This window comes from Oncorhynchus tshawytscha, linkage group LG15 (assembly GCF_018296145.1).
Source record: "Oncorhynchus tshawytscha isolate Ot180627B linkage group LG15, Otsh_v2.0, whole genome shotgun sequence".
Taxonomy (NCBI): Eukaryota; Metazoa; Chordata; class Actinopteri; order Salmoniformes; family Salmonidae; genus Oncorhynchus; species Oncorhynchus tshawytscha.
In genome coordinates, this window is record NC_056443.1 from 4430372 (window position 1) to 4484815 (window position 54444).

General features: G+C 42.9%; 3 protein-coding genes across 4 annotated transcripts; 1 reads left to right on the plus strand and 2 right to left on the minus strand.

The window, feature by feature from the left end:
• Positions 1 to 232: 232 nt before the first annotated feature.
• Positions 233 to 26736, plus strand: LOC112267829 (protein lin-7 homolog A). 2 transcript variants are annotated; one of them, XM_024445978.2, is made up of 6 exons: positions 233 to 409; positions 10130 to 10248; positions 15471 to 15542; positions 18266 to 18475; positions 22521 to 22732; positions 25180 to 26736. In XM_024445978.2, the coding sequence occupies exons 1-6, from the start codon at positions 373 to 375 to the stop codon at positions 25199 to 25201; spliced, it is 672 nt and encodes a 223-aa protein (XP_024301746.1). In that variant the 5' UTR covers positions 233 to 372; the 3' UTR covers positions 25202 to 26736. The 2 variants fall into 2 exon arrangements, with proteins under 2 accessions (XP_024301746.1, XP_024301747.1); XM_024445979.2 differs by having other exon boundaries at positions 235 to 409; positions 22521 to 22736.
• Positions 26737 to 30946: 4210 nt separating this feature from the next.
• LOC112267826 (myogenic factor 5-like) lies at positions 30947 to 33713 on the minus strand. Its single transcript, XM_024445974.2, has 3 exons — positions 33106 to 33713; positions 31799 to 31874; positions 30947 to 31453 (listed from the first exon to the last, which is right to left on the minus strand). Exons 1-3 carry the CDS (start codon positions 33553 to 33555, stop codon positions 31260 to 31262), a joined length of 720 nt encoding a protein of 239 aa, XP_024301742.1. The 5' UTR covers positions 33556 to 33713; the 3' UTR covers positions 30947 to 31259.
• A 5142-nt stretch (positions 33714 to 38855) lies between these two features.
• On the minus strand, positions 38856 to 40319 carry LOC112267827 (myogenic factor 6-like). The gene is made up of 3 exons (XM_024445975.2): positions 39754 to 40319; positions 39462 to 39555; positions 38856 to 39364 (listed from the first exon to the last, which is right to left on the minus strand). Exons 1-3 carry the CDS (start codon positions 40264 to 40266, stop codon positions 39255 to 39257), a joined length of 717 nt encoding a protein of 238 aa, XP_024301743.1. The 5' UTR covers positions 40267 to 40319; the 3' UTR covers positions 38856 to 39254.
• Positions 40320 to 54444: the final 14125 nt, after the last annotated feature.

A 54444-nucleotide genomic window follows, 5' to 3' on the forward strand; every position in this document is an offset into this window, starting at 1 on the left:
GTTACTGTAGACTACTATATCCGCATGAGGCTGCAGGACAACAAGAATCCCCTGCCATAAGCACACAGGTTGCCAATGAAATTGTCAGTGAAGAATTCAATATCAAAATGTTCATATCAGCTAGTCAATTTGGCTATAGGTCAATCCAGTCCCATCCACTCTCAATTATTTGCATAAAGATATTAATCCCGCGGTTGTTCGGTTTGACAGGACCATTGGGTCAGTCCGATGGAGCAGCGGCGCGGGAGGTAATCCCCTCTCCCTTCCAGCCACTCCCACCGACGGGCTCTGTGCTCTCACTCGCCCGTTTAGCTTGAGTTGCTTCTGATGCTGCAGCTACCGTAGTCGCTATATCTCCCCATAACAGCAGTCATGGCGACAGAGGTCCAACCGCTCACTCTGGATCGAGGTAAGACGCACAATCGTCGGATTCGCTTTCTTGTTGAATTATTTCTGGATCCCGAAACTTGAGCGAACCATGCATTGGCGGACCACATTTAAGTTGAACTACTATAGGCTATTATATCATTTTTACATTCGTCAGTTTATATTATCTTTCTCTCTCGCTGGATACCAATTATTTGCTGGGAATAAAATGTATGGACCATTTGGTGCGCACTCTGCAAAATTGGATAAAACGGCTTAATTAAATAATGCTGTTCAGCAATATTACAACGAATGTGTTATTAACCCACAGTATTACATTCCACTGCATATGAATAGAGAGCATTTATCGCTGTTATGTAACATCCAATAGAATATTATCTCGCTGTATTCTTCACTTTGTGATTGGGAGAAATAATTTATTGCGCGCAGGAATCCAATCACGTTTAAATCCTTACTTCTCTACACATCAGACAACTTTTGGATGGGTAGGCTTAAGAATATAAAACAAACAGCTTTTTGAATTGGTTTATATTTTTCTTGAATCTAATTGTAATTTGGACAGTGAACAAGAAAGGGGAACAGGTCTTCACCCCATAGCATACCTGTTGTCGACAGTGAAAAACGAATTCACCTGCGGTATTATTTTAAAAGGAAGGTTGAGTCCACAATGTAGTCTACATATAGCCTACGTCATATTTCGGAGTAGTAATAGGTCGACTTGCACGCGGAATTCAGGTGATATTGCTTTCCTACAGTAGCCTGCCTGTCCAATGATAACAGATGGATAGCTTCTGATAGCTTCTCCTGACAATTCTTTCATTTTGATATTTGAAACGGGGACTATGGGGAAATCAGATTAAATGTGTAGCCTATAGAGTGCTTAAAACGAATCCGGTGGTGAAATGCATTAGTGTGGCTGCATGGCACAAACGAAAGGGGTGGTGTTAAAAATAGAGAAAGATGATACATCTGGGAAAAGTAATGGGCATGGGCCCACTTTGAATGATTGCCACAACAGTTAGTGACCGTAGGAAAAACTGTAAACGCCGTGGAATAAACAACTCACGGGAATGTAGAAGGCAAGAGGATATAAACATCTGTCTAAATTGGAAAATGACAAATGGTGACCTCTCTACGTTGTGTTGAACACAGCATTGCGCATGAGTAATCGAGCCTGGTTGTTATCATGAAGGATGGAATGGATGTAAACCGAACGAGGATCATCAGCGAGTGACCTGTCTTTATACCCAAGGAATAACAGATAATAATAACGGTTTTATTCCCATTTTTTTAAGCATTGGCTCATTTGAATGATTTACAGTCAATTCAATGCTCAGTGGCAATTGGATTCATTATTGCGTGACTGCAGCAACTGTATACGAGCTTGTATACGAGCTTGAATGGGGAGTGGGTGGCTGTATAAGAGCTTGAAGTGGCTGTATACGAGCTTGAAGTGGCTGTATACGAGCTTGAATGGGGAGTGGGTGGCTGTATATGAGCTTGAAGTGGCTGTATACGATCTTGAATGGGGAGTGGGTGCAAGGGCAAAAACATGATACAGGGCAAAATGATAAACAAGAAGCTGCGCTCTGTTCCATGAGGGGAAGGAACATTTCTGGCATTGAGATTCTATTGATAAACAAGCTATTCATTATATGACACATTGGGGAAGAGTTTTGTTCTCCCCAGTTAAACTGAAATGTGTGTGCCAGTATAGGCTACTCAACCCTTTCCATTGGGTTTGCATAGGTAGACTAGTGAGTCAGAGCCCCTATCATTTCAGAGAGAACATTCAGGTGGCTGCTGTATCCACATGCTCATTAAGTGGCCACTGCCCAGCAGCAATGATCATGTGGGGGATCATAATGATAGCTTTACAAGAGCTGTCATTGTCTTTGCACAGAGTCCTTTGTCGCTACTGCCACTAGCGAAGAAACACTGTAATTGATATTGAAAAGAAGTCTGTTTCTTTGTTGAAAGCAGGATGTGTTAGGGATTTGTCACACACATGAAGAGGCGGGAAACTCACATTGTGCTTTGAGGTCATGACTGCACTTCCTGCTATTGTCTCAGGAAATGACTCAAACGCCACTGTCCTGTGGAGAAACAGCCTGTGTTGGAACCTCCCTGCCCATGGCACCAAAGTTCTCCTTCAACGATTGACTCTCATTCAAACACTAACCGGCACCAGGCATGCCAAGACTATTGAAATTGATAGAGATACTGAGAGAGTTCTCATCAACTGTATGCCATGAAGTCCTAATAATATCATTCAGGCTGAGGCTGTACAGTAATCACAGTGAAATGTGTTAGTGCTCTTTCTGCCAGATATTTGCTGATGGAGAGGAATTTGAAGCCTTTGTGAGCAGAATTCCTATATATTTGCTGATTGAGCGGTGTAGTAAGACACAGATGCTCAAACAGGTTTCTGTGCCGTCTGAAATTACAGTGGAATTACTAAGATTCCAAACATCGAGGGCGAGCAGAAGCTTGAAATCTGGAAGTCAATACTTTTTTGATGCTCTCCGTGCATGGTTTATTGCCGTAATAAATATAGAACAACCGCACATTTCCTTGCAAGTTATCGCTGATCCTTTGTTTGAGTCTATTCACAGGGGAGAAAGGGCAACACACTGTAGCCTGCTCAGGGCCCTAAGCATGTTGTCTCACCATACTGCAGACAGGCTTTGCTTTGCTTGCAGAGGTCACTGGATTTGTTCGTTGTTGCCCAGCAACCTTCCTCTTGTACCTTGCTTTGGGTGATAACAGAGAGGAGGGATTACAGGTGAGGTGAACAGCCAGCTCAGCAATTTCATCAACGGAGAGCTATTTAGAATGGCACAGCTCTGGGTAAGCTCTCATTAGAACCACAGTGAAAAGAAATGTCATTTGTTTGGGATGGACATCTGCCAGGTAATCAGTCAGAGGAAGGGAGACAAAAACAAAGTTCAGGGTGTTATCCGCTTCTGCCTTAGGCTAATGAGCCCTGATGGGGACAGTCTAAGGAGTGTTTCATTTTCCCAGGAATGTCACAGCAGGGCCATTTAGTGTTAATTCACTCGGCTTATGGGGGGATTGATAAAGTGAGGTGCGTCCATTTAAAAAGCTCTCCTGTTGAGGAGCTGGCCTTGTGTCTGGCAAGCCCCTGCTGGCCTGTTCCTCTACTCATCCAGAGAATGAGCACAGTAGAGGGTTTTTGTGTGGTAATTTCAGCGTGGTTGCCAACGGCAGAAAGGACACGCGGGTCAAAGTGGGAAGTGGCAGATGGCATGGCCTCTCCGGGGCAATTTATTCTGGCATGTGTAAGTCAGCCATTCTGGTAGTGACAGTGTTAGGGCACTGCTCTGGGAAACATTACATGTGGGAGTGAGGAATAGCTCAGACTAATCTTGAATCAATCAGCTATGAAACGATTCTCTATTAGGACCTTAGACGTCCCAGTAGAGATGAAGATGCACCTGCGTTGCAGTCTCTGTTTTCATCAGCACCACGTCTTAATGAGCCAGCTGAGTTAATTGGACATGCACCTGCGTTGCAGTCTCTGTTTTCATCAGCACCACGTCTTAATGAGCCAGCTGAGGTAATTGGACATGCACCTGCGTCGCAGTCTCTGTTTTCATCAGCACCACGTCTTAATGAGCCAGCTGAGTTAATTGGACATGCTTATTTACACCGCACAGCATTTGTATTGAAACAACGTGCAGATATTGGAAAATATATTCTATTCAGCTATGCTCTTTATCATCAACAGGGCAATTGTGTGATGATATTGGAGCACTGCCCAGTTTTTCAAACAGCTCAAAATCATGTTTAGACTCTTACTCAAGTGTAGAAAGCAGTGAAGCACTCACTGTTTAATACTGCGGTGTCGAAAGGCTTGGACCCCAGGAAGAGTGAAACAAGCCGTGCCTATGGCAGGACAGCACAGACCTGTTGTGTTTCAGCACAGCAGCATTGCTAGCTGCTTGTTGTGGTCTTTACATTTATTTATGACACATCCAGAGTGATGGCTGCATTAGTAGATCCAGTCATCAAAGCAGAGCAGAAAGGGAACTCTGTGTACTTGAAAGGCTGACTCATTCTGGAACTGGTGATTGTTTTAGACACCATGCTGTTTTTAGTTTGAACGTTGTGTTTCATCAACATAATACCATCATTTCTGTGGTCGTCCGTCACTGATTACATTTTAGGAAATCTCAAGGTAACACACAGGACAGTACTGTATATTATAGATTTATCACCAAACGTCTTTACATTGTCAGTCACAGAAACAGATTTATCACTAAACGTCTTTACATTGTCAGTCACAGAAACAGATTTACCACTAAACGTCTTTACATTGTCAGTCACAGAAACAGATTTATCACTAAACGTCTTTACATTGTCAGTCACAGAAACAGATTTACCACTAAACGTATTTACATGGTCAGTCACAGAAACAGATTTACCACTAAACGTATTTACATGGTCAGTCACAGAAACAGATTTACCACTAAACATATTTACATGGTCAGTCACAGAAACAGATTTACCACTAAACATATTTACATTGTCAGTCACAGAAACAGATTTACCACAAAATGTCTTTACATTGTCAGTCACCGAAACAGATTTATCACTGAACAGATTTACCACAAAATGTCTTGACATTGTCAGTCACAGAAACAGACTGTAGTGGACTAATAGCTTCTTAGATACGCACTATTAATTAATTGATTCCTCTTGGAAATGGCTCTTTAGAGGACACTGCTTTCAGTAACACTTCAACAGCACTTTCAGTACATTTCTCTCCCAAAGTTGGGCACCCTCTAAAACACCTTCATCGTTGCCTTAGAACATGAATGAGAATGAGCATAAATGTTTTATTTGTTGGCTGCCTCAAGAATTCTTTCCCACAAAGAATTCAGATATAATTTTTATTGGACTTTGTTCTATTGCTTTTACTTCTGTCTTTATTGCTGTTAGGGACACATACATCGGCCCATTAGGAATGTATTCATACGTACACTGGAGGATGCACAGTATCATTTTGGTTCAAGTTGGCCACAGGGATTTCAGTAAACACTCAGTTTGCTTCACACTCTGTTGTAATTGGAGACGGATGATAAACCTTTCAACTAGAGAAATGTGTCATTAACCAGTCAGGAGTGATTGTTGAAATAGAAAATGGTAGATGAGAGCCCTATGTGACCGCTCCAAAGAACACGTCTCGTTACTTTCAGCTCAACCAATCAGGCAATGGTAATGTGTTCTCACTGCTGTGTGGCAAAGAGAAGTTAAACTAGGTCAGATGTTTGGCCAGTAGCATCAATGTTCCTGACGACACAATGCATAGCAATGTACTGGTGTTTCATACTTTATTTAGTTATAGAATACCGAGGCAAGAAACATGCCTCTCCAACTTCACAGATTGAATAAATGTGAATTAGGAGTTGTATGTTTAATTTTTAACAACCATTGTTTTGTATCTCATCTCTTGCTCCCATCCTGAATTACACCTCCAATAAGAGCAGCAGTATCACCTGGACACCTCTGTCTTCCCTTGAAAATATGTGTCAAATGAAACAGGATCATTTATTTTATTTTATTGCAAACAGTGCTCATGCCTTGCAGAGGTTCTAATGGCAACATCGATTTGCAGTTGTGTCGGCGTTAAAGCTGAACATACAGTAACTGCTCTTTAAATATGTTCATTTTGAGGCGGAGGAAGGAAGGGTGAGTCCCACAGATGTTGCGGACATCTGGACCCCCTGAGTCCATCTCTAGAGTTGGTGAAGCGCCAAGGGGGCTGAAGTCTCATCGGAGTGTGGAGAAGAGGAACGACGAGCAGAATGCTAATGGTTTAGTGGTTGAGTGAATCCATCTCAGTGGAGTGAGGACAGTGGTTTGAGGACAGTGGATTGAGGACAGTGGGGTGAGGACAGTGGAGTGAGGACAGTGGAGTGAGGACAGTGGAGTGAGGACAGTGGGGTGAGGACAGTGGAGTGAGGACAGTGGGGTGAGGACAGTGGAGTGAAGACAGTGGAGTGAAGACAGTGGAGTGAGGACAGTGGAGTGAGGACAGTGGAGTGAGGACAGTGGAGTGAGGAAATCCAAAGAGAGGTTTTCTAATGAAGTGGAATAGAGAGAGAGAGACAGATCCATGCATACTCTCAAGCTCCTCTCTCAGATGGGTTGGAGTGTTAGTTAGTAAGGCAGGCCAGAATTGTGTTGGCTGACTGTGTGTTACCCTCCAGATGTACTGTAGTTATTAATGGAGTGGCTCCGGCTTGGTAACGGGCCACGCCATGTGGGCGGTGAGGGTATTCTTAGTGGTGTGTAGAGCTACTCTTTCAAAGCGGTTTGCCTTTGTATTAGTATTGTAGGCTGAGGGATTTGCTGTTGGTTGTGTAGCTCAATATTACCATGGTTTTACTGATCTGTGTGTGTCTACATAGCCAACTATAATAAGGACTTAAGTTCTCAGCAGTCTCCTAGGTGATGTGGCTGAATGCACCACGCAGGGATTTGATGTGACGCGTGTCGTTGTAACGTGTCTTATTTGGGAGTCGTTGCAGACTAAGCTATTTGGATGTGACGAAACTCTGTGCCTGGATTCCCATAGTCATTGAAACTGCAAATCACCCTGGGCCGCCAAGTCAATCTTATACCCTGGGGGGTTTATACCCCTTAGATCACACACAGAGGAAACCATTTGATGTCTCACTCCTCCCACCGTAGACAAAATACAGTAGTCCAGCAGAAATGCCTGACGTAGGCAGCTCCTCACAGGACTGGATGGTGTTCTATTACTGCTGCATGTTCTACACCAATTATCACACGACACTATCCACGGTCTGTCCAAGACATTCTGTCCACAAATAGCCATCTACTTCTTGAAACAAATCGACGTGACAGTGCTTGCAGAGGGGATGAGCTAGCAGACCAAGGGAAGAAGGGTGGTTGATGGGCATGATATGTGTCGCGATGCAGCAAATGAAATGCAACTGCTGGAGAGGGGAGGCTTTTATGACCGATTACCTGTAATAACTCTAGGAGCAGGAGAGGCTCTGCTGTAGTCTAGCCCTCATCACTGGTCTAGGGGGATAACAACTGTCACATCTGGTAGCAACAATCCCTATTCACTGCTTGGGTGTTGGCTGACTGGGCTCAGACACTGGACAGTCTGAATAGGGGAGATGGGGCATGACATTTATGGCGTCGTTACCGGATTTGCGTTTTTTTTGCTATTCAAATATGGGTCTAAAATACTGCCTTTGACGGCTTGTAGCCTAAGACTTTTCCAGACTGCTTTCTCCTTTCAAACAACTTGATACCTGAAATCCTTCCCTTTCGCAATCAAACACAGTTAGCTTTACTTTTACAAAATAGCTTCTTAGCCTATAACCCAGTTTATTTCAAAGAATACATTTATTTAATTCCCCAGACCGAAGTTGAAAGCCAAACTACTTGAAAGTGGTGCTGAACAGGTGAAGAATACCAACTATTGCTTTTGATCAGTGTAGCGTCAAAGTACAAAAACTGACCTCCCGAGAAATCCCATCTATCAACAAAAATGTTTTAGAAATCTTAAATCTTTGATGTGTTGCTCGATGTCGGAGGCCTCGTCAGAGACCTTGACGTGGATGAAGAAATTGGCGCTAATGAGAAAATGAGAGCAGGCAAAAGCTCTCCTGATCTGGCTCTGACCTCGCTATAATGAGAAATAAACGCTCATAAAACTACCCAGGAATAATACCAGCAGATTACTAGCCACTCATTAGTGCAAAGCTAACTGTTTTTTACAGGTATGGTACAGAATACTGTACAACCTCATTCACCTTAGGGACTCATTGGATGCTTATTAAAGCTGATGGAAATTCTGTACATTTGCTACATTACTGTTAGATCCCTCCATTCACACTCACAGGTTCAGAGAAAAGTGTCCTCTTTCCTGTGTCCGACTCTCTATGGACCAGCTTTAATTCCGCTCTCGTCTCCCCGTAGTTTAGGGTTCTTACCAGAACAGGCTGCCTCTAGGGTAGACTACACCACCCACGCCTAGACTTAGAGCGTTGGGCCAGTAACTGAAAGGTCGCCAGTTCAAATACCCGAGTCGACAAGCTGGGGGGAAAAAATCAGCCGATGTGCCCTTGAGCAAGGCACTTAACCCTAATTTGCTCCGGGGGCGCCGTACTACTATGGCTGACCCTGTAAAAAAAAAAAAAATTCACTGCACCTATCCGGTGTATGTGACAATAAAACATGTTATTTTTGTACATCCTTGAGAACATCCTATGTGATATGATCTGTGCTATACAACACCATCATTACAGAAGATGCTGAGTGGAGTCGTGGAGTTTGATGAATGCCCTGTAAAGATCTCGATGACAACACTTTGTGGCTTGGAAGTAACCAATCCTGATGGAAATCGACCCCACCATTTCTTCTGGTTTAATGTAATCCACGCTGGTTCTCTGGGTATCATGTTCTTTGTCCATGTATACTTGTGTACTAACAGTAAATGTTGTGCCCTTGAATGTCTGTTTGACTGCCTAATACAGGCACAAAACAAACCTGCCCAAACAACCCCCGGTTCTATGTATGCAGTTCTCCCTCCTCTTACCTAGTTCGCCCTAGGTCTGTAAAAGGTAATAGCTTTTCTGTCTCCTCTCTGCCTCACCGGGTTACACTAGATTGTCTTCCGTCTCAGTCCAGCCTCCCTGGGTTCGGCGTGATGTTTATAAACATGGTCGGTTGTTTACCTCTCTCTGTCGGTGTGGTGCAGAATGTGGCGCTAGTTCAACACCAGGGTAAAGGTGTTTAAGATGATTGTTTAGAATCCTTGCACCTAGCCTCAGTATACACTTGCTGTTCCGATGTAGTTGGATATTTCTAGCATTAATAAAGTAGACTCACTTAACGACGTTTCATTTTTCACACCTAAGCTATATTATCAACTCCAATACAACATCTTGCAATTTCCCTCCTGGGTGGCACTGTGTCACTGTGTTCGACATCAAGCTCGGTAGGAAAAATATCAAATCTGTAGCTGATTACAAGTGGTTTGATCATTTTCGAGCAACTCGCTGATCTTTGCACATGCTCAAGGGATAAAGGGTTGACAGATGCACATTATCCACCAACTGCTTTTTATTTAGTTTCTTCTAGAACAACTGACCCAACGATTAGGCTGAGCACCAAATCCCTCCTCTCCCCTTCCAGCATGTACTCTCATTTCTTTAATTTTCCCTGTTTGTCTCTAAGAGTGTGAAAATAATCTGCTTTACTCTGTATTTCTTCACCGGATGATAATTAGGAGTGGAGAGTTTACTAGACACAGGAGTCAAAGTCTTTAACTCAGAGGCATCATGGGTTTGTTTTCAAGGATCTAATGCTCATGGTGCCTGCTCCTGCCAGGAATCGCTCGCTTTGAACGGAACAATTCCCTTCCCCGAAGTCCGCCCCCCATTTTCTCATGCATGGAGCAGGCCTAATGCAAACTACGCTGGGATTTCTCTCTCTTGTTCCCCTAGGCCTTGACTCAGTTTTTTTCCATTATCCTCTCTATCGATTCACTCCGGACTTCTTTTTCAAGGCTGAGGTTAATGTAATTCAATGGGGCATTTTTTTCCTTCTTGTCATTTCTCTCTCTCTCTCTCTCTGACTTTCTCCACCTCTCTCTACCTCTTCCTCTCTCTCCTTCTCTTTGCCTCTTCCCCTCTCTCCTCCCTCTCTCTGCGTCTTTCTCTCTCTCTGTCAGATGTGGCCAGGGCGATTGAGCTGCTGGAGAAGCTACAGGAGTCCGGGGACGTCCCGGGTCACAAGCTGCAGTCCCTGAAGTTGGTGTTGCAGAGTGAGTTCTGCACAGCCATTAGAGAGGTGAGTCGATTCCTCTGCACCACGGCCCCAGGCTCCTTTTCCTCCTGCCAACACAGGGAAGTTGACCACAGGTGACTGATGGTTATTTGAATGAATAAATGTGGCTACACAACAATGCAGACTTTTAGGGGTGTTTTCCCAGACGTGGGCAGCTCAGACACACAGACTGAAGGGTAAGAGGGCCATCAATACAGACTGAGGTCATCTAGTAGGAAATGTAATCTACCAGAGGAAATGTCAGGGTGGGCTGGCCCTTTCATTGGAGAGCAGGATGAGAGAAGCCTGGCCTGGGAGTCAGGCAGAGACACTGGAGCCTGGTGCTGCCTGGTGGTGGGGGAGGCGTCATGTCTCTGCCAGGAGTAGCAGCTAGGCAGCACCCTACAGACTAGGTTACAACAGCTGGCCATTGAGAGGGAAAGAGCGAGAGAAACACTTCAACCACCAACAACACATTCAGTCACCAGGGAAACTAGAGAGAATCCGCTTGGATTAGATGCAGAGGCTGACGTGGCCATAGTTTCCAGTCAATTACGTCCTTGTGTGAGCTGACACTTTGCCACGGTGCAGAATGGCTCTTTCTCGTAGAGGTCTGACTGCTAGAGGAGCTGGAGAGTGAAGATGAGTGGTCATGGCCATGATGATGATTGCTGTTATTACAGAGATCGTTATCAGCACATACAGTTACGCTGCAACATTCAACAGCTGTGGTGTTCACGTCAGTGGTTATTGGACTAACAGACTCCCAAGGCGATAAATGCTCCCATGTCTCTATGGAAGATCAGAGAACATGGTGTTTATGTGAATGGCGCAATAGCTTGCCATACGTGAGAATGTCACATGTGTTTACAATCCAGCAATGCTGTCACAACCCCTGCATTCACTTTCCTAGCACATGCACATTTTCCCCAGACTATGGACAGTGACGAGCATCATAAAACACTTCCCCCCCGGCTCGCTCTTCATACCCTGACATAGTAGGACTAGACCGCTGAGCCTCTTTGAGCTACATTGGTGAGTTAATCGTAATGCAATCACCCTGTTCTGTGCTGCAATATGTCTGCAGATGGGAAATCTTTGTCGTTGAGAGAGCCACGTCGTGGGGGTTCTAACCAAAAGGAGAGAGACTGTATTCTTCAAAACAACTTTATTATTAGATTTGCAAAAATGAAGCAATCAATAACAACCACTCAACCATTGCCTCCATTTTGTCCGTTCCGTCCTGCATATTGTTTCACACGTCTAGGTTCCTGTAGATTGTTAAAACAGAATGTCACATACTGCAGTCACACCTAAACGGCTCTTATCTGTACGCCCAGACAAATGACTAAGTCACACAAGACAAGCCTGTATCAGCAAAATACTAACGTATAACAATGTACAACTCTCCAAGTAAAAACAGCATAGTATGTTCAATTAAACAACATAGTAGGTCATTAAATCATTTCCTCCACAGCTATTACAGGAAGATTAAGGGTTGCGTCAGAGCCATATATTGTTGTGCGGTATTGGGATTCACCTGCGTGTCATTTCATTAATGCAGATGACCTATACTGCATTAAGCTGGGGCCACCAGGTATTGTAATTGAGCGATTTGATTTGTTCCCCTCGTCTCATATCTGCTGGTGAAGCTCATTTCATGGTCTGATGAGCAGACACAGAATCCCACAGACCAGGGTAGCTTGATCATGTCTGTACTGTAGAAGTCACAGAGGTGATCCGGCTGAAAACCTTCTTCACAGTGTCAATAGTATTTACAGCCACATGAATCAGCCTAGCTATGGGTGAGGGGGTTAACTGGCTAACTGTTGATAGGGGAAATTGATGGGGGATGGAAATGCTTGCTAAGGTGAAAGACCCACAATTACAGAGAGATGGGGTGAGGAGGAGCGTTGCTCTTCCCAACCTTGTCTATCAATGACATCTCAGAGCTCAGGGAATGTCCCTGAATGAGTTGTCAGAGTCAATCTGCTTTGCAAATGGAAAGGGAAGGACACCAGGGAAGACGACTGGGAGCGCTAACCAGCTGGAAATGATGGAGTTTATGATGATTTCCAGCCACTCTGTTGGCTTGACTTAAAGCGCTATGCATATCAAGAACTGGTCCTGATGAAAATCATCCGAGAGGCCCGAGCAAACGATTCATTCCACACATGAAATCGAATCATGACTTTCATTAGTCACAAAACAATGCAGGTCATTTTTCCTTGCAAAAAAAAAGCATAGTATGTTCCAATGAACTGAATCAATTATGTGATCATAGAGTTGTAGTAGCCTGATGATAATGGAACAGGGCATATGGATACGGGTCTCACTTTGAATTCATATAAAGGAAAGGATTTGTATGCCGCTCCATTGAGGGCAGACCTTAGTCTCTTACTACATTTACTGTGAGCTGAAGGCTGAAAGCTACTTCATTTAATTATCTCTGTGTGTTTAATATTCTCTTTTTGTGTCATGCTGACAGAGCGAGGGAGGTCTGTGAATGAACAGTTATTAAATGCCATTTTGCTTCTACCAAATGACCCCTTTAAACTCAGTCAGCTAGAGAGAGGAGAAGGAGAGCTCTTCAAGCTCTCTCTCTCTCCGTCTCATCCTTCCCCATTTTGCTCTCCACTCCCCGTCTCAGTAAAGAGAGGGAGACGGTCGGGGAGCCATGGTTACACGCATCGTGCCAGGCACCTTCCGGGCAGCTCTCTCCACTATCAGGCATTGTGTCGTCCTCATAAGGCTGGCGGTAGACGGGTAGCCCCCAGCCCATCAAGCACAATGAGCCTTCCACAGAGGTTAAATAGATCTGGGTTAATGAAAGCCTGCCGTGGTTTACGCCCAGTGAACCGGAGAGTCAGGAGAGAGGGGGAAGAGAGAGAGAGAGAGAGTATATTCAGGAGGGACAGGAATAAAGTAGAGTTCGGAGGTAAAGATGGATGCGTAGTAACAGGAGGGGGAATGAGGTAGAAATGATGTCTTCAGGAGTGCAAGTCTTTCAAATCTCATTCTCTCGCTCTTTCTACCTGCATGTATCTGTATGTTCCCTGGAGCTTCACAACATCAAAAATAACACAGCAATTTGTTCCATGTTGTGACTGTTTTCTTTATGTTATTGGAGATTATTTTCCCCCAATGAATTATCAGAACAGAAGGTTAAGTTCATTCATTAACAGTGTTGTCAGACTGAGTTCAACTGGGTTCATTATGGTCAACCTAAAAAGCTCCAATATCTTATTTTTGTAAGTGAACTACTTGCTCAGAACAAAATGCAATTGATTTATTTGGTTGTTGGGAATTGTAAGCTTGAGGTTGTTATTTTATTTTCACATCAACAATGGACTTTGTTTTTCATCAGTCGGATATACCAAGGCTTCACGAAACCACTTGTTTTATTGTTGAAACACAGATGAAGCACGTTGAAGTCTCAAAGAGGCAAGGGCCTTGTTTTGCTCCAGCTCATCATACAGAAACATTGAATGGTGGTTGAGCCCAGAAAACACATGCTCTCCTTTGTAGAGAGTAGAGACATACCGAGGTGTGAGCTGATGAGTAAAATCCCTATTAGTTTTCATTCCAGCGAAAAACAATACCATGAAAAAGCTTTCAATTCACTGCACAGGAAAAAAAACAAAGTCAATGTTGTTCTTCGAGAAGGGTTTGAGACGTTACAATTGAATTTGGTTTGCTCGTTGAATAATTCAGCAGTAGTTAGTGGTAAATCCAATTTGCACTTCAACTCGTGGATGTTTGTGCATATAGTTAAGCAAATTACAGATTGAAATAGCTTGACCTTTATTGTTATTCACGTGTTTCCTAGACACAATTATCCTGACTCACAGCAAGGCATCCACTGAGACCTTGAATACACAACAGTCCATACATCTTAAGTGTATTTAAATCAGGCTCACAATGATGGATGGATGCTGTATCTTTATGTGAAAAGCGATGCACTGAAACAAATGTTTATAGAATGGACCAGCCGCAAGCCTCTTGGCTAAAACACACAAAGGATGTGGGATAACATGAGTCACATCAAACAATTGCATGACCCTGTATGGGGATTTAGGCCAATGTCTCATGTAATGTTCAACAATGCACCACTAATCAGAGCATTCATAATGTTTCGAGTTGTTTGTTGGATCACCAGAGGAAGGTGTCATTTTTTAAAATTTATTTATTGTACCTTTATTTAACTAGGCAAGTCAGTTAAGAACAAATTCAAATTTTCAATGATAATGTCATACTGTGCACTGGGGGGGCTATTGTAAAATGGTGTCGAAACAGTATGTCATATTCTGTATAGAAACGACTATGTATAGAAACAACTATAGAAACGTATAGAAACGACTAGAAAATGGCTCTTTTACACCTGAAAGCTTTCCACTGGCACATAATGCTGACTCCTCTTTAGAGGAGGTAAGAACACACTGTAGATGTGGAAGAGGTGTCCTGGAATAAGGTTATATGACTGATTTCCTTATTACTGTAACTCAGTAAAATCGTTGAAATTGTTGCATGTTGTGTTTTTATTTTTGCTCAGTATATTAATGATGCCCGAAGAGCCCCAGTGGCCTTGCCTTGACCCCAAGTCAGGTCAGATCCACTGAGCCATGGCCCAGTAAGTACCAGGAGCTGGGCCATGGAGCTGGAAACAGACAGGTCTGATGCTTTTTGGTAGAACACTGGGGTAAATCCTCAGTCGAAATTCACCTACAGTACCAAGAGTCTTAGCTCCACTCGCTACTCCGTTCCAAACTCCACTCTCTTCAGTTTATTTACTCAGTGCCATGTGTTACCCACATGAGAGAAAACCAAAAGGGGTAGTAGCGCCACACCACAGTGTGCTATGAGTATTTTGTACTTACTGATGCACCACGGTTTGCTTATGCTAATTGTCGTAGGGACCAGATGTTTGAGCAGCCTTAAGGGCAGTAAGTAGCAGGAGGCAGCAGGATCAGGCACCAAATAGTGTGCAGTTTATTAACAGTGAAAGGTGGATCCAGGTGGATGAAGAAATCCAATGAATATCTACATAATCTTCGGAGGTATTTGCAAAATAAAACTCTCAAAATACAGGTTTGAATTGAAATCAAAAACCTAACCCTGCCAAGTACCAAGTCTGGTAGCCTACGACATGGATTGAACATGCAAGAGACTTGGAGAAATGTAGCAGACAATTCAAAAGGTACTGAGAAAATACGCTGATGGTTGGTCCATTTTTCTCTCTCTTTCAGGTGTACCAGTACATGCATGAAACAATCACAGTCAATGGCTGTCCAGAGTACCAGGCACGGGCTACAGCGAAGGTGAGCAAACATCTCAGACCGGCTTAGCTGTATTTACCACACCTGAGGCCGAAAGATACTGTACAATGTAGCCTAGATACACAAACACCCATCATGTCTCCTTCAGATGATCAAAGACTGGAGCCGGTTTGGTGTACAAATGAATTACTCATTAGCAGACCTTGGATGTAAACACTTGAGAGGTTCTACCAATGAGTCCCTCCGCCACCGCTCATTCATATTCCTTCTGAGGAGAGCTTCTTTTGTGGAGGAGAATAAAGCAAGCAGATCTCTAACAGTGAAAGGGGGACAGGAAAAGAGGGAATCAACAGGGAGGGTGAGATGAGAGAGAGGAGTGCATCTCCGTCCTCCCAGTGTTCACAAAACATCAGAGAGGGAGTGAAGAAGACATGGGGCATCATAGGGAGGTACGCACACTGACTGATTCAATTGGCTGCTCCTTCCAGAGACTGGGCACACAGAGGAGTAGGACACGGATTGATTGACAACACTGGGCAAGCAGGATGAATGGATAAGTAGGCCCGGTGTGGAGTACAATTCCAAAGGGCTCCTTTTTTGTCAGCGAAACGTCATCTCTTCAATCGCAAATGGTTTGCAAAACTTTGACTGTGGTTCAGTCCCTTTCTCAAGGAGAAGTAAACGGGGTAACCTTTTTTTCCGACTTTAATCAGACTGTGGATTGTGTTGTGAATTTCCACCTTGGATGAAAGGTATGCAAAGACATAGCTTAGGCCTATTGAAGGACACCACTGTGTCTGATGTTGATGGAATATCAAAATACTCTTTCTAGCCTGCTCAGATCAAATGGTTTTGAGGTTGATGGTTATGCTGCTGTTACAGTGACGTGTCCTTTTCATTTCCCTTCGAATATCCATCATTTGTTGAATATTCAAGGTCCCTGTTCAACATTATAAAATACATATTCATAAACAAATCATTTTATTTTCAAAGCTTATTCAAAGGCTGTTTTGAAAGAGAGAATGTAGATAGGTCTAATCAAACTGCTTTACAATTCATGAAAGAGGCCTTGGGGCTTGTATTTAACAGTGTTAAAGTAAGCCAGATTGTCCATATGACACTGTTTACACAAGAAAGCAATGCCGACAGCATGAAGTGCCTTTCAACTTGTCCTTGTCCATCACCAGTCTTTTCAAAAGCATATTAAATGTAGCCACCAGCGGAGCAGCAATTAACATAGAGCAAAGTCCGTTCACTGGCTTCCATGCCCACGGGAGTGATTTCAATCGATGACATCGAAATGAGATGGTGCGCTGTTTTTGAAAGTGCTGCCCTCCTGAGAGTTTCCCGTTTAGCTGAGCCGGTGCTTGTTTCATCAGCCTCCTCTTCAAGTACATCACTGACCAAAGGTCTGGAGGGCAGCACTCAGGGCATTTCACATGAATCACTTTAAGTAGGACACCGGGGGCCTAAAAAACGTGTTATAGTCCTATGGAAAACCAGGGATCCCTTGATACACCAGCAATCTTGAGGCATTAGCAGGGTAGATGTTATTTTAGATGCCTTTGCTGTAGTGTTGCTGGTGAGCGTTTACCAATTAAAATGTGTTCCACCTGAGAACATGAGCACTTGATTCAGTTTATTACCCAGTTAATTGAATCAATTCCAGACTGTAATTCCTGGCCTGAGGTTCTTATCTTTTATCTTCTAGAGATGGGAGACCACTTAGTCTATGGTGCTCCAGAGAAAAGACTGAGCTGAACTGATGGCTGATGATGATAACATTTTATGAAATGAAGTAATTTCCATATGTACTGTGACATTACTTGGACAATTTCCCAGTAAGCTGTAATTTTTGTTTGGTTCGCCCCAGACACGTTTTTGCATTTGGAGGAGGCAGCCATATGCCATCTAGTTTCTTCCTCTCGGGAAGGGAGATACATTTGTGAAGGTCGATATGCCGTTAGCCAGAGAGGGGATGGTGGCCTACTGAACACAGTGCTTCTTTACTCACAGTGGGAGAGAGAGATGGAGCGAGAGAGATGGAAAGGGGGGGACGAAAAAGTGGAGGATCTCAGGGCTTTCACCTGCTAGGGAAAACATTGGATCCACATACGCCAAGCTTTGAAACAGAGGCCTTTTTCCCCTGCAGTTTCCCGAGAAAGTATTGCTCAATAATAATGAGACAGACTTGACAGACCGGCACCCGTGGCGATGTACATCTGCTGTTCCTTTCCCAGGCTGGGCTAACAAGCTCCTGCACACTTTGTTTCAGACGACAAGGTGAGGAGAAGATTCGTCTAGAACTTGAAAGCCATCCCAAGCCAGTGGAATTTAATGAAGCAGGCTCACAGAGATTTAGTTAGTGGGGGTGGAAGTTCTTCTTCTCCAGCTGCGACAGATATGTGCTAATCCATGTTCTTACAGAGCCAGAAAACATCTCACATGGCTATACAATACATCACCTTGGCTCTGACTTTGTTATTCTCGGCCCTACTGGACGTCTCTAAGCCCCATTTAGAGAGAGAAGTCAGAAGGTCCCACCCTCAGAGTGAATTTAAGTCTGTACACTTTGGTTCTACATTGCTCCTGGGTATGGGAAAGTTTATTTGGCTGTTGGGAAATGCAATCCCAGTTCACTTAGTATCGTCATTATCTAATCTATTTGTGTGGTAGACAGAATAGGGTGGTATAGGGCATGGAGTTAGTGCTGAGCACACCAATAATGGTCTGATCGTTACCATCTCGCCTGTCTCTCTCTGCAGGCCACAGTTGCAGCCTTTGCTGCCAGCGAGGGTCACTCTCACCCCCGAGTGGTAGAGCTGCCCAAGACGGAGGAGGGGCTGGGCTTCAACGTGATGGGCGGCAAGGAGCAGAACTCTCCCATCTATATCTCCCGCATCATCCCAGGGGGCTTGGCTGAGAGGCACGGGGGCCTGAAGCGAGGGGACCAGCTCCTGTCTGTCAATGGTGTGGTATGTATTGCTTATTTACTATTACCGCTAGGTTTGGTTACATGATCAGATCTTCCTGACCACGTGAACCAACCAGGAAAAACTCTGTACCCTATTTATGATATTCGGTGAATTCGCATCTTCTATATTACGAATCCCAATCACAGTTGTGTGCTGTTGTTAATATTTCAAGGTATTCATTTTCTCATCTTGCTTGACTTTTTCTGACAAGCCACATCCGAGCAGGGAAGCATTCTGTCTAAACCTTGAGTCAAACTTTCAGAATATTGATAGGGTCATGCAGAGTGATTGGTTTTCTGAAGCCTAAATAAAAAGAGGCTTATAGTGAACCAGCGTCCAAGATAAAGGAGAGCTATCTATGACTAAATGACTAAAGCAATGCGCAACAACAAACGCTATATCAAAGCAACCGTTTTTTAGAAGAAGCAAATGTCACCATGAGCAAAGTGTTCCAAACTTCACACGGCTTAGCGGTTTGGCCATTCAAAGTCACTCCTTGCCGAATCCTATTCCGTAACTCTCCATTTACACCATCAAATGAAAACCAATTTACATGGTAAAGTCAGGATGTGTTTGGAATTAAAACTGCCTTCAGACAAACACTAATCAAAAATGTGCTTTAAAAAGCAATCTTCATAAAGGAGTCATTTGATTTCCGTGACATCCAGAATTTTTATGTGAAAATATACAGTACCAGTCAAAAGTTTGTACACGCCTACTCATTCAAGGGTTTTGCTTTATTTTTACTATTTTCTACATTGTAGAATAATTGTTGAAGACATCAAAACTATGAAATAACATATGGAATCATGTAGTAACCAAAAAAAGTGTTAAACAAATCAGAATATCTTTTATATTTTAGATTCTTCAAAGTAGTCACCCTTTGCCTTGATGACAGCTTTGCACACGCTTGGCATTCTCTCAACCAGCTTCACCTGGAATGGTTTTTCAGTAGTCTTGAAGGAGTTCCCACATATGCTGAGCACTCGTTGACTGCTTTTCCTTCATTCTGCGGTCCAATCCCAAACCATCTCAATTGGGTTGAGGTCAGGTGATTGTGGAGGCCAGGTCATCTGATGCAGCACTCCATCACTTTCTTTCTTGGTCAAATAGCCTTTAAATCAAATCAAATCAAATGTTATTTGTCACATACACATGGTTAGCAGATGTTAATGCGAGTGTAGTGAAATGCTTGTGCTTCTAGTTCCGACAATGCAGTAATAACCAACAAGTAATCTAACTAACAATTCCAAAAAACTACTGTCTTATACACAGTGTAAGGGGATAAAGAATATATACATAAGGATATATGAATGAGTGATGGTACAGAGCAGCATAGGCAAGATACAGTAGATGATATCGAGTACAGTATATACATATGAGATGAGTATGTAAACCAAGTGGCATAGTTAAAGTGGCTAGTGATACATGTATTACATAAGGATGCAGTCGATGATATAGAGTACAGTATCTACGTATGCATATGAGATGAATAATGTAGGGTAAGTAACATTATATAAGGTAGCATTGTTTAAAGTGGCTAGTGATATATTTACATCCTTTCCCATCAATTCCCATTATTAAAGTGGCTGGAGTAGAGTCACTGTCATTGACAGTGTGTTGGCAGTAGCCACTCAATGTTAGTGGTGGCTGTTTAACAGTCTGATGGCCTTGAGATAGAAGCTGTTTTTCAGTCTCTCTGTCCCAGCTTTGATGCACCTGTACTGACCTCGCCTTCTGGATGACAGCGGGGTGAACAGGCAGTGGCTCGGGTGGTTGATGTCCTTGATGATCTTTATGGCCTTCCTGTAGCATCGGGTGGTGTAGAGGTCCTGGAGGGCAGGTAGTTTGCCCCCGGTGATGCGTTGTGCATACCTCACTACCCTCTGGAGAGCCTTACGGTTGTGGGCGGTGCAGTTGCCATACCAGGCGGTGATACAGCCCGCCAGGATGCTCTCGATTGTGCATCTGTAGAAGTTTGTGAGTGCTTTTGGTGACAAGCCGAATCTGGAGGTGTGTTGGGTCATTGTCCTTTAGAAATAGTTTATTTGCAGCAACCATAAAGGCCTGTCTCCTCTGAACAGTTGATGTTGAGATGTGTCTGTTACTTGAACTCTGTGAAGAATTTATTTGGGCTGCAATCTGAGGTGCAGTTATCTCTAATGAATTTATCCTCTGCAGCAGAGGTAACTCTGGGTCTTCCTTTCCTGTGGCATTCCTCATGAGAGACAGTTTCATTGTAGCGCTTACTGCTTTTTGACATTTTCCAGATTGACTGACCCTCATGTCTCAAAGTAATGATGGACTGCCATTTCTCTCTGCTTATTTGAGCTGTTCTGTCATAATATGGACATGGTCTTTTACCAAATAGGGCTATCTTCTGTATACCCCCCTACCTTGTCACAACACAACTGATTGGCTCAAACGCATTAGGAAGGAAAGAAATTACACAAATGAACTTTTAACAAGGAACACCTGTTCATTTGCTTCCTGTAATTCCCAAACATTTGGGGACACTAAAATCCATGGAGAATAAGAGCACCTCCTCCCAGCTGCCCACTGCACTGAGGATAGGGAACACTCACCACTGATAAATCTACGATAATCGATAACTTCAATAAGCATTTTTCCACGGCTGGTCATGCTTTCCACCTGGCTACCCCTAACATCTCAGTCCCCCCCCAGACCCCTGGATCCCAACAAATCGGCTGGGCTAGACAATCTGGACCCTCTCTTTGTAAAATGATCAGCCGAAATTGTTGCAACGAGAGCATACAGGTTGCAGTGGTGGGTGATACAGCTGAAGTCGGAAGTTTACATACACCTTAGCCAACTACATTTAAACACTGTTTTTCACAATTCCTGACATTTAATCGTAGTAACAATTCCCTGTCTTAAGTCAGTTAGGATCACCACTTTATTTTAAGAATGTGAAATGTCAGAATAAAAAAAGAGAGAATGATTTATTTCAGCTTTAATTTCTTTCATTACATTCCCAGTGGGTCAGAAGTTTACATACAGTGGGGCAAAAAAATATTTAGTCAGCCACCAATTGTGCAAGTTCTTCCACTTAAAAAGATGAGAGAGGCCTGTAATTTTCATCATAGGTACACTTCAACTAAACTTGCTTGTTTGTAGGTGACCAAATACTTATTTTTCCACCATAATTTGCAAATTAATTAAAAATCCTACAATGTGATTTTCTGGATTTTTTTCTTCTCATTTTGTCTGTTATAGTTGAAGTGTACCTATGATGAAAATTACAGGCCTCTCTCATCTTTTTAAGTGGGAGAACTTGCACAATTGGTGGCTGACTAAATACTTTTTTGCCCCACTGTACACTCAATTAGTATTTAGAGGCATTGCCTTTAAATTGTTAATCTTGGGGCAAATGTTCCACAATAATTTGGGTGAATTTTGGCCCAGTCCTCCTGAAAGAGCTGGTCTAACAAAATTGACAAAATTGAAATGCATTCCAAGTGACTACCTAATGAAGCTGGTTGAGAGAATGCCAAAGCTGTCATCAAGGCAAAGGGTGGCTACTTTGAAGAATCTCAAATCTCAAATATATTTTAATTTATTTAACACTTTTTGATTCCATATGTTATTTCATAGTTTTGATGTCTTTATTATCTTTTGAAAATAGTACAAATAAAGAAAAACCCTTGAATGAGTAGGTGTGTCGTATATATCGTTTATATATATATATATATATATATATATATATATATATATATATATATATATATATACTCTGGGCTTGAGGAGGAAGTACTAATTATACCAAATATGCAATGCTTGTTGAACTAAGTAGAAATACATTTGACTTCCATTTAAAACCTAATTGGTAGTAACCATTTAGAAACTGAAGCTGCTGCTGTGTAACTGTGTCATTGTTGCTTACATAGAAGTCCCTTTATTTCTCTATCCATGCCAATTAAGAAACGGAGGCAGACTTCAGAGACCATACCACTAAAACACTAAAACATTGCCACCACATTTCTTAAATGTGCTGAGTCTCTTCTCTTTCACTGTATCTCCCCAGAGTGTGGAGGGGGAGCACCACGAGAAGGCAGTGGAGCTTCTGAAGGCAGCCAAGGACAGTGTGAAGCTGGTGGTACGCTACACGCCCAAGGTCCTGGAGGAGATGGAGGCGCGCTTCGAGAAGCTCCGCACGGCCCGCCGCCGCCAGCAGCAGCAGCTCCTCATGCAGGCCCAGCAGCAGCAGAACCTCACAACCCAGCAGAACCATATGTCGTAGGTGAGGCTTTTCATTGCTTTAAGGGTGGGGGACCATAGCCTGGTGCCAGATCTATTTGTACTGTCTTGCCAACTCTTATGGGCATTGTCACACCAAGGATGACTGTAGGTGTTGGCAAGACAGCACAAACAGATCTGGGACCAGGCTAAGGGGCCACCAAGGAGAAGGGCCACACAGCTGAAACAGTAAGAATACCAGTCCTCTAAACTGGCTACATATTCAACAAACTATGATTTAATTTAGACTCATACTGTTTTAAGGATCTGACAGAGATTTTTCATTTCCGTCATTTAGCAGACACACTTATCGAGAGCATACATTTTCTCACTTGTCCCCCTTGAGACTTTAACCCACAACCATGGTATTGCAAGCGCCATGTTCTACCAACTGAGCCACACAGGACTCTTTAGCACCGCAAAGGTTTTTGGGGAATAGGGTGAACTGACGGAGGCTGGCATAGTCTGGAGATACACAATTGCACATTCGAAACAGCAACATTTAAAACGCAACGAATGCCTCTGAAAACTGCCCATGTGGCATCGATATGAGTCAGAAACAGTTATTCTAGTGTCCACATTGACTACAAAGTGTTATGAACATGTGTGTATCACAACTGGTAAATAAAGGATGGGTATTGATTAAACGAAGTACATTTGCCCATTAACATGGGGTGAACAGCTGCAGTGATTGCTCTCTATTCAATAGCATACAGTGAGACAGACCTGCCCAGCAGCCTGACTTGGTTTGCATAAGACAACATGTTACGCATTTTTTTTACTTGAGAAATACTGCAACAAACACCTTAGTCAGATGTAAAATTGCGCAAATACAACATGAAATAGGCTTCTGCATCTACAGTGTCTCATGGGGGACAGACATCATTAACCAAGCGTGGAATCGGTCCGGAAACAAACCTCCAAGACTGAAATCTTGTTTTTCTAATGAGCAACAGAAAAAACAGAAGTGCCAATTGACGTGTTCAGTGGTTCTTTAAAACACATTGGGCTCTTTATACCCAGAGAGAGTACCAGAGAGGCTCCAGTCAGAGAGGCTCCTACTGCAGAATGATACCAGGCCTTGTCCTTTGGGTAAAAGTTACAGAGGATTACATTAAGCTTTTCATTTTTTCATTAAACATTGGCTTGCTGCACACATTAAGTTCCTGGAAAGAGCGCTTAATCTATTTCAGGGTGTTTGTTAACTAAGCAGTTGCAATCCCCTGTACAGTCATAACCGTCTATGTTGTGTCAGTAATTCAGCCGCGTGGCTTGTGAATTATTTTTGATATGGCTGAGCAAATAAGAGCTCACGCTCATGGGATGCTACATGTTTTATAACACATACCACAGAGCAACGTTGAGGCAGACTTATGGTATACAAATATACCCCGTCGTTGCTTAGATTGCTGGAGGTGATAAAGCAAAAATAAGGACAACTCTGAAAATAGGTAGTAGTAATACCAAGCCTGTCTGGGCCTCTGATGAAGCTATGACACGTTGCTGTGGCTAATTCAACTGAGCATTCTTTAAAGTGTACCCTTGACATACCTCCATGAGGCACATCACAAAAGACTTAACACCACCCGCAGGCTAAGGGATCCTCAGTGGCACTGATCGTTTGATAGTAACCCTCCTCGTGTAGCCCTCGTTTAGCTCGGGGAGGTATGTGTGAGCTTGTAGACCTGTGCAGTAGAGGCATGGAGTGGGGACTGAGCAGGGAACAGGCTGCTAGGTGGCAAGCACCATGGAATCTGTACGTCATGTAGCCTTCCTCTCTGACACGCTGCCCGGCCATTCTGTCTCCTCTCGCATACCTGGCCAGGCTGACCAAGGCCGAGGACACAATAAGCTCTCCTATATCTCTGTTCTCGGTAGTGGGAAAGCCACAGACATGTAGCCATTTCCTGCTGTCAAATGACCTAGTGGCCTCATAGGTGGAATGTTCATATTTTTCATAATTTCATAATTAATAAACATTATTTCTAAAACCGACCGAAAATCCTGTTTTTATGTCAGACGGTTTTGTTATATTTCAGTCTTCTGGGATGTATATAAAGTGTAATATTGGGATGCAAACTCAAAATTGTATACATTTAAACTCTATATCTGACATGGTACAGGTGTCTTCCTTCTTAAAAGTCCATAACCATCTGTGTGAGGTGTACACTTTTGTTTCAAAGTAGATTTGTTTAAGACTACCAAGAAACACTGTGTGACCCTGATTTAGCCCACTGCAGAAAAGGTTCATTCACAATCATTTTTAATTGGCTTTTCACAGTTCATTGGACTTTTCGCAATTCACTGCAGAGTACACTACACTTTTTTTGTAACTAATTCTACCAGAATATGACATTAGCATCCCACTTTACTGACCTTCCAAAGTACTGACTTGTCAAATGGTTTCAAGCATTGCTCTCAGCTGTTCTTACATCTATCCCCCACAGGCTGTTCCAAAAGAAGAAGTAGTGAAGGACACTGAAAGCAAGGTTCTAAGTCCATCTCTGTGCGGAGGATCCCGAAGGAACCACCTGGTAGAGGAGAATATGATACTGTTAAGCAGTGAAGACTCTCTCTCTCGCCCTTCAATGTACTACCAACAGAAGGAAGCAAAACTGAATGATATGTGTTCTGAAATGTAAACAATGGTGCTTGTGACTTGAGACATTGGAGGCTAGCACTGAAACCCATCCTTTTAACTTTTATTTTGTTTGTGTTCATTTGAAGTTTTCCTCTAACAGTTGACAGTTGTGACCCTCTATGTTCCTCCTTGTCATTTGTGATAGTTTCTTTTTGTTATCTGTTTTGAATTCATTTCACTTGTTTCCTGACTTTGGTTTTGCTATAGCTTTGTACAGTGATATTGTTTCTTCTATGGAAGCTTGTGTCTGTGTGTGAATGAACATTGCTTTTTTGTGTCAAACTTGTCCTGCTTTGGATAAATGTGAACTCTTTTTTTACCTTATATATTGCAGTGAGAAAATATTTTGTATGGAAACTTGTAGATTTAGCAATAACAGACTTTCGTTGGTTTTACATTTCACATAAAAGTAATGATTAGAGATATACAGTATGTGGTAAAGATACAAAAGTTAACCATGTAATACTAGGTCAACTGTATCTTATGCACTGTGTGTCATAAGGCAGCTTCTGCCATTAAAATCAAATGGCTGTTAAAAGAGGAAGAGACTGTGGAATGTTCATGTCGTCTTATCAATACGGGACCTCTGTTTTAAACTCTCTCCTTCAACCCTCTACCTATCGTCTGACGTAGTATTCTCATGACAAGTAACCGTATTTAAGTATAACAAGTTGCACTGTGGATTCATTCAAAGCTATTAGAAAACCAGTTGATGATCAAGACTGATCAAAAGGAGTCTTGTATCTGTAGTACTGTCAGACAAACAATACATTGGATGGTTTTCCTAGTAGCAAACTCTAGTATGTATGTTCTATATAGGCCTAGTTCCTTTGTGGGTGGGTATTGAAGTAGTGCAAGATCATTTGACAGGCATACTGTGTGCAATGTGCCATCCTGATAGTCCAACCAGATTGGGCTATGAACGTGTTTTGTCCCTCAACTTTTGAGCAGTTCATCTTGCCTCTGACAGATCCCTTTTGTACATTTACTTATTCTCTTTCTAATTGACGACTTGCATTTTTTTAGGCTGGACGTACTGTACTTCCTGACTGGACGTACTGTACTTCCTGATTCGACGTACTGTACTTCCTGATTCAACGTACTGTACTTCCTGATTCGACGTACGGTACTTCCTGATTCAACGTACTGTACTTCCTGATTCGACGTACTGTACTTCCTGATTCAACGTACTGTACTTCCTGATTCGACGAACTGTACTCCCTGATTCGACGTACTGTACTTCCTGATTTGACGTACTGTACTTCCTGATTGTACAGAAAAAAAAGACAACACCAGGTGATATGCAATTGTTATACATATTATATTTGTATAAATAAATATATGTGCGTGTGTACAATGACGACTTTATTGACCCCAAACTGATTCTTCTTCTACTGTGTCCATTGTGCTTGTCTGAAATCTGGGGTAAGGGGACTAACTCGTGAGCCCTGTCTGTTTGAGCTGTGAACGGGAGTTACAGGGCAGCAGAGTAGCACTTGGTTCTGACACTGCCTTCCACTGACAGGTACTGAGATGAAGTGCCTGTGGATGACGCTTTTACATCATAATTCCCCCTTGAATTGAAGCATCTGAATATGAACCCAATCGCCAATGGCACGTCAATACAGAAGGCAGACACTGAAAGTAATGCCGGAGCTCAGTGGTCCTTGTAAGATGGTGGAAGGAAACTCAAGCTGAGGATGTGGATTTGCTTGCCCCAGCTACACTGACTATATAGAACATAGTGTGTATCGGCCTACTATTGTGTTTGTCAAAGGGAACATAACTAGACAAACCAGGCTGTGTGTGCTATTATAAACTGGGTGGTTCGAGCCCTGAATGCTGATTGGCTGAAGCTGTAGACCGTATACCACGATTGTGACAAAACTTTTATTTTTACTGCTCTAATTACATTGGTAACCAGTTTATAATAGCAACAAGGCACCTCAGGGGTTTGTGATATATGGCCAGTATACCACGGCTAAGGGTTGTGTCCAGGCACTCCACGTTGCATTGTGCCTAAGAACAGCCCTTAGCCGTGGTATATTGCCCATATACCACACCTCCTCGGGCCTTATTTCTTAAATATATTCCCCTCAGATAGAATCAAAGGAATATTTCCATCAGGAATGTCTAATTCATAAACAGCGACTCATCCTCGCAATCCATCTATCCATTTAATCACCTCTTTTCTCATTCCACGGGGCTAATGAACTGAGTAGTGAGGATGGAAACGCAAACTCGTAATTAGGCATCACTGATGAGAGATCAGTGAAATATGTTAATATCTTTCATTCTTATTTTGTAAAACGAATAGATCTCAGCTTGAATTAATAAATCAGTAGGCTACACACTACAGATACCTTCATATAGTCTAGAGGGCTTGTGCACAAGCTACAGAGACTGGACCATGTCGTGGTTACTGACATTTGAGCCCTCAGGAATGACATTGCATTATATGCATCTAATCTCATCTTTGTGGACATATGAATCATGGCTACAAGTCACTTCCATGATCACAACCTTTAAATTCAACTGAATGATCTGATGAGTCTAACGCAAATTTAGAACAGCATATCTGGCATATGTATTCACTGTATAACACTAAGAAATTCACACTTATATGGCTGGTGTGAATTGATGTGTTTCTATGTAATGCTGGAACACAACACTTACTTTATAGGCAGGTGAAATCACATCTTCTCTGTCTCTGTCACAACAGACTTCCAGATGCAAGGGTGGGTGGGGGGGATGCCAGACTTTACTCTGTAGGGTGGGTGCATTGCACGCATGTGATGTGGTACCCTGTTGGTCTGCCGTGGCAACCTAGAGGTAGAAAACATTGCTTTTGTACCACAGACATTTGGAAGCAGGTGATAAAACAATACTTCATATGATTCCACATGGAAGCAAAGGAAGAAGGAAAGGGTAGACTACAAAGGTTATGTTAACTTAAATGATGATACAGTCTACTATACAGAGGAAAAGCATGGAAGATTCGACTGAAGCCTTTAGTATAGTAGTCTGTCTGGCACCAGGTCTGGAGGTCTTCCAGTCACACCTCACTGTGTAGTCACGTGGGTCGCGCGTCAGCCAGGCTAATAAAATTGTATAGACCCAACAAAACAAATACACATTTTTCATTTAGGCAAGTTAGCTTGCTAACTCATTGATCCTGCTTTGTGGTATATCCCTCTGGGGTCCCAGGTTTAAATCAGTCCCAGATTAGAGAGGACTTTATGGTTTGAGGTCCAGATTTGAATTTGAGGGGTATATACTATTATTTACTAGCTATAGCCTAAAATCCTACTGGGCCCACACTGGATGAATCAACGTTGGTCAACCAACGTAGAATAGACATCTGTGCCCAGTGGGAGGAATCAACATGGTGTCTAGATTACGCACTCAAAGGTATGTCCTCAATGAAAGGGCAATAGTGTCACGGCCGTCGTTCAAGGAAGACCAAAGCGCAGCGAGCGTACTTTTTTATTTATTTGTAAAAATGTCATCAAGAAATAACAACCACGATGCTTACCAAGGCTATAGTGCCCCTAACAAAGACACCTTCCCACAATGACAGAAGGGAAAGGCTAAGTATGATTCCCAATCAGAGACAACGATAGACAGCTGTCCCTGATTGAGAACCATACCCGGTCAAAACGTAGAAATACAAAAACATAGAAAAAATAACATAGAATGCCCACCCAAATCACACCCTGACCAAAACAAATAGAGACATAAACAGGCTCTCTAAGGTCAGGGCGTGACAAATAGTTAGCCTTCATAATGACAAAAGTGTTTGAATTGTATTGAATTGATGTGATTCTAAATCACTTAATGTGGTTAAATATGTTTAATGTAAGAGTCTGTCAGCTAGCTAACCTCCTCATAGCCTCCTCATAATTTGAAGGAGGGATTTGCAGTGAACATGAGGATGACATTGGCTCCACTTGAGCACGTGGATTTTGAAGTTTTGATGTAGCCTACAGAGCAATTGAATTGTTAACTGTCTTCCTTTCATCCCAACCTGTCCCGTTAGAAGAGCCCAATGTCTGTCAAAAGCCTACAGATGTAGGATCTTAATTTGATCACCCTGTTGCTGGAGAGCTTTCCAGCAATCCAGGAAATGTAAAATGTGTAGTGTATTTGAGGTTTAAAAAGGCTTCTGAAGTTTTGTCATTTCCACCATGAAATCCCAGACTTGATTTTCCCTTACGAAAAATGTATCAACCCTTACAAAATGTCCATTAATTATAAAATTAATTATATTAATTATATGCTGCAGAGTAATTTTCCTGGTGTAGTAAACTGGCTAAAATTAAGATCCTACATCTGTATCAAATTGTCAGGTAGTTATTGTTTAACTATAATATGACGCAAACAATATCACAACTTATTAGATAAGCAATTTGAAAAAGCTATGGAGTCATGAGAGCATGAGAAGTGACATCTCAGAGTCAAGTATTAGAAATACCTCCCTCTTGTGGTAATAGTGTATACTCAGTATTGCAAATAATGGCTTTGGCTATTGTGAGAAATGCCAGAGTACTTCACATTAGAGTGATTTGTGTCAGGCTACGTTTAGTCCTTACATTGTCCAGGTTGGAAGAGGAATCAAATTGAAATAGATGAGTGATATCCTAAAAATAAGGTACTCGGTGCAAATTCCGCCCGTTTGTAACCTTGGGTCAAACTATCTGTTGATGTGGAAAAAATATTATATATCTTGTCATCTCATGATGTCACATGCCTGGTGCATGAGTGATTTATGAATATATCCAAGGTTCAGCCATGGAAAATTACTTCAATGCGTAGGGAGCTTCGTAGCCAGCGGTGTGGCTTACTGAAATAGAAGCCCTCGCTGGTATGCCTGCTATGCCACAGAGCCGTCTAGCTTCGTGCCACAGAGGCAGAGCCAGTGTTTAACTACTAACCCACTCGCCACTGAGTCTCTCCCTCTGGTGTCACAACAGGAAGGTGCTTGTCATAAATATGAAGACTTAAGTGTCTCTCGAAGGTTGTGTCATGACGAGACAGGTTTCTATGTTTTCACATGGTCGTGACTGTGTGCTGTGCTGCCATAGGGAAAGTGATACAGGAGCTACATCACCTGTTGGTTGCTCTCAAACCCAAGTCAAAAAACGTTTGATTTTACTGTCTTCTTCTTTTATAAATGTGCTATAAATGTGAGGGAAATCCTTTTAGCCTAATGGGGTCACAATCCAACAGGAAAAAGACTGCAACACTTTGATTTTATGAGCTATAGGCTTTTGATGACACGCAACATATGATACTAGTAACCCCTTCCCCTCCCTTACACACAATTTCAAGTGTTACGTTCAGGCCATTTGTTCAAAACCATAGTGTTTAGGGTGTAGTTAGGGGTGTTAACAATGAGAAACATCTGTTCCTAAAGAAAAAACAGGTACACAAACCCTCTCCCCTCCCCTTCCTATCTCCACCCACCACACCAACACTCTGACCAGGAATGGAATGCAAGCTACTCTCTCTTTGGTACTCACTCTAAATGATAGAATAAACAGCATTTACACCAACAGATGTGGGAACTCTAGAATTATTGAAACGTTTATTGATCATGAGAAACGTGAAGCTAACAAATGCAATAGCTTAAATACAACTTGTTTCAATGATGCATAGGCCTATATTAGGACAGACACATGAAAAGGATCAATTAAATATGTCACAGTTGGTATTTATATTGTTTAAAATAAATGAACATTTACAGTACATATTTACAATCTTATTTACAATACAAAGGTTGGCAGGTGTTGATCGATCTTAGCCATCACCGAAATAGGAAGTCAAAGTGGTATGCGGTTAAAGATCAGGGCCATCAGATTATTTATATTCTAATGCAGGTCATCTTCACAATACGTGGTACACAGGTCTGGTCCCGGGGCTTTCTGGAGTGCAAGGCTGGGAGTCAGTGCTGGAGGGCGAGAAGGTAAGCATATCTCTGAGCCCTGCTGGGGCACTGGCATCCACCGAGGAGAGGCGATCTACTATGCTAGACAGGCAGGCCAGGCTGGAGGCACCAGCACCTCTCTCTCCAGAGCTCACTAGACAGGACAAACAGGGGAAGGACAAGGTCAGTCAAGACAATGAAGATAGCTCATCTTATGGATGAGATCAGTTTACTACCATGTCTCATTGAGTCAATTTATGGTTATGGTGAACTTAAATGGAAAGGCAAAATTATTCACATAACTTGTAACACCATTTGTGTCTTTGTAGTACGAATCAAAACAAACGAAAGTAAACCTGGCAGGTTTTACAATACTCAACATACACAGGTTGTAACCAGACCATAGCCTTACATAAGCCCAGTACATGTATTCATTAGACAATGTCTATACGTTTACATGACATAACAAACAAAAAACCTATTCATCCATTTGTCTTACCATTCTTAGTATAGCTGTAGTTGTTGCCATAGCTTGTGTTCATCTGAGGCCACACAACAGGAATGGTACAGTCAACCTACAAGGAAACAAACAGAGCAAACTGACGTTAGCACAGCAGTCATGACAAAGCACGTGACACTATTCACCTTTCTACGTTTCAGACATTTTGAAGTGTCGAGTGCATTTTCCTCAACTGAGGTTTGTAAATGGTGCACAACAAAGAAATCTACTAAGATGAGAACATACATATACTAAATAAGATTAAAATATGGGTACATAATGTAATCCTTGGTCGGCTTGCCAGACTGATAAATCCACAGTGTTCCTGCCTGTCTGGCTAGGGTTCTTTATTTCACAGCCACCTCAGTGCCAAAGTTGCATGCTACTCCCATGATCTGCCCGGGCTCTAGCCGTGGCGAATCGATTGTATCAGTGGAAGCAACACCAGTTTGTGCAAGATGACACTTTCTCCCAGTAAATCTGCAGAAAATCCTGGCAGCGGAGGAGAACATGCAGTCAGGATGGAATGCAGAAAAGCACAGTCTTTCCTGCCAGACTTCAGTAAGGTGGATTTAGCAGTGTTTATTAGGCTATAACGTGTACAATGGTGGGAAAGCCATTACTCCATCCGCCATCATAAAGATCCATTCTATTATTTAGCATCGCATCACCTTCTAACCACTGTTTTGTAGAGCTGATTCTAATCTTGACTGGCCAACTGAGAAAGTATCATGCACTGGGGTAATGTACATGCACCAAACACACCAATGAAAAGAAAGGATAGCATTTCCAGGTGAAACATAAAGCATCATGCATATATAACACTGCACAAGAGATGTTTGCATTAATGATGCAGCCAAAGAAGATGAAATGCACAAGGGAACATTGTAATTGAGATCCCCCAACAGCACAATCAGTGCAAGTCTATTCAATAAATATTCTACATTTGAAGTGAGCCTATTCCCCTTCAGATCCAGGGAGATACTCTAAATGCAAATTAGATATGGCATTGTAATATCAAATTATTACAATATGCATGCTCAGAGACATCGGAAATTAAGCTACTAAGCTAGAGTCCCAAACAAAAGCTTTTTAACTCAAGATCTTGGGAGATGCAACAAGACAGAGGCTAACGGGAATGTTATCCATCATGCAAATAGAGTACTCTGAATTAGTCCAATGAGGGAAAGCGTTTCAACAGACACTGAACTAGCAGGACCTGAAAAAACCTCTGTGTGCTGCACAGAGATGAGGAGACAGTGAGAGAAGCTGTATATGAGTCCGTGTGTGTCTGGTCTCAGTCTCACCATGCTGTCGGAGCAGCTGGACGAGGGGCTCCCAGGTTCTGAGCTGCTCTCCCCAGGAAGGCCGTAGTAGTTCTCCACATGCTCATGGAGCAGCTCCTGGAGGCTCTCGATGTACTGGATGGCGTTGCGCAGGATCTCCACCTTAGGCAGCCTTTGACTGGGGTTGGCTGAGGTGCAGCGCCTCAGAGCCTCGAAGCCGTGGTTCACCTTTTTCAGCCGGCGTCGTTCCCTCATGGTGGCAGCCCGCCGCCGGTCCACTGTGCTGGACTTACGCTTGCAGGCCTTGCAGGCCCACTGAAGGCAGTGACCCGCCTGGTGAGGAGTCCCAGGGACCCGGACGTGCTCGTCCTCCTCTGAGCCGTCCAGTTCCCCGGGGCCGAAGTCCAGGTCCTCTGGCGAGGAGGCACAGGCGCTGTCATAGAAGACCTGGGATGGGGAGAAGACATCCATGGCTGGGCTGTTGTTGTGGTTGAAGAAAGGAAGGAAATAACTCTCTGCTTTGGGAGAGCAGTGGGGTGAGAGAGGAGACCTCTGAGTGATATGAGGGGGCTGCTGCCATGGGGCCCCCCTTATATGCCCCCAGTCCAGAGCCCAAGGCCCACATTGGCCAGATCTAATTACCATGCCCCATTGGCCCAGGCAGACTAGGGTTAGCTCAGCTCTCCGCCCCACCCGCTCCCTCACCCCCAGTACCCTGCAGAGTTCCCCAAATCTGCACTCCTTGGTGTTTCCCACTCATTACACCACTACCTTAACCTTTTCTGTAAGAAACAGACCTATTCTGAGTAAAAGTAATGGTTGGTGAACACCAATAGTTGAACAGGTAAAGAGGAGAATAACTTTACCTCTCAGATCTGACAAAATAGTACTTTTTCTATACCAATTTTTAAATATATACACTACTAATATTGCAATGGGCCAACACTCAAAATCTTACACATATGTGTGATAATAATGGAGATTAGTTTTGTTTTCTAAAACTGAGCAATAGCAACGAGGTGAACCATGTACAAGAGTTCGCAGGCCAATTTTATGCTTGAGACAAATAGCAGCGTTACAGATGCAGCCCAGCTGCAAAGGGAGGTGTAACATTTCAAATCTTTCACATTGCAGCATCAGAGCCTCATTCACATTGCAGCGGTAACTCCTCTAACCGGTCCTAACTCATCATTGAAGGTGTCATACACGGGGTGTCTGTGTTTGTTAAATCTCATTAAAATAGGTAATTGAGCAATTAACACGAGGGCTTCAATTCGTGAATAATTTGCAAGCTTACTGTCATAGCCACACATACACTATAATTAAAACCTAATTATGTCAAATTATATTCAAAACAGATCGGCCTATACATTTAAATATGTACATATAATTGTTGCACCTAGAAAGGTCTCATAATGTCTAATAATGTATAGTTGAGGCCCCTCTTAAAATACCTGTATCGCATTCAATCCTTTATTAATTTTACTCAATAAAATTAGAAAACTGGCATTACAATTGTGTTCATTTTTAAAACATTCGACTTGTAATACATGTTAATAAGCATGCTTTATTCATTATTTAAACTGCATCTCGAAAGAGGCCGCTGGCGCCCGAACCACATGTGCATGGCCTAATTAAGCATGAGAGACTAGCTAGAACAAACACTGATGAATAGCCATGATGAGCTGCCTGTTTCAGTCGTCGGAGTAATTATTCGAGCTTTGTGTTTGTTGACACCCTACAAGGATACAATGTGGATATTTCTCACAACGTGTCAAAACGTTTGTCCTCCTCTATCTCTGGGAACCGCGCACACCTAAGAAAACACCCGAGTACCTGCCACGGAATTGCCGTCCGAGTTTGTATTGGGCACAGCTGAAGAAGACATTGGCATGAGCCTGGCCCTCGATGCTGCCGATGAGATCAAAGGCTATATTGACTGTGAACAACCCCAACAATATGGACAAGGAGAAAACCTGGCAACAACCGACAGCTAATTGAGCCTATAGGATACGATTGCACCAGCATATGGTGTTAGTGGCGATACATCTAGCAGAAGCCTATGCGCTGCTCCAGTCGTTGTACACACTCACTCTGACTGTGATCTGAAGTGCTAGTGGTGTCTCTTGGGAACTATGGGGTTTGTTTTTTATCGCCTCTATTCCGGAGTTGTTGTCAGGGGTCAGAGGCAGAGTTAAGTGTAGGGCATTAGCTGGGATTTAATGTCCCTTTTCCCTCACGTGTGAAACCCGTATTTCTTCTAAACTGCTTAAACATTGATTTCATGTGATGTTGTGGCCTTCCTATCCGATCTCCATAAGTGTTATATATCAAATGTTCCATAAAGGTTTATTTACCACAGATTCTATATGCCATAGATGGAAACGTATTTTTGTTATATTTCTGAAAGATGTAGAGTATGGTGACAAATCATCTCAATTTTGTCTGATGAACAACATGTTTCAGACTGATACAATAATTGAAATCACACTTGTGACACATTATCCTTCTTGTATAGTATTTCACTTTTCCAGTTAACTAATGTTTGTTTTTATAAATGGGGGGCAGCCCATTTCTTAAAGTAACTTTCTAGTGTTTCCAGATTTCTATGAAATATGACCAACAGTTAGTTACAATATGAGTGAAATAGTTTTCCTTCCAAAAAGTGTAATTATGTATGTTTAAAAGTAGCTTTACCATGTTGGAATTGTGTGGGAGTACCTCAGCAACAGAATGTTGTGGGCATATACCGGTCATTAAAAATATTAATGCAAGCATTAAAAATAGTAATGTGCGTAGACCGCTGATTGGCCAGCTCATCCTCCTTTAGATCACTGATTGGCCAGCTCATCCTCCTCAGGAATATGACATCATACTCTATGAGGAAATAGCAAGCATTTTTTAAATGGTCTGTTTGAGATAGAAGTTTGAGGTGGGGTTTTTGAAGTGTTTTTTTTTGGTATAATTTAGGCTTTAGCCACAAATGCGAGAATTGGATGAGTCAACAAGATTATTCGGGTATGAGTAAGATTATTTGGGTATGAGTTAACAGAATATGAACTTTTAAAAGTGAGACTTTCACTGGACAGTTACTTTAGTGAGTGCATTAGATCATATCACATGACGAGGGTTTTTGATTGGCAACACCACTTGTCTGGCAGGGAGCTGCAGTGTGCTGCCAACTACAATGTTGCAGGGAATCATTTCGTAGCAGGATATTCTAGGAAAGCCAGAAAAATCAAGGCATTTCTCCCAAAGGCTGATCCTCCCCTATAAAATCTCCCCTTTCATCGGCCTTGACTTTTTAAACACATCCTCCACAGCAAAATCCATTTCGATCGCATCATAAGTGACAAGGAAATCTCTGTAAAAAATTGCACCTAACTTAACACCTAACTTATAAAGACTGTATTATACATAAATAAGACAGTAATCATAGACATTAGTATAAGAATTGCATCTATTAAACCTCAGACTGATCAATTTGCATCTAAATCTTAAAATAACAGGTCCCAATGAAATTACGTCCCTCTCAACATAAAGGTGGTAATTGCTATTTTCCCAAGGTTTGGGTTTCAATGTTGAGCAGGTGGTAGATTTTGGTCAAACATATCAATGGTATTATCCAAAAACAAACAGTAGATTGACAAAGTCATTTAGGGGGGGGGGGTCTAGGAGAGTCTTAGAACTCATTTGGAAGGAAGATGCTGGACAATTCTCATGGACACTGGGAAACAGGCTCACAAACTCATTGTGAGAAAGCTGCTTCGATCCCATTAAAACAACATTACTGTTGGAGCTATCTAGTTTCAGTTTGGTTCAGTGAGAGAGTCAGAAGTAAAAGGAAAGATGTGAAGGGACTTTGAAGTACAGGCCCTATATCCTTTGATAGTACTTACTGTGTCAGGCATCACTGAAGTGCTCATTTAATCTATGTTTAATCACACTAGAAATAGGAGAATTGTGTGTTTTGACATTGTGTTTTGGATAAATGTTGGTATGTTGGATATGCAATCTGCTGTTTTGAGAAATCACCCAAAACGTACCCTACCCTAAAGCCTTTTACACCTTTATACAAAGACTGTAAGGTTAATCAATTTGAATGTACTCAGCTGCAATACAAAAACAACACAGCACAGAGACCCCAGTGTATCTCTACTATGGCCTCTTTTTCAAATGACTGTTGGATGAGTCACTAATAAGTTGTGTGTGTGCTTGGGGTCATGAGTCAATGTGAGGTGTGTGTGTGTGTGTGTGTGTGTGTGTGTGTGTGTGTGTGTGTGTGTGTGTGTGTGTGTGTGTGTGTGTGTGTGTGTGTGTGTGTGTGTGTGTGTGTGTGTGTGTGTGTGTGTGTGTGTGTGTGTGTATGCTTACATTTGTGTGAGGGCTGAGGGAAAGGCAGACAAAACAACCTGGAATCAGCGGTGGATGTAACATAGTCAACAAAAATCCGGGATGTTGAAATTAGGATGATATTTTACGTTTGTTATGACATGTATTAATTTCTGGATGTTCATCATCCATTTCTTATTATATGTTACAAATTACAATTCGTATGATATTTTACGAATTACATTTCGTATGAGATGTTACAAATTGCCATTCGTACAATATGTTTTGAATTTAAAATTCTTATGATATGTTACAAATTCCAATTGGTTGTGGCTAACATTTTGTTACGACTAGTCTATGACACCAGGCTGGACACACAGGGGTCAGCAGTGTCAGTGTGTCAGCCACAGAGATCAGAGAGGGAGAGGAGCAGTGCTCACTGTGATGCAGGCTTAGGTCAGCACAGCAATGCACTGTGGGATCATAAACAAGTAGGACTCCCCAAGCCAACACATGTAGGAGGAGAAAGAGATCATCATATCAAACATACATTCAGGGAGTCCCTTATAAACTATGTGTAAACATTGTTCTAATGTGCATGATCAAACAAGTGATCATGATTTAGGATCTAATAGCTGGCTGCACCATTGCCTCCTGACCAAGTTTCCATGTCAAAGCATATCTGAGTTTAGAGGTGACAAAAATAATGATAATAATAGTAATAATATTTAATAATATATATATTTTAAAATACATTATTTTCCGATCACCTAGCTATCCTAAAATGGGCACAATAATTGTATTTCGCTCTGGATAAGAGCGTCTGCTAAATGACTAAAACGTAAATGTAACGCTACTGAAGTGGACCAGGCTAGCTCTCTGCCAGCTGCAACAAAGAAAGGAGCCCAGGCTATTTCAGGGCTTTTTTTAATGGTCTTCTAATAACCATGAATACTGGGGGAACTTGTGGCTGATGCTTGCATGTACAGTGTCATATCTCTATTCAAATTCCACATGATCAATTGGGTTAGTGGGGACATTAGGGATATCCTCGGATATCATTATGAGACCTGAAAGGTATGGCTAAAAGTTTGTCACATAATTAGAATGACATATCTGCAAAGAAGTTGAACACAGTATGACCTACCTTAAGTACCCATACAAACATACATTAAACTATAGTATTTGGAGTGAGTCAAGTCTAATTAAAAAACTGGTACAACATAGGATAATTCAAAAATGAATACCTGAGGTTTTAAATGCATGTTTTTCATGATAATATATTATACTATATGTGTCAAGGATATATAGTGTATAAAATGTCATTTGTAATTATATCAAAATGTGTAAAAACTGAATTCTTCTTAAAATACCTGACAAGTATTTAAAATAAATAATGAAGTGCATAGATAGTGATGAACAAAACGTGTAGATGCCTTGTAAGATACAATGCTTACAATTTATTTGTTGGTCAGTTCATATAGAAATACTCAAATACAACAATGAATCTCTTGAGGTTGAGAAACACAGCCTTTTATATGTAAAATAAATTAACTTGTTAATATATTATAAAATATTTACAATTATCAAATGTCCATTTGGAAATAAAAGATTATAGTTCCATTGTTGTCATACTTTAGAAATATAATATTGACCATTCATACAATTTAAAAGAAAACAGTGACTACAAAATGCCCGTTAATTTGTACAAATGAATATAAGTAAATGGAAACTAAAACATATGAATAAAGAAGTGAAAATAATTTCGAAATAGACAATGGAAATATGAAATGCTGACGTCGCTTATACAGGCTACAAAAAATCCAATAAATTAAGCATTATTTTTCTGAGACTTCTTCGTTGCAAGTCGGTTTCTCTTCACTTGATATACTGTCAACGATTGATGATAGGCGAAGAAGGCTGGTGGACGCTGAAGACTCCGTAAAGCCTGAAACACAGAAATCAAATATATAAGATGTACAATCAGTTGATGAGTTGCAAAATAGCAATTTAGATCTAATTTAGTATTCTTAATTGGTTCCAACCTTCTCTCTGATTCGTCATTGGTGCATTGGAATGATCAGCTGAGGTCTGCCAGTTTTGACAGTTCTTCTTCCAATGGTACTCCTTATTGGACGCCTTCATGTACACACACATGTATTAGCTTAAGTGTCTACTAACACACGTGTTATTATACAAAGTAGTAGGCCTACAAGTATAATGCACAGTAAGATATTTCTCTTTATGGCAATTTTCCCTTTAAGTGTAAAGCCAATTATTGTACGCATAAAGTGACATGAAAAATGCAGATGCAAATATTTCTCAAATGAAGCTTACATGGTGTTCTTTCACGTTATAGTTATATGAGCCATTTTGGGGCGTTTTTTCTTGCTCATCCAGTGTATGCAGCAGGTCCTGCAATTGCTCGATGTAGTTTATGGCGCTGCGTAAAATCTCCACTTTGGGCAGCCGCTGGTTCGGATTGGGCACGGTCTTTTTCTTCAACGCATCGAATGCTTCATTGATCTTCTTGAGCCGCCTTCTTTCCCTGAGAGTGGCCGCTTTGCGCCTGTCGGTCGGTGCAGACTTTCTTTTACAAACCTTACAAGCCCAGATGAGGCACTGTCCCTCGCAGTGCGGCTGAAGACCCGGGGGTGCGAGGACATGCTCCTCTCCACTGCTGTCACATCCAGTCTCGGACGGATCCCCCCCAGGTGACAACGGGCTGTCATTCCCGTGGTACAAAGGGGACACCCCCGCCATGTCCAAGTGCTGCAATGGTCCATGATCTCCCTCGAGATAGCGCAGATCGTTGAAGAAATAAGTGTTGGTCTCAAAAAGTTCCACCATACTGTTGTACCCTCACACGGCCTATGTTTCGACAGTGGGACACTGCATGGCATTTAAATAGCCCAGTGACACAAGTCACCAGGCTTATATATAGAATGTGAAACTCTATCCAACGCTTAGCTGTCGCAGTGCATCAACCTTTTTTTTTCTCAATGGGTTTTTTTACTACCAAGCGAGTTTGTGTAGAAAATAAATAAGCGTTAACATCTCTCAATGAAAGTTAAAACGTCACTTCAAACTTATGACAGGTGTTATCAATATCTGTTTCACAGTGAAATGGTAACATACTGTACCAGTGCCCATTTCAACTTTTCAACCTGCAAGATAAATGTCAATGTAATCTTCAGGCCCTCTGCAAGAAGTTGGCTCCCCTAAGCAGAACAAATATTGTCCCTCAACTGACTTGCAAAGTTCCAAAAACATTATGTTCATAATCTATAGTAATAATAAAGTAGGTTTGTTCTTGTTGACTTGTTGAATTTTGAAGCCCAATTCTGAAATTCTACAGTATAGCCTATTACATTCCAAAGAAACATATCCTAGACAGTGAGAATGGTTAAGTGCAACTGTAACTTGTGGCATGTCCAATCATAAATAGATATGAATGTGCAGTCAAAATGACACATGTGGTATCTAGGTGGTATAAATAGATCTGGGACGGACTCATTCATCTTAAATCCATAAAATAGATGAAAGCCTTCTCAGTGGTGCTATGTGGCCTTTGACATTTTTTTCTACGATCGGCAAAGTCTGCTTCTCTCAGCTGGGATACTCATGGTCGCTGAGGGCTCCTGTTTCTGCCTGGAGGTATGGCATCCATGACATGTGCCAAGAAATTAGCCAAGTACATTTTTGCCACACTTCTGGCCACTGTTTACCATTTATAGTATTAGGGTTGGGGTTAACTGAACATTCATGAAACTATTATGTGTGTGTGTTTGTGTGTGTGTGTGTGTGTGTGTGTGTGTGTGTGTAATATCATACTGTATGATAAGCAGTGCATTGAGTACGTTCCAGATCAGTGTGTACTATACTGTTGTGCAACCACTCTTGGTTAAACCGTATGAATGTCCCATGGATGTCACACTCTGGCTCTGGAATCCCTGTGTCAGTCAGTGACACATCTCTCTGGCCCATGTCATGTCATCTCTTCTAAACCCATTTGGATAAAATATCCCTGACGTAAATTACCCAAATTAAAGTAGATTTCAATTTCTGTTGAAATATTGCCCCTCAAATATACAATTTCTTCTACATATTGTATCCGTGACCCTCCATCAATCCATGCCTCATCCTCTACACTATTCTATTGTTCTACAGCTCTGTTCCAGCCTGTAAATGTACTCATCCCTCCCAGTAACTGACACTTTAGGGAGCGCTCCTAATCCTGCTGGGGTTTCGGGGTTTGTTGATCATTCCAACATCCTCCTGGGATCAGCAGCTGCCCATCCAGGACAATAGGCCGGTTGGTCCTGGCCTGTTCAATGGGACTATTCTACTGCAGTCAGGCCTTCTTTCACACAACCCCAGGGACTCTGAGCTGAAGGCCATGGTCAAGGAGAAGCTGCAGATCCACTTCGCAATAGATTATAAGTATGTTTATAGGAGGAGAATGGATTGTGTGGATGAAATTAACTCAATTTCAGAGGTAGTGAAGATGTGAAAGTGAATGATGTAAATGAAGACGTGATACATTTCCACAGTAAGTAGTAGAGGAAGAGCTGTCGTCGCGATCACTGGATATACAGTATATGGTGAGCAGTTCATGACATGTATGCCCATTCCGTTTTGTTTACAAGGGTCTGGGGGAGCAGTCACATGTGGAAGCCAATATAGATTTGATTGGTTTCTTGCTGACAGATCACCAGATCATGTCGGTTCCTGTCTTGGACTTGAGGACAGTTTCTCTGCAGAGATAGACTGCACACAATAATACCAATTTGGAAACCACATTTTGTGAAAGCAGGATGTACTTTTCAGCTAGGGCAGATTTGATGATTCCACATAATTTCACATTTCACATCATTCATTTGACTGTTCAAATCATGATTTAACTTATACCCCATTTTCCTCCCCAATTGGTAGTTAGTCTTGTCTCATCGTTGCAACTCCCTTACGGACTCGGGAGAGGCGAAGATCAAGAGCCAAGCGTCCTCCGAAACACAACCCTGCCAAGCCGCACTGCTTCTTGACACACTGCTCGCTTAACCCGGAAGCCAGCCGCACCAATGTGTCGGAGGAAACTCCGTACAGCTGGCAACCAAAGTTAGTGTGCATGCGCCCGGCCTGCCACAAGGAGTCACTAGAGCACGGTGGGACAAGGACAAGAACATCCCAGCCGGTCAAATCCTCCCCCAACCCGGACGACGCTGGGCCAATTGTTTGCCGCCTCATGGGTCTCCCGGTCGCGGCTGGCTGCGATACAGCCTGGGATAGAACCCGGGTCTGTAGTGACACCTCGCCTTAGACCACTGCGCCACTTGGGAGGCCTTAATACAAGTTAAAACTTTCTTGGTTGAGTGAAACTGTGTGACATTTCCATTCTAGAAAAACAAAAACAAATCACAATTCCCGCATCTGAAACACAACTAGGAGTTTCAATCAACATGATGTCAGTTGAGCCACGAGACTCTAGTATCCTTTATCAATGTACATGCAAAGACAATAAACAAAGATCTCTTGCTGAGCTGGTACCAGATAGTTGGTTGAATAAAAACAGTGTTCAGACCCTGTAGATGACTTCATATTGACATTTTAGTCATTTAGCAAATGTTCTTATCCAGAACGACTTACAGTTAGAGCATTCATCTTAAGATAGCTAGGTGAGACATCTAAGATATTGGTTCACACGCTGTAGTATGCAATGGGGATAATGGGACACAGACCTGTTTCAGTGCTATAATGAAGGTTCAGTTAGTTGTGCAACAGTCAGGATGGGACAAATGTGCTTGGTGGCTGGAGAGGACAGGAGATACTTCCTTAGCCTCCATAAAGGTCTGAGTTCTCTCCATAGCATCCTCTCATTGTCTATCACAGACAAAATGGTGTCAGACAGAGTTCTCTGCTAGATGATGTTGATGGTGTAGATGGTGACTTGATCCTCTCAGGCCTGGCACTGTGGTGTCACCCCGGTGTCCTGCTCTCCCCAGGGCTACCCTGTATCCTGCAAATGCCCATAAATCGCTGCCAGTGTCAAGGGGGTGACGTTTCAGCTGTCAGGGAGAATCACAGGATACCCTGCCAAGAAACCCAAAGCGCAGGGAGGGTCTAGCTTTCCTGGTGAAGGGGGACGGATACAGAGAGGAGTCGAGAGGGACTGCAGGAATCTCAAGACCCAGAGAAGCAACAGGGGTGATCAAGTCAATAAATCTTCAGCGTGAACTCAACATTTAAAAACACAGAACACTGGAGACCAAACGGGCATGTGAATATGGAATATGCTGACATGATAAGGATGTGAATTGACCTGAAGAAAATCTCATTATAGCACCATGACACATTGGCACAAGAGTCCAGGTGCCATCAGAGGAAAATAATGTGAAAAGGTTACAAAGCTGTGTTTCTGAACTGAGGACATTGCAACATTGTAGGTGGTTTAGCTCCTGTAGTTCAACCTCAATCAGTCAAATGACTATTTCTGGAGTAAAAATCCAATAACTGCCCTGTAACTGAGTATAGTGTTGCATCACTCGACGTAACAGAGATAATGTAGTGAGTTCAGAGTTGACTGTTGGTCAGTCGCTCCGGAGTGAAGTTTCCTCTAGATACAGATCTAGGATCAACTACCCCTCCCAAATCCTAACCTTAACCCATAGTAGTGGTAATGCAAAACTGACCCAAGATCAGTGTCTATGGGCAACGTCACCTTACTCCTGGTCTGTCAGTGTTTGGAGGTGTGATTTACTTGGCTTCAGGGCCCCTCTCTGACCTATGATAAACTTTAACCTACAGTATGGTGTGTTGTGTACAGGGAAAGGCTCACCTCGCATGGCATTCAGAGACTCCATCTTCTTCAGAGGTTAATAATTGACCAGGTACATCAACAGGCCTCTTCCTCATCATGTCAGTAAAGCCCCCACTACATGCCCAGAGTACTGAGAGAGAATATCATATAACAAGAAAACCCGACTTTTACTTAAGGGACGCACTCACATTTTCACACTTTCTACAAAGTGATGTGAAACTTTCAACCGTCAAGGCATGCTTCCCTTTCACCAGGTCATGTTACTGGAATATTCTAGTGTATTTGTTGAGCTGTTAACAGTAACCTCGTGCTGCTGTCCTCTTCTTCCTTATGCAACATGGTCAATAAGCCCAGTATTAGCCCCCTCACCAAAGACATGGAGGAGATTGCCTTACAGGAGGATATAAATACGCATGACAATACCCAGAGCTGGGCCTGTTGGCACATTCCAGCTAATGTGGAAATTTACGAGAAATCTGCAGAGAGCTCAACTAATGATTGAGGTGGAACGTTTACACTGCGTTGGTCCAATCCGCTCTCTCTCTTTTTCTGCATTGGTCCAATCCGCTCTCTCTCGCTCTCCCTCTCTCCCTTCTCTTTCCCTGTCTCTCTCTCTCTCTCCCATTCTCTCTCTGTATTGGCCCGACCCTCCCTCCCCACTCCCTCTCTCTCTCTCCCTCTCTTTATGTCCATGCTGGTCAGGGCATTAACAAGATGTTTCCACATGGTCTGTATGTTCTCTGAGTGTCAGTCAGTTAGTGAGAAGGAGAGATCCGGAGGGGTGCTGACACAGGGGTCATAACCAGGCTTGAAAATTAACATGAACTTTGGGGACTTCATCCCTCGCCGACCCCTCTCTCCCTGCTTGACCGGACCTCCTGGCTCAGACAGACTACACAATCATTGGGCTGTTTTAGAGGAAGCCAGAACCCAGCGTGACTGACACACCGTATATTACCCAGCAGTCTCACACAGTCACACCTGGGATTTGACTTAGCCAATGAGAGGTTAAGTAGCCTGGTCATGGACACGATGACAGTGCCTCACCTGGGGTCATGAAAATTTGACCTCCAGGTCATCAGTCCCATCGGCTTGGTGACTAGGTTCGTTAATGTTTGGGAAAGAGGCCCCATCTCACAATGAGGATACAGTATGTAAACCAGGACGTGTGAGATAGAAGTTAGATGTTATAATGTTTAAATACACCTTCTATCCTCTTCATCCATTGACCGTTTACAGTTTCCTAGTTTCATAATTCAAAAACATCATCAACGGCATCACAAACCTGTCCCGTGAGGTATTGTCATCTGTCTCCCCTCACGTTGCCAGGGGAGACAGAAACCGGAGACACGTTGGTTGTAGCGCTTCACATTGGCAGAAGGTCATGTTTGTATAAGTCCGCTCTCTCCTCTTCTAAATGGCCTCAAGCCATTTCACCACAGTTAAAACCCCTGTCCGTCTGTCCCCTTATGAGGCTCGGGAGGGGGATCGGTCCTCTCAGATACTGTCTGCACAGATTACCAGGCTGCAGTTGTGTGGGGAATCGTCTTAAAGCCTAATGCTGGTTCTTTGTCTGAATGGAGGGGAATAGGCAGGATCACAGTCTAACAGCTGCCCTGCCCAGCCCATAGGAGAGAGTGGAGCCAGAGCTGGAGTACCGCCAGTCATCTCTGCTATCACACGGGGGCTAAAGCACTACACAAACATGGGCTCTCCTCCCTGACCCAGCCCAGCTATGATGCAGCGTCCCCCAGGGACTCTCAGGGCTACTGCCCCGTCTGTGGCTACTGATGATAGCATCTCTTCCCAACAACAATCCTAAGCCCCGGTGCCTGGCTCCCTCAAACACAGACCCGTGTCAAGTGTACTTAGAAAGCAACAACAGTGGTGCAGCCAGCGACGCGGGGCCAGGGCACACGGTTTCTTAATGCAAAGCAAACAGACGGGTCCTCTCACTGGCGGCCGTGGCAGCGCCGAGAGCTCTGGGTCATCATCGGGGGCTTGAGTTTCAAAGCAGAGGGGGAAATAATGATGCCATCTGCATTCTCCCGGGTGGACGAGGGGGATTCAGTTCAAAGAGCCCAGCGGCTGAAGTGCATCAATTAGCGAGCGAGAGAGGCTGGCGCAGGCTCCACATGCTGCTAGCTAACTCTCTATGACCCTCACAGTCACAGTATTACACTATGAGGCTGTATCATGAGAGTGTTGCAACCTGGCCACTGAGCGATCATCACGGACCCACACAAACGGTGTGTTACTGACGGACTGGCTCATCTTCCCAGAAGATGGAGGCTGAAAAAAAACAAGCAACAGAACAGAACAGGCTACTGTACGGAGGATGAGAGGAGGACATGTATCACCTATCACATGTCTTTTGACAATCCACATCACCGGTTATGTCTCTGTCGACAGTGTGGACAGGACTCAACAGCTTGTCACTTGACAGACAATTCTGATTTAGTCCGGACAAATCACATTCCTTGGTGATTGATTCTGTCCTCATTCAGCTGAGTGATGGATTGTGGGTGTTAGCCAGTGGCTTGTGTATATCCAGACACGGTCACTCATGGGGACTTAGAGGGGTGGTCATTGGGTGCTGGTCTTGACCCCCAGACCAGGCGCCTTATCTGGACAGAGGGGCAAGACGTTAACCCCCTACCCCCACCCTGGCCTCTCTTACAGTTGAGACGATATGTGTAAAGCACATATAACTACTATATGTATGAACAGTACTGAGAAAGTTTATGAGAGACATTTTTCTCAAACCATACATGGCTGAGAGAATTGGTTTGTAATCAAAACAAAGGGCATCAGCAGAGCACTTTAATGACACTTGGGTGCTTTGTAGCAGTGTGCTTCAATGGAAACGGCTGTAAATGATCTGGTGAGACATTGCTATCATTAATATCACTCTGCCGGGGAATTAATGATGTAGCCAGCGATAAGACCGAAATAAATCCAATCACCAGAGAACGTGTGATGGTCGCCATAGCAACCACCGAGACAATGGCCTCCAATATGAGTTTTTCTAGAAGTCAGTAACCCAGTATACCGTTTTGGTTACAATGAAAATCAGCCCTAATGTAGGCATGGGATATAAAGCAACAACAGGCTTTGTAGAATAAACTCACAGGCTCCAAGAGAAAGTAATAGGATATTGACAGATGTCAGTGTTAAAGACTGAGGAGAGGGCTACCGCTGTCTTGTGGAATTGGTTATATCGGGTCCATGTCATTAAAACAACAGCTACTAGGGCAATGAGGCTTTAGTTGAATGGATGCTAGAATATGATAGCCATAAAGCCACTGTTGGTAAAGAACAAAGTAATATCTCCTAAAGCAGTGATGGAAGTCTTTGAAACAGAAAACCCTTTTTAAAATATTTTCACTCAGGGTACTCCACTCAGGGTACTCCATTAATTTTTTAAACTTCTACAGAATCCCAAAGGCAAACTAAGCATTCTGGCTTTGAAGATTACATCTTTTAGTTTGACCAAATTCTCTTCTTAAACATTTTTTCAATTCTGATTTTGAGCCTCCATTACCAAAATATAAAAATGGTGTAAAGCGTGACATGAAGATCAAACGAGGAAGTTAATTATTCACTTTTACCATGATTTATCGATTTATTTGTCTCTCTATGACATGTGACCAGTTCCCAATAGGTGGGTTAGCTAACAACGACACAAAAACAATCCACACGCCTCAATGGGGCAGAAGTCAGCGTGTTGTTGTGATTCTAGATGGCCAGATTGCTAGCAACACTGACAAGAAACTGCCACGTGGGGAATTGTAAGTGGCTCGTTTCATCTTGCTCTTGATACCAGGTCTTGTTTTGAGGTGTTTTCACTGATTTCATGCCAATGCTAATATTGCAAAAATGTGTTAGCTCTCTAAACAACTTTGACAATGTATTTGAGAGACAACAAGTGCTCATTGTGCATATATATTTATGTTTTCAATAAACATTGGAGACTAAATATTTATTACATGCTGACAACATTCTAAGCCAACCCTGTCTGTTTTGCCCTATAGTTATGTTGCTTGCGCACACGTCGGTTTTGTCGGTTTTGTTGCTAAACAACCAACTTTATAAATATAAATGACCCTGCACTAAGATGTTGATCCCTCTAAATCCCTGTCTAAAAAGTCTGGTATGTGGGCCTGCTCTGCCTTGTGATGGCTATAAATGTAATCTGAGTTACAATTGATCCATATAATGGTGATAAATGGCTAAGTGCTGAAGCCCTGCCCATCCAGATGTGTGGTCCACCAATAGTAAGAGTATCCCTGGATTCCCACATTTGACACTCACATGAATTACACTTAACAGGTTGCTCTGGAAGGGCCTAGGGAGCCAACCTGCATGATCTAACTTTACTGTCCAAACACAGGACGTGGTAATTGGGGATTTGATGATGGTGTGGCGAGTGAGTGAGGGGAGTGTGTGTGTATGTATGTGTGTGCGTGCTTGCATGTGTGTGCTTGCCTGCGCTGGCGGTGTGTCCGTCTGTCCGTCCGTCCATCTGTCTGACCGCGTATGTGTCTGGGAGGTATGCTGTGCTGTAGCCAGGGCCGACTGCAGTAGGCATGGTAGGCATTCCTCCCTGATGGTGAGTGTTGTTGTTGGCAGACAGGTTCTCCTGGATGGTGGGTGTTGTTGTTGACAGACAGGTTCTCCACGTGCTGCGGGAAGGACCTCTTGCAAACAAATCTAAAAACATACAAGAGGAGGATAGGATGGATCAGTATCCCAACTCTTTGGTGTCCTAGAGACACACACACCCATACACACACAAACACATTCCACTCATCCTGGATGTCACCCCCACCTGTTTTAATACTGTAAAAGCTCTAGTGTTCATGTGGTGGATGTTATTAGATATAGTGTTACATACCTGTGTATAATTTTAAGTGCAGGAGGGTGTGTAGGAAAATGGACTATAAGGAATTATATGGACATGTGATAATAGGACTGCTATGATAGTGAATACTGGGACTGGGTCCAGTACAGGGTGCAGAGGAGAGACAATGGAAAAGCCTCATTCCCAGTGCTATGATAGTGAATACTGGGTCCAGTACAGGGTGCAGAGGAGAGACAATGGAAAAGCCTCATTCCCAGTGCTATGATAGTGAATACTGGGTCCAGTACAGGGTGCAGAGGAGAGACAATGGAAAAGCCTCATTCCCAGTGCTATGATAGTGAATACTGGGTCCAGTACAGGGTGCAAAGGAGAGACAATGGAAAAGCCTCATTCTCAGCACATTCACAACCTCTTTTATTATTTTGTTCTTCCACCGAAGCAGTCAAATAGAAATTCACACATGAAGTGTGTTTTAATGTTGTTTAGCAATGTAGCAGAAATCCTCAAAAAAAATCGGATTCAAACCCCAGCACTCCAACAATAATATTCCTTGCTTCTGAGCTAATCAATACACAAGAACAGAGAGTATCTTTTTACAGCAGCTTCACAGAGGATCCCCAGCGGTGGCTGAAGGTGATGGCTGTCCTTAATGACTTAATCCCAGGTTCAGTCTCTCTGGCCGTGGCCCTGCAGGCCCTGGATCTCTGGGTTCTCTCTCTCTGTGTTTTTTCTCTCTGAGCCCAATGCTGACCTCACTGTTTGGTTTCACGGGGTCTCCAGGGGCCCGTGGGGCTTCGGCGGGGCCTTACTGCAGGGCGTGCTGAAATGCTGACGCGGAGGCCCTGGATCCACGGGGGAGCGCCGGCCCGGCTCCTGTTACAGGTGGGTTTAGTCACGCTCCCCTGATTTATGTGTGGAACGGTAGCAAGGGGAGAGCAAGGATTCCGGAATCAGAATATTGCCTATTAAACTCTTCTCCACTCCCCTGTCAATGGATTTCACAATTTTCACAGAGCACACTGACAGACACACATTCATACGCATACTCTCACTCGTGCTCAAACACACACGCAAGCAAAACACGCACGACAAACTTCTCAGGGAGGTGACCGTGTCACTTGAACACCCTGGCATTACACGTTGGACCCCGGGTAAGATGCTTATCTGACATCACATCATGTCAAAATACAACAACACACATCACCAAAACATGAGACCACATGCCAATGAAAATACTATTATGGTCCACTTTTGGGGTATGGGATGCTTGGTTGCACCATTGGTCTGATACCGCCTGTCAGTATGTGGCAACCAATGGCTGTGTTTCTAAGCATCAGTAACGGCATTGTCAGGAATGTGACACCTAGTCACAGGACCCCTGCAAACTTCAGATGTGATCTTTATTTAAAGTATGATGAATATCACAAATGTTACTTTGCTTTGCTGGCGTGTGTTCATCTAAGATCACAGTTATTATAATAGACTGCAACATAGATGCACAGAGGTTTTATTGAGGCAGTGTACAAAACATTAAGAACACTCTTTCTATGACGGGTGAATCCAGGGGAACGATATGATTCCTTATTGATGTCACTTGTTAAATCCACTTCAATCAGTGTAGATGAAGTTAAATAAAGGTTAAATAAATAAATATAGATGAAGGGGAGGAGACGGGTCAAAGAAAGATTTTTAAGATACATTGAATGTGTATGTGTGCCATTCAGAGGGTGAATGGGCAAGACAAAAAGATATGAACGGGGTATGGTAGTAGGTGCCAGGCGCACTGGTTTGTGTCAAGTACTGCAACGCTGCTGGGTTTTTCCCGCTCAACAGTTTAACACATGTATCAAGAATGGTCCACCACCGAAAGGACATGCAGCCAACTCGACACAACTGTGGGAAGCATTGCAGGCAGTCAACATGGGCCAACATCCCTGTGGAATGCTTTCGACACCTTGTAGAGTCCATGCCCCGACAAGTTGAGGCTGTTGTGAGGGCAAAAGGCGGGGGGGGCGTATTAGGAAAGTGTTCCTTATGCTTGGTATACTCCGTGTGTTTTCATATGAGACCACACAACAGGATCCTGGGTGTGTGGCAGGTCGTTTGTAAAGCCAGCGCTTGTTGTAGCTAACATTTGCATGGGTGGTGCTGCAGTTCATTTGTTGTTTCACACTGTTTAGCGTTGATGGGGTGGAGGACCACCACTCAGGCTCTCGGCTGACCCTCAGTGCTCGGGGCAGGGAGACAGGTGGAGTGCCCCCCCCCACACACACCACACTTCCAGCCTGGGAGGCCATCCAGAAATCTCCAGCAGACTACCCTGTCGAGGTGGATTAGGCAAAGATCACAACGACTCAGAGTTACGAGGGACAACAGCATGCAACAAGCCTGTGCCGTAATAACTTACTTGTTTTGTGTTCAGTTTTATAGATATTTACTTTATTCTAAGAGGGGCAAAATCTGAATGGTAACTTTGACATTAGCTTCAATATAGGTGGTTTTAGCATCTTACTGCTAATAGAGACATAAGGGCGCTGTGCACCCCTGTGGTGAATGTTGAACCACAGACACCTAGCATAAACAATGCTTAACCTGGGCTGTGTTTTATCCCCATGCCCACCCACAGTTTACAACAGCGGAGCGCTGAAACCGTAGCGCGAGCTCGGGTCCATCTGTAGCCACCCCCGCTAACTTGCTAATCAGCGTGCCCACTCATCACAGGCCCTGGCTCCAACACACTGGGAAGAACCTCCGCTGGGCCCCTCTCCCAGGCTCCAACCGCATTATCAAAACACAAACCCAGTAATGTTAAGCTACGAATATACATCGTTTCAATAGTGCATCAACACACTGCCAGTGCAAGCGATGAAAGACAACACTCCTCTGTCTGTGTGAGTACATTTTCTGGGTTCAGACATTGTTTTTATGAGACAGAGCTAAAGAGATTTGTAGCACCCTGGTCAGTTGACATTCTTAGTGAGTGAGGAGTTCATTTGGGGGGAATGCTTGTGTTTTAGTCATCTCTTCACGGTTCTCACATGAAGAAGTAATGAGGGTCAGGGAGAGGATGAGACATAGGAGGGATTGGAGCGGTCTGGAGTGCCCCTGTTGTGCTCTCAGTTCGGACACACTGACGCCCCAGACAGACTGCTTGTATATCACTGTTTTGGACCTACGCCTTTCAGAGGAACACCACAGAGGAATGTGCATCTCCACACTGGAAATGTGTAGTCTGTGTAGGAATGGAGAATTGGCCATTTTAAATATGTTTTATTGTCAAATACACCGGATAAGTGCAATTGTATCTTTGCCAATTCTAACTCCTGGTCTTGAGTTACGTTTTCTAAAAAGACGGGGTTATGGTTTAAGATCTTAAGATTCCTGTGGAGTGAATTTGCGATTCTTCAAAAATGTATACAATTATAATATTACCTAATTTCATGGCTAGTTAATCATTGTACTTTTATTCCAAGTGACCCATCACTCGTACAAGAGTCACAACAAACAGATTCAAAGAGGGTTGTGAAGATGTTGTTATTGAACCCTGTGATGTCATCTCACCGTGTGGTCCCAAATAACAACCTCCTGAAGAGAGGTTTCTGACTGCCGCACAGCTAGCCTCTTCTCACATACTACCCACTGGTTGAATCAACGTTGCTTCCATGTCACTTCAACCCCCAAAATTGGAAGGTGGTAAACTGATAGAATTTCAAAAAAAAGGGAATTTCACCTTTTTATCGCCCAACTTTTTACCTAAATCCAATGACATGGTGACATTTTTTGTTGATTTCACCATGAATTCACATTGGTTGATAACTCAACCAAATGTAAATCAAAACTAGAAGTTGAACTGACGTCTGTGCCCAGTGGGTAGCTAACACTATGATCCCAGAGGATCAGGTGGTGGTAGAAGAATACAATCTCAGACAACCTACACTATCTTTCAAAAGTTTGGGGCAGAGTTCCTCTGTCCAGTGTCTGTGTTATTTTGCCCATCTTAGTATTTTATTTTTATTGGCCAGTCTGAGATATGGCTTTTTCTTTGCAACTCTGTCTAGAAGGCCAGCGTCCCAGAGTCTCCTCTTCACTGTTGACGTTGAGACTGGTGTTTTTCAGGTACTATTTAATGAAGCTGCCAGTTGAGGACTTGTGAGGCATCTGTTTCTCAAACTCGACACTCTAATGTACTTGTCCTCTTGCTCAGATGTGCACCGGGGCCTCCCACTCCTCTTTCTATTCTGGTTAGGGTTAGTGTTTGCTCTGTTCTGTGAAGGGAGTAGTACACAGCGTTGTACGAGATCTTCAGTTTCTTGGCAATTTCTCACATGGAATACCCTTCATTTCTCAGAACAAGAATAGACTGATGAGTTTCAGAACAAAGTTCTTTGTTTCTAAACATTTTGAGCCTGTAATCGAACCCACAAAGAAGGCTAGTTTTATTGCTTCTTTAATCAGAACAACAGTTTTCAGCTGTGCTAACATAATTGCAAAAGTATTTTGTAATGATCAATTAGCCTTTTAAAATGATAAACTTGGATTAGCTAACTCAACGTGCCATTGGAACACAGGAGTGATGGTTGCTGATAATGGGCCTCTGTACACCTATGTAGATATTCCATTAACAATCAGCCATTTCCAGCTACAATAGTCATTTACAACATTAACAATGTCTATACCGTATTTCTGATCAATTTGATGTTATTTTAATGGACCAAAAAAAAAGCTTTTCTTTCAAAAACAAGGACATTTCTAAGTGACCCCAAACTTCTGAACGGTTGTGTATATCAAAAACTCAACCATCTTCTATGTGTACCTTCATTCTCTTTATAATATTACCCCATTGATTTGACCAAACAAAACATGATGAATGAAAATGAAACATCTTATTTGATAATTTAATTAGGATACAACTGGATTGAATCATAACTGTCTCCTTATGCTGCAACTGAAACTGGGTAACAATTTGGCTCGATCATTGAGGGGCCCTATTCAATAATTCCCAAAGGGGGGTTAAAGGGGCAGGAGGGCAACCTGTGTCAACACACTGGGGTCGTGCTGGGTTCAAGCCCCGAGAACCTGTGGGCAGGTCCTCTCCTCCTCCTTTTTTGCCCTCTCCTGCTCCTCATTAGATTTCAGCTTGACCAGCCTATATACATACAGCCCACTGGACCAGTCCCGCCCTCCTCCAATCCCTCCCTCTGCCCCTGACATACAGTTTTGAGGAGTGATTGACGCACACAATATCAAATCAGCACCTTTGACCTTTCTCTACAGTACGAAGACACTCTTTGAATATGTTGCAATAGAGAGGAGACATCTGAAGGAGTCCATTTTGAACTCAGACTGGTCT

Excerpts from the sequence above, each read along its gene's own strand:
- LOC112267829 (XM_024445978.2), top strand. The coding sequence starts at position 373 with ATGGCGACAGAGGTCCAACCGCTCACTCTGGATCGAG. Across the intron at positions 410-10,129 it reads ACCGCTCACTCTGGATCGAG|ATGTGGCCAGGGCGATTGAG; the intron begins GTAAGACGCACA and ends TCTCTCTGTCAG. Across the intron at positions 15,543-18,265 it reads AGGCACGGGCTACAGCGAAG|GCCACAGTTGCAGCCTTTGC; the intron begins GTGAGCAAACAT and ends CTCTCTCTGCAG.
- LOC112267827 (XM_024445975.2), bottom strand. The coding sequence starts at position 40,266 with ATGGTGGAACTTTTTGAGACCAACACTTATTTCTTCAACGATCTGCGC. Across the intron at positions 39,556-39,753 it reads ATAACGTGAAAGAACACCAT|GCGTCCAATAAGGAGTACCA; the intron begins GTAAGCTTCATT and ends GTGTACATGAAG. Across the intron at positions 39,365-39,461 it reads AATGACGAATCAGAGAGAAG|GCTTTACGGAGTCTTCAGCG; the intron begins GTTGGAACCAAT and ends TCTGTGTTTCAG.
- LOC112267826 (XM_024445974.2), bottom strand. The coding sequence starts at position 33,555 with ATGGATGTCTTCTCCCCATCCCAGGTCTTCTATGACAGCGCCTGTGCC. Across the intron at positions 31,875-33,105 it reads CCAGCTGCTCCGACAGCATG|GTTGACTGTACCATTCCTGT; the intron begins GTGAGACTGAGA and ends GTTTCCTTGTAG. Across the intron at positions 31,454-31,798 it reads CTACAGCTATACTAAGAATG|TGAGCTCTGGAGAGAGAGGT; the intron begins GTAAGACAAATG and ends TGTCCTGTCTAG.